The 72,089-nt window shown below is 37.2% G+C and overlaps 2 protein-coding genes across 2 annotated transcripts; one reads left to right on the top strand and one right to left on the bottom strand.

The window, feature by feature from the left end:
* Positions 1-30,548: 30,548 nt before the first annotated feature.
* On the bottom strand, positions 30,549-57,764 carry LOC122497408 (60S ribosomal protein L36-like). The gene is given in 5 exon segments (XM_043604450.1): positions 30,549-30,797; positions 30,800-30,951; positions 52,231-52,255; positions 54,173-54,178; positions 57,753-57,764. Coding segments are annotated over 2 exon segments (351 nt in total). The 5' UTR covers positions 30,945-30,951; positions 52,231-52,255; positions 54,173-54,178; positions 57,753-57,764; the 3' UTR covers positions 30,549-30,591.
* Positions 51,959-62,370, top strand: TDRD15 (tudor domain containing 15). The gene is given in 3 exon segments (XM_043604451.1): positions 51,959-52,850; positions 52,853-58,180; positions 62,262-62,370. Coding segments are annotated over 3 exon segments (6,279 nt in total). The 3' UTR covers positions 62,321-62,370.
* The last annotated feature ends 9,719 nt before the right edge of the window (positions 62,371-72,089 follow it).

Below are 72,089 nucleotides of genomic sequence, written 5' to 3'. Positions count from 1 at the left end.
TATAGTTTGCCAAGAAAGCCTAAGACAAATTTTAGTTAAGCATTACAGGAACTATCCTGTGGCCAAAGCCCAGTAGGCTTTGTGGCCCCATCACCTGAACTCCCCATTCCTGAACTCTTTATTGTCTCTGAAATGTATCAGAGGAAACAGTTCCTTTCTGTACCTTCTGAGAGGGATAATAAACCTGCTATGTGCTTGGTAGGATGGTACTGTTCCTGCCTCAGGGCATAAAAAGAAAACCCTAGAATATATTCTCCAATGTAAAAATGAAATCCCAGCTTAAACATGGTATCCTGGAATAGATTTCTTAACATCTGTTTTAATAGAAACCAAAGTCTGAGCAAGTATCTTTCCCTTCCTTAAAACTGTGCTTATGTATGTGGTGATGTTATGGATAAAATGTTTGTGTCCCCTCCAAATTCATCTGTTGGAGCTCTAACCCCCAGTGGGGTGATATTTAGAGGTGAGGCCTTTTGGAGGTAAGTAGGTTGGATGAGATCATGAGAGTGGGGTCCTCATGACGAGATTAGTGCATTTATGAGAAGAGACCCAGAGAGTAGTCTTTCTCCCACTCCCTCCCTCTCCCTCTCTTCTTCATCTCTCTCTGTATCTCTCCCTCAATATTTCTCCCTCCTTCTGTCTCTCAGTATACTGCCCCTGCCCGCCATCTTCCTCCCTCTCTCCTTCCCAAGAGAAGACTTAGAATGAAGTTATCTTCTTGGCATCTTGATCTTGGACTTCCAGCCTCCAGAACTTTGAGAAATCCATTTCTATTGTTTAAGCCACCCAGTCTGTGGTATTGTGTTCTGGCAGCCCACACTGATTAAGATAGGAGGTAAAATTTGTTAAGCACTAACTACATGTGGGACCCTCTGTCACATGTAATCTTTGAAACAAAACTAGGAGGTAGGTACTAGTATCTCTGTTTTGCCAGGAAGGAAGATAAAGCTCAGCATCACACAGCTGGTAAGTGATGACAAATATCAGCGAATCACCCTCTGCTCCAAGGAAGTTTTACCCATTTATTTTCTCACTACAACCCTCATACACTTACTAATCTTCATAAATAACCCCCAACCCTTTAAAAAATTCCTGATGGGTCTGTCTCACCATAAGGTCTTGATATCATTGCTTCCTTTTTTGAGCTAATGGTTGAGAATGGTGACAGCTTCTGCAACCAATGAAATATTGGCTTTGATGCTTCCGTATCAGCATATACTCATCTACAGGAGGATTCTTAAGGAAACAGAAGGGGGCTGGGTACTTGTACAGACAGGCAATGGTGCCTTGGCAAGGGAAGGCACCATGGGCAACATTTAGGGAGGCAGTTGGAGGGAGGGATATTCCGGTTTTGTCTTGTCTTAATTGCCACATTGTTCTAAGGGGGTCTTGGATCAGAGATGAGATTAGGGGAGCTGAGACTGCTTTGGGATTGAGTGGTATGTCCCTAATACAACATACATTTTGACTGAAGTCTGCTTACTAGGTGAGGAACTTAGGAGCAAAGTCCCACAAAATAGGGGCCTCAAAACACAAAACAAATAAAAATACAACTGAAGGAATACACAAAGATGTATCATCTCTTCCCTATTGCTTTCTCAATATGGAAAGTAGTGGCATTGGCCTGAGTCAATAGGATAATGTCATGATGGTGAAGGCCGTCTTGGATGGGTAGCCTTTACTAAGATAGGTTCATATCAATGTTACACAGCTGGGAAGAGGCTGAACTAGTATTTGAAACTAGTCTCTTTCTCTCCCTTTCAGATTTATTGAGTTATAATTGACATAAAATTGTAAGGTATTTAAAGTGTACACTGTGATGATTTGACATATGTATATACATTTTAAAAAGATTTCTCCCATCTAGTTAATTAGCACATCCATCACCTCACATATTTTTATGTGTAATATATATTGTAATGTTATGTATATATTTTATACATATATATACACATATGTATGGTGAGAACACTTAAGTTCTACCCTCTTAGCAAATTTAATTATAAAACAAATATATAGTGTTACTAACTATAGTCACTATGTTATACATTAGATCCTTACTCATTTTATAGCTGAAAGTTTGTACCCGTTTACCAGCCTCTCCCTATTCCTTTCCCCCACCCCTGCTCACCCCCAGTCCTGGCAACTGCTTTTCTACTTTCTGTTTCTATGAGTTTGGTTTTCTTTTTAGCTTCCACATATAAGTGATGCCATGTGGTATTTGTCTTTCTGTGTCTAACTTAATTCACTTAGCATTATGCCATCCATGTTGCTGTCAATGGCAGAATTTCCTTCTTTCTCATGGCTGAATAATACTCCCTTGAATATATATCCCATATCTTCTTTATCCATCTGTTGATGAACACTTAGGTTGTTTCCATATCTTTGCTATTGTGAATAATGCTGCCATGAACATGAGAATGCACCTATCTCTTATATTTCCTTTTTTCATTTCCTTTGGATATGTACCCTGAAGTAGGATTGCTGGATCATATAGTAATTCTATTTTTAATTTTTTGAGGACTCTCCATGCTGTTACCCACAGTAGCTGCACCAATTTTTATTCCTACCAATGGTGTTAAATGTTTCCCTTCTCCCCACATCCTTGCCAATGCTTGTTAGCTCTTTTCTTTTTGAGGAGAGCCATTCCAACAGGTGTGAGGTGATTTATTGTGGCTTTAATTTGTATTTACCCAATGATGAGTGATGTTGAGCACCTTTTCATGTATCTGTTGGCCATTTGTATGTCTTCTTTGGAAAAATATTCACTTCTGCCTATTTTAAAATCGAAGTGTTTGTTTTTTGCTATTGAGTTGTGTGATTTCTTTATATATTTTGAATATTAACACTTTGTCATATATATGATTTACAAATTGCCTTTTTAGTTTTAGTTTTTAAAATTGTTTTTAATGTCTATTTATTTTTGCAAGAAGGACAGAGAGTGTGAGCAGGGGAAGGGCAGAGAGAGGGAGACACAGAATCTGAAGCAGGCTCCAGGCTCTGAGCTGTCAGCACAGAGCCCAATGCGGGGCTCGAACTCACAAACTGTGAGATCATGACCTGAGCTGAGGTCGGACGCTTAATCGACTGAGCCACCCAGGTGCCCCTGCCTTTTTAGTTTTTGATTATTTCTTTTGCTGTGCAGAAGCTTTTTCATTTGGTGTAGTGCCACTTGCTTGTTTTTGCCTTTGTTACCTTTGCTTTTGGTGTCAAATCCAAAAGATCACTGCCAAGATTAACGTCAAGGAGCTTACCACTGATGTTTTCTTCTAGGAGTTTTATGGTTTCAGATCTTAAATTTAAGACCTTAATCCATTTGAGTTGGTTTTTGTATATGGTATAAGATAGGGATCCAGTATCATTCTTTTGCATGAGTTGTCCAGTTTTTTCAATTACCATTTGTTGAAGAGACTATCCCTTCCTTACTGTATATCTTGGCTCCTTTGTTGTAAATTAACATTTTTTAAAAAGTTTATTTATTTCTGAGAGAGACAGAGCATGAGCGGGGGAGGGGCAGAGAGCCAGGGAGACACAGAATCTGAAGCAGGCTCCAGGCTCTGAGCTGTCAGCACAGAGCGTGATGCGGGGCTCTAACTCACAAACTGTGAGATCATGACCTGAGCTGAAGTTGGACACTTAACCGACTGAGTCACCCAGGTGCCCCTCCTTTGTTGTAAATTAAATGACCTTACTGTAGATAGGAGTTTATTTTTGGATTCTTTGTTCTGTTGATCTATGTGCCCATTTTCATGCCAATACTATCCTATTTTGATTACTATAGCTTCATAATATATTTTGAAAATAGGAAATATGAAGCTGAATCTGGTTTCTTTCATTATAATAACTATATTCTTTCTACTATGTAATTTTTCCACTTTACCCTAAGGGGTTTCCTACTGCCCTGTTACATTGGCCCCAGTTGGTATATAGGTAATTTTCTTAATTTCCCACAGCACAGCTGGGAAATATTTTTTAAAACAGTTGATTTATTCAGATTTTCTATTCCATCTTAGGTCAAATTTAATCACTTGTATTACAGGAAATGTATTCATTTCTTCTAGGTTTTCCAGAAGATTAGTATAAAATTGTTACATTCTTGTAATTTCCTTTTATCTTTTACATATGTAAAACTCGTTCCTAATTTTTTTTGTGGCTTCTCTTTTTCCCTTGATGAATCTTGTGAAAGGCTTTTATTATATTCAATTAACAATGAAAAAGAAAAAATAGGGGGAGTTTGGGGAGTTGACAAATGCCACCTATTTGATAAATATTTTTATAAACTCTCTGCCATGTACTGATCCTAGTTAAATGCTGCTGATAGGTGGGGTGACCATATGCCCCAATCTATGCCTATTTCAGGTATAAAAATTAATAGAACTCCCTTTTACTCCCAACAGTAATTTGGGCCAAATTAAAGTTGACATGTATAGTGGTGACTTTAAGATAAATTTTGGTGGAGTTTTGAAGATGGAACCCTGGTTGGAAGGACTTACAAAAATGGAGGCAAACATCTGGAGACAATAAGAGATGATTATTTGAAGAGTTTTGCTATAGGAAAGGGAAGAAATGAGGTAGGAGGCAGAGGAAATGGAGTTGTTTGCTGTTTTACCTGTTTCTGCCTTTATTATTTTTATTTCTTCTTTATACTTTTTATGGGCTTATTTGAGTTGTTTATTTCCTAGCCTCTTAGATTAATGTGTAATGCATGTGAAGCCATATATATCTTTCCATGAACAAAACATATAGGTTCTGATATGGGGTGCTTTCATTTTCATTAATTTCTAAATTATTTGAAATTTCAATGTTGACATTTTCTTTAAGCAATGAATTATTTAGAAGTGACTTAAAATATCTAGATGCCTGGATTCAATTAAAAAAAATTCTAGTTTCAGGGCACCTGGGTGGCTCAGTCAGTTCAGCATCTGACTCTTGATTTCAGCTCAGGTCATGATTTCGTGGCTTGTGAGTTTGACCCTCATTTCAGGTTCTGTGCTGACAGTGCATGGAGCCTGCTTGGTATTCTGTCTCCCTCTTTCTCTGCCCCTCCCCTGCTTGCTCTCTATATCTCTTTCAAAATAAATAAAAATAAACAAAAATTTTTTTTCTAGTTTTTATACACGATTTTCAATTAAGTGGTCTATATATTTCTATGTATCTTCTTTGTTTAAAAGTTTTTAACATTTATTTATTTTTGAGAGAGAGAGGGAATGAGTGTGAGCAGGGGAGGGTCAGAGAGAGAGACCAAAACACAGAATCTGAAGCAGGCTCCAGGCTCCAGCTGTCAGCACAGAGCCCAATGTGGGGCTTGAACTCAAGAACTGTGAGATCATGACCTGAGCAGAAGTTGGATGCTTAACCAACTGAGCCACTCAGGTGCCTCTCTATATGTCTTTTTTTATTTTTATTTTTATTTTTTATTATTTTTATTTTTTTTTATTTAAGTTTTTATTTATTTACTTTGAAAGAGAGTGAGTGCAAGTCAGGGAGGAGCAGAGAGAGGGAGGAGAGAGAATCCCAAGCAGTTCTATGCTGTCAGTGCAGACACCAATGCGGGGCTTGACCCATGAACCATGAAATCATGACCTAAACCAAAATCAAGAGTTGGATGTTTAACCACCTGAGCCACCCAAGTGCCCCAACATTGCAATTTTAAATGCAATATGAAAATTAGAGTTTTTAAAATAAGAACATCATGAGATGATTTATATTCCAATGATTGCATAAATCTCTGACTTTGATAATTTTTTTTATGAAATTTATTGACAAATTGGTTTCCATACAACACCCAGTGCTCATCCCAAAAGGTGCCCTCCTCAATACCCATCACCCACCCTCTCCTCCCTCCCACCCCCCATCAACCCTCAGTTTGTTCTCAGTTTTTAACAGTCTCTTATGCTTTGGCTCTCTCCCATTCTAACCTCTTTTTATTTTTCCTTCCCCTCCCCCATGGGTTCCTGTTAAGTTTCACAGGATCCACATAAGAGTGAAACCATATGGTATCTGTCTTTCTCTGTATGGCTTATTTCACTTAGCATCACATTCTCCAGTTCCATCCACATTGCTACAAAAGGCCATATTTCATTTTTTCTCATTGCCACGTAATATTCCATTGTGTATATAAACCACAATTTCTTTATCCATTCATCAGTTGATGGACATTTAGGCTCTTTCCATAATTTGGCTATTGTTGAGAGTGCTGCTATGAACATTGGGGTACAAGTGGCCCTATGCATCAGTACTCCTGTATCCCTTGGATAAATTCCTAGCAGTGCTATTGCTGGGTCATAGGGTAGGTCTATTTTTAATTTTCTGAGGAACCTCCACACTGCTTTCCAGAGCGGCTGCACCAATTTGCATTCCCACCAACAGTGCAAGAGGGTTCCCGTTTCTCCACATCCTCTCCAGCATCTATAGTCTCCTGATTTGTTCATTCTGGCCACTCTGACTGGCGTGAGGTGATACCTGAGTGTGGTTTTGATTTGTATTTCCCTGATAAGGAGCGACGCTGAACATCTTTTCATGTGCCTGTTGGCCATCCGGATGTCTTCTTTAGAGAAGTGTCTATTCATGTTTTCTGCCCATTTCTTCACTGGGTTATTTGTTTTTCGGGTGTGGAGTTTGGTGAGCTCTTTATAGATTTTGGATACTAGCCCTTTGTCCGATATGTCATTTGCGAATATCTTTTCCCATTCCGTCGGTTGCCTTTTAGTTTTGTTGGTTGTTTCCTTTGCTGTGCAGAAGCTTTTTATCTTCATAAGGTCCCAGTAATTCACTTTTGCTTTTAATTCCCTTGCCTTTGGGGATGTGTCGAGTAAGAGATTGCTATGGCTGAGGTCAGAGAGGTCTTTTCCTGCTTTCTCCTCTAAGGTTTTGATGGTTTCCTGTCTCACATTTAGGTCCTTTATCCATTTTGAGTTTATTTTTGTGAATGGTGTGAGAAAGTGGTCTAGTTTCAACCTTCTGCATGTTGCTGTCCAGTTCTCCCAGCACCATTTGTTAAAGCGGCTGTCTTTTTTCCATTGGATGTTCTTTCCTGCTTTGTCAAAGATGAGTTGGCCATACGTTTGTGGGTCTAGTTCTGGGGTTTCTATTCTATTCCATTGGTCTATGTGTCTGTTTTGGTGCCAATACCATGCTGTCTTGATGATGACAGCTTTGTAGTAGAGGCTAAAGTCTGGGATTGTGATGCCTCCTGCTTTGGTCTTCTTCTTCAAAATTCCTTTGGCTATTCGGGGCCTTTTGTGGTTCCATATGAATTTTAGGATTGCTTGTTCTAGTTTCGAGAAGAATGCTGGTGCAATTTTGATTGGGATTGCATTGAATGTGTAGATAGCTTTGGGTAGTATTGACATTTTGACAATATTTATTTTTCCAATCCATGAGCAGGGAATGTCTTTCCATTTCTTTAAATCTTCTTCAATTTCCTTCATAAGCTTTCTATAGTTTTCAGCATACAGATCCTTTACATCTTTGGTTAGATTTATTCCTAGGTATTTTATGCTTCTTGGTGCAATTGTGAATGGGATCAGTTTCTTTATTTGTCTTTCTGTTGCTTCATTGTTAGTGTATAAGAATGCAACTGATTTCTGTACATTGATTTTGTATCCTGCAACTTTGCTGAATTCATGTATCAGTTCTAGCAGACTTTTGGTGGAGTCTATCAGATTTTCCATGTATAATATCATGTCATCTGCAAAAAGCGAAAGCTTGACTTCATCTTTGCCAATTTTGATGCCTTTGATTTCCTTTTGTTGTCTGATTGCTGATGCTAGAACTTCCAGCACTATGTTAAACAGCAGCGGTGAGAGTGGGCATCCTTGTCGTGTTCCTGATCTCAGGGAAAAAGCTCTCAGTTTTTCCCCGTTGAGGATGATGTTAGCTGTGGGCTTTTCATAAATGGCTTTTATGATCTTTAAGTATGTTCCTTCTATCCCGACTTTCTCAAGGGTTTTTATTAAGAAAGGGTGCTGGATTTTGTCGAAGGCCTTTTCTGCATCGATTGACAGGATCATATGGTTCTTCTCTTTTTTTTTGTTAATGTGATGTATCACGTTGATTGATTTGTGAATGTTGAACCAGCCCTGCATCCCAGGAATGAATCCCACTTGATCATGGTGAATAATTCTTTTTATATGCCGTTGAATTCGATTTGCTAGTATCTTATTGAGAATTTTTGCATCCATATTCATCAGGGATATTGGCCTGTAGTTCTCTTTTTTTACTGGGTCTCTGTCTGGTTTAGGAATCAAAGTAATACTGGCTTCATAGAATGAGTCTGGAAGTTTTCCTTCCCTTTCTATTTCTTGGAATAGCTTGAGAAGGATAGGTATTATCTCTGCTTTAAACGTCTGGTAGAACTCCCCTGGGAAGCCATCTGGTCCTGGACTCTTATTTGTTGGGAGATTTTTGATAACCGATTCAATTTCTTCGCTGGTTATGGGTCTGTTCAAGCTTTCTATTTCCTCCTGATTGAGTTTTGGAAGCGTGTGGGTGTTCAGGAATTTGTCCATTTCTTCCAGGTTGTCCAATTTGTTGGCATATAATTTTTCATAGTATTCCCTGATAATTGTTTGTATCTCTGAGGGATTGGTTGTAATCATTCCATTTTCATTCATGATTTTATCTATTTGGGTCATCTCCCTTTTCTTTTTGAGAAGCCTGGCTAGAGGTTTGTCAATTTTGTTTATTTTTTCAAAAAACCAACTCTTGGTTTCGTTGATCTGCTCTACAGTTTTTTTAGATTCTATATTGTTTATTTCTGCTCTGATCTTTATTATTTCTCTTCTTCTGCTGGGTTTAGGCTGCCTTTGCTGTTCTGCTTCTAGTTCCTTTAGGTGTGCTGTTAGATTTTGTATTTGGGATTTTTCTTGTTTCTTGAGATAGGCCTGGATTGCAATGTATTTTCCTCTCAGGACTGCCTTTGCTGCGTCCCAAAGCGTTTGGATTGTTGTATTTTCATTTTTGTTTGTTTCCATATATTTTTTAATTTCTTCTCCAATTGCCTGGTTGACCCACTCATTCGTTAGTAGGGTGTTCTTTAACCTCCATGCTTTTGGAGGTTTTCCAGACTTTTTTCTGTGGTTGATTTCAAGCTTCATAGCATTGTGGTCTGAAAGTAAGCATGGTATAATTTCAATTCTTGTAAACTTATGAAGGGCTGTTTTGTGACCCAGTATATGATCTATCTTGGAGAATGTTCCATGTGCACTCGAGAAGAAAGTATATTCTGTTGCTTTGGGATGCAGAGTTCTAAATATATCTGTCAAGTCCATCTGATCCAATGTCTCATTCAGGGCCCTTGTTTCTTTATTGACCGTATGTCTAGATGATCTATCCATTTCTGTAAGTGGTGTATTAAAGTCCCCTGCAATTACCACATTCTTATCAATAAGGTTGCTTATGTTTATGAGTAATTGTTTGATATATTTGGGGGCTCTGGTATTCGGCACATAGACATTTATAATTGTTAGCTCTTCCTGATGGATAGACCCTGTAACTATTATATAATGTCCTTCTTCATCTCTTGTTACAGCCTTTAATTTAAAGTCTAGTTTGTCTGATATAAGTATGGCTACTCCAGCTTTCTTTTGGCTTCCAGTCGCATGATAAATAGTTCTCCATCCCCTCACTCTCAATCTAAAGGTGTCCTCAGGTCTAAAATGAGTCTCTTGTAGACAGCAAATAGATGGGTCTTGTTTTTTTATCCATTCTGATACCCTATGTCTTTTGGTTGGCGCATTTAATCCATTTACATTCAGTGTTATTATAGAAAGATACGGGTTTAGAGTCATTGTGATGTCTGTATGTTTTATGCTTATAGTGATGTCTCTGGGACTTTGTCTCACAGGGTCCCCCTTAGGATCTCTTGTAGGGCTGGTTTAGTGGTGACAAATTCCTTCAGTTTTTGTTTGTTTGGGAAGACCTTTATCTCTCCTTCTATTCTAAATGACAGACTTGCTGGATAAAGGATTCTTGGCTGCATATTTTTTCTGTCTAGCACCCTGAAAATCTCGTGCCAATTCTTTCTGGCCTGCCAAGTTTCAAAAGAGAGATCAGTCACGAGTCTTATAGGTCTCCCTTTATATGTGAGGGCACGTTTACCCCTTGCTGCTTTCAGAATTTTCTCTTTATCCTTGTATTTTGCCAGTTTCACTATGATATGTCGTGCAGAAGATCGATTCAAGTTACGTCTGAAGGGAGTTCTCTGTGCCTCTTGGATTTAAATGCCTTTTTACTCCCCCAGTTCAGGGAAGTTCTCAGCTATTATTTCTTCAAGTACCCCTTCAGCACCTTTCCCTCTCTCTTCCTCCTCTGGGATACCAATTATGCGTATATTATTTCTTTTTAGTGTATCACTTAGTTCTCTAATTTTCCCCTCATACTCCTGGATTTTTTTTATCTCTCTTTTTCTCAGCTTCCTCTTTTTCCATAACTTTATCTTCTAGTTCACCTATTCTCTCCTCTGCCTCTTCAAGCCGAGCTGTGGTGGTTTCCATTTTGTTATGTATTTCGTTTAAAGCGTTTTTCAGCTCCTCGTGACTGTTCCTTAGTCCCTTGATCTCTGTAGCAAGAGATTCTCTGCTGTCCTGTATACTGTTTTCAAGCCCAGCGATTAATTTTATGACTATTATTCTAAATTCACTTTCTGTTATGTTATTTAAGTCCTTTTTGATCAGCTCATTAGCTGTTGTTATTTCCTGGAGATTCTTCTGAGGGGAATTCTTCCGCTTGGTCATTTTGGATAGTCCCTGGCGTGGTGAGGACCTGCAGGGCACTTCCCCTGTGCTGTGGTGTATACCTGGAGTTGGTGGGCGGGGCCGCAGTCAGACCTGATGTCTGCCCCCAGCCCACCGCTGGGGCCACAGTCAGACTGGTGTGTGCCTTCTCTTCCCCTCTCCTAGGGGCGGGATTCACTGTGGGGTGGTGTGGCTCGTCTGGGCTACTTGCACCCTGCCAGGCTTGTGATGCTGGGGATCTGGCATATTAGCTGGGGTGGGTAGGCAAAGTGCTCGGGGGCAGGAGGGGTAGGCTTAGATCGCTTCTCCTTAGGTGATCCACTTCAGGAGGGGCCCTGTGGCAGCGGGAGGGAGTCAGATCCGCTGCCCGAGGTTTGGCTCCGCAGAAGCGCAGAGTTGGGTGTTTGCGCAGAGCGAGCAAGTTCCCTGGCAGGAACCGGTTCCCTTTGGGATTTCGGCTGGGGGATGGGCGGGGGAGATGGCGCTGGCGAGCGCCTTTGTTCCCCACCAAACTGAGCTCTGTTGTCAGGGGGCTCAGCAGCTCTCCCTCCCTTTGTCCTCCAGCCTTCCCGCTTTCCGAGCAGAGCTGTTAACTTATGACCTCCCAGACGCTAAGTCGCGCTTGTTGTGGGAACACAGTCCGTCAGGCCCCTCCGCTTTTGCAAGCCCCACTCGGGGGCTCTGCTTGGCCAGCGAGCCGCCCCTCCGCCCCGGCTCCCTCCCGCCAGTCTGTGGAGCGCGCACCGCCTCGCCACCCTTCCTACCCTCTTCCGTGGGCCTCTCGTCTGCGTTTGGCTCCGGCGACTCCGTTCTGCTAATCCTCTGGCGGTTTTCTGGGTTATTTAGGCAGGTGTAGATGGAATCTAAGTGATCAGCAGGACGAGCCGTGAGCCCAGCGTCCTCCTAAGCCGCCATCTTGCCACACCCCCTATATGTCTTTTTTAAATAAGATTATTGTAATTTCCTTTCTGACCTTCTATAGGACCAATTTTTATAAATTTTAACTGAGTAAAATGAACAAATTGTGTATTCTCTGTTGAGTATGAGTTCTATGCACATCTATTAGCATCAATTTGTTAACTATATTATTTAAGTCCTCTGTATTGTTACTCATGGTACATCGTAGTGGGAGACTTTAACAGACCCATCAGATGTGGATTTGCTAATTTCCTTTTGTGATTTTACCAATTTTTCATGTACTCCAAAATGATGTTAGGAGCATTTAAGTTCATGATTATTAGATCTTCCTGGTGAATTATTTAAAATGTGAAATATCCTTTTTTAAACTTGTAATCCTTTTGACTTTCAATTCTGTTGTGTGTGATACTGATGCTGCTGTTAGCAACTTTCTGTTCGTGGTTGCCAGGAATATGTTTTCAAGCCTAGAGTAATCACAGTTTTGGCTTTTCCTGGTAAGCTGCACGTGGCTGGATTCTTAAAATCCAACCGATTTTACCTTTTATAAAACAGACTAATCCAGTTCATATGTATCATTATTTTGGATGTATTTAGACTTATTCCTGCCATGTCATTTTGTGTTGCAGTTTAACATCCTTTCTCTCATTTCCGCTTCAGCCTTTCCACGGATGGCTGGGATTTCCTTTGTTCCTCTTTTCATTTACTGGTTTGAAAACCATACACATTTTATTTTTATGCTTCTAAGAGGTTACACTTACATTTTTATCATTAGTGTTTAAATTTATATTTTTCTAACAGCGTGAGGCTACTCACTACCTACTTTTTTTAATTCTTTTTTTTAACTTTTAACTTGTTTTATTTTTTATTTTTTAAAATTTACTTCCAAATTAGTTAGCATAGAGTGCAACAATGATTTCAGGAGTAGATTCCTAGGGCCCCTTACCCATTTAGCCCATCCCCCCTCCCACAACCCCTCCAGTAACTCTCTGTTTGTTCTCCATATTTATGAGTCTCTTCTGTTTTGTCCCCCTCCTTGTTTTTATATTATTTTTGTTTCCCTTCCCTTATGTTCATCTGTTTGTCTCTTAAAGTCTTCATATGAGTGAAGTAATATGATTTTTGTTTTTCTTTGCCTGACTAATTTCACTTAGCATAATACCCTCCAGTTTCATCCACGTAGTTGCAAATGGCAAGATTTCATTCTTTTTGGTTGCCGAGTAATACTCCATCGTGTATATATATATATATATATATATATATATATATATATATATACACACACAACATCTTCTTTGTCCATTCATCCATCAATGGACATTTGGGCTCTTTCCATACTTTGGCTATTGTAGATAGTGGTGCTATAAACATGGGGGTGCATGTGTTCCTTCGAAACAGCACACCTTTATCCCTGGATAAATGCCTAGTAGGACAATTGCTGGGTTGTAGGATAGTTCTATTTTTAGTTTTCTAAGGAACCTCCATAATGTTTTCCAGAGTGGCTGCTCCAGCTTGCATTCCCATACCTACTAATAGCTTTTGACAAATCTTCAAATACTTTTATTTTCCTGAATTCTTCATTAGCATCCCCGCTTCCATCTTCTATATCCCATGTTGACATAATCTGAATTTTGACACCAGAATTTTGTTTTTAAAAAATAATTTTAGGGGAACCTGGGTCACTCAGCCAGTTAAGCATCCATCTGACTCTTGATTTCAGCTTAGGTCATAATCACAGGGTCGTGGGATTGAGCCCTATGTTGGGATCCACGCTGAACATGGAGCCTGCTTGGGATTCTCTCTCCTTCTCTCTCTCTGACCTTCCCCCGCCAAATAAATTAATTAAAAAATAAAAAAAAATTATAATGATGTCTCATAGAAAAAGTAGTTGTATTATTTTCATGCAACTACTGCAGCTTGTTGTTAAATCTTGGATTCATTTTCCTGTAGAGTCTCTAATAGTTCTCTTAGCTTTCAGACAGGATCTATTGAGTTATTAAAACTCTGACTTCCTGGGTATTTGAAAAAAATCTTATATTGTTCTCACATTTGATTAATATTATGTCTGAATATAGAAATTTAGATTTGAACTTCTTTTCTTTCAGTGAAGATATTATCAAATGTCTTTTCTTCATCCAATACTGTTGATGAAACACCTAATGTCAAATCTGATGAGAATGACTGTGAATAGTCGCTTTATCACCCTCTCTGGAAGCTTCGGCAACTTCTCTTCACCCTCGTAGCTATCCTCATAGCTTAGAATGTTGGCTAATATTCTGAATTGTCACTACCTTTGTAATTGGCTTTTGTGTGTGTGTGTGTGTGTGTGTGTGTGTGTGTGTGTGTGTGTTTATTTTAATCCTGCTCTATATTTGAAGGACCATTTCAATCTGAAGATTTATGCTTCTTCAACTGTAAGAAGAAATTCCATTATTTTTTTTAGATTTTATCTCTTTTATCCTCATTATTCTCTATTAGATAGATGCTATGACATACAGAACTTTCCTCCATATATCTTCAAGTTTTCAACTTTTCTTCACCTTGTGCTTCATTCCAGATATCTCATTTCCTTCTCAGCTGGGTCCAGTCTTCTAATCCTATCTACTGAATTTTTTATTTCAGTAATTACATTTTTTTTTATTTCTAAGGTTTATGTTTGGTTTGTTTTACACCAGACTGTTCCTGATTGTCACTTCTTCTTATCACTCTATTAATTTTTCATAATTGTAATTCTTCTGTTGGCTTGTTATCTATTTTTCATGGTGGCTTCATGTCAGATGTTGGTGATTTTGGCTATGGGCTCATCTTTGTGGTTTGGGTACCTTGTTGGTGTCTATACTTCTAGTCCCATGGCCAGCCATCAAGGAGGTATTGGGGTAGCTACTGAGGTTTGTGCTCCATAATGTTTTCTGTGAGAATAGGAGAAAGGCTGTGTGTGTGCTGGGTAGGATATCTTAGAAGCCAATATTCTGGGCTTAGTCATTCCATCTGGGCATTTTCAGGTTCTACTCTCCTTGAGCATGGCCCCTGCCCAAGAATAGGCCTGAATGGATGCGGAGGAGGACAGCGGGCTGCACCAGGCACAACCAGTGTGGGTACCCAACTCCTTTCCCTGTCATTTGCATCGAATGCCTCCTCTCGGAGCCTGGCTTCCACCACCTGGAGGCATGAGATGGGCTTGGTGATGCCCCTATCTTCTGTGGCATACTTTCCAAAAAGCTTCAGAACGAATTCCAGGCTGCTGTTACCTTCTTCAAACTAATCTGGTGTATTTTTAGACCCTCAGGAATTTTTCATAATTTTGATTAGCTAAAAATTTCTCTTTGAATTTACAGAGTAAGGTATGTATTCTCATACTCAAAAAGAAATGTAAGGCTTAGAGTAGAAATATAGAGAGCATTGGGGAAGGAGAGAACATCGCTGTCTGCAATTAGTTTCCTATCTGGAAGGCAAAGCTTCCACTTTTACTTTGGGTTGTTTGCCTTTTTCTCATCTATACTAGAGACAGTAAGCAATTGTCACTTATATTGTAAATATTTGTTACAAATGCCTTTTAATTTTGCTTATGGTCACTTCTGAGATACAGAAATTTTATGTTTTTATGAGGAAAAACCTGTCCATTTTTTACTCTAAGATTTCTGGATGTTGTGTAATGCTCAGGAGGCCTTCCTAATACATAATTGAAACCTATTTTTATTATAGTGCCTTTTAATATTTCATGGTTCAATCTTTTGTGATTAGATATTTCATGTTTAGGTATGGATTCATCAGGGTTTTAATTTTGTGTTTCGTGTGAGATCTGATGTGTGTCCCATTCCCTCTTTTCTAAGATGAAAGTTTTATTGCTAATTTCCTTCCTTGCTCCGTTACCTTGTTTTGGCTGGGTGGGTGTGCAGGGGCAGTTAACATTTTTTAGTGCATAGGTCATCAAAACATAATGAACCAAACTGGTATTTGATGGATGGACTGTACAACACTCAGAGTTCTTGAACTTTGAGATGAATGTAGTACCTGCCTGGAATTTGGGGAGGAGACGAGTGTGAAGAAATGTAGGTACATGAAGCCAGAGAAGCTGACTGTGGCAGAGAGCACCATCCACTGAAATGATTTTCCGGTTTTCCCCTTGGACACATAGCTAGAGTTCATCTCCCTGCCCCTCTGTCTACATAACCGGGTGACTAAGTTCTCTCCAGTACAGTGTGAACAGTCTTCATACCAAGCCCATAAAAACCTCTCATTTGTACTCCTTTTTGAAGCCTGGATATATAGGTGATGAGGTTCTAGGAGATGGGGCCACAAGATGAAAGGATTTTAAATACGGACAAGGCCGTGTGGAGGAGAGTTGCCTCCTGGCCAGAAACATTCTCCTTGGACTAATACTGAAGTGAGAAATAAGCTACTTTGGTATCTACCCAAATAAGACAGGGGATTTAAGTTTCTGGAAGATACGCTGTATTGAGTTAGGGAAGTTTCCTTCCATTCTTGACTTACTGTTGTTTTAATCAGGAGAGGGTACTGATTTATTTTATTTCTTATTTTTATTTTTTTAACCTTTATTCATTTTTTTTGAGAGAGAGAGACAGTGTGAGTGGGGGAGGGGCAAAGAGGGGGAAACACAGAATCCGAAGCAGGCTCCAGGCTCCGAGCTGTCAGCACAGAGCCTGATGCGGAGCTGGAACTCACAGATGGCGAGATCATGACCTGAGCTGAAGTTGGATGCTTAACTGACTGAGCCACCCAGGTGCCCCTTATTTTATTTTATTTTTTTAAGGTTTATTTATTTTTGAGAGAGAGAGAGACAGAGAGAGAGAGAGAGAGACAGAGAGAGAGAGAGAGAGAGAGAGATTGGAGGGGTAGAGAGAGAGGGAGATACAGAATCTGAAGCAGGCTCCAGGCTCCAGGCTGTCAGCACAGAGCCGGATGCTGGGCTCGAACTCATGGACCACAAAATCATGACCTGAGCCAAAGTTGTATGCCTACCTGACTAAGCCACCCAGGCACCCCTGTTGTTTTATTAAAAAAAATCTGACAACTACTTAACTCTAGAGAAAAAACTGATGGTTACTCCAGAGTATCATAGAAATATTATTATGCTTAAATCCCCCAGTGTAATAAATTATAATTATTTTGTTGAGTTTTGATTTAACAATGTCACCATTTTCTAATTTTTTTATATTTGCTTTTATTTTTATGAATTCCTTCTACTTGGTTTTATTTTGTTTTCTTTTTCTAATATCTTGATTGCTGTTAATTTTTTGTTTGTTTAATTAGAAAGGTATTCAGGGGTAAGAAGTTTCCTATATTCCATGAGTACTGATTCATAATATTCTTTTATTATTTGCTAACTGGTGTGTTAATTCTTAAAGTTCTCCATTAAGTGATTTCTGTAATAAACACTGAAATTGTGTGCCTTATACCTGTCACTGACCAGCAGGATTTTGGAGTGTTCTGGGCCATACTTTACTTTTTGTAACTGATATCAGGGTAATGAATGAGGAGCCAAAGCAATCCCACATTCCTCTATAATATGTTTGGTATTTTTGAGGTAGGGTTTTACCCATGCAAGTCTCTTTATAGGTAATCTATTTCTTTTTCAGTATTAATTGGAAAAATGTACATATTGAACAATAGCTGTATTAAAACTTTTGAATTCTAAAATAATAAAAAATATGAAAGCCTTAAGCTATGAAAATTGGTATATTTCTGTCCTTAAGTATTTTAATGCCTATAGGTGAAAATTAAGTATCTTATTAATATGACATGGTGATTTAGGTTTCTTTATTATGTTTATCTTTAGAATTAGTTGCTGGGTGGAAACTTAGTATGACCATAAAGTAACCTTTACATGATTTGCTATGGGGATTTAAAGATGCATTTTCTTTTGTCCCCTCTGATCACCTCCTTATTAAAATCAAAGTAACATCTTTTTATGCATAGTGAATTTGTTCCTTAGGGGACTATCAAGTATCATCTTTGGTCTATATTACTGCACTTTAGAATATGGACTCCAGTGCTAACATTTATCAGCTCTGTGACATTTGGCAAGTTTCTTATTCTCTCTGTGCTTCCGTTTCCTCAGATGTAAAGTGGGGATAATCAGGGTCTCTGCCTCATAGGATTTTCCCAAGGGTTAAGAGTTCAAAATTTAAAGTTCTTAGAATAGTCCTGGGGATGATGTTAGTTCTATGTACGTTAGCTATTTTTATTACAATCTAGAAGCGATCACAGCTAGCTTCTCTAAAAACTTTTTTTTTTTTGCTAATACTTTCATTATTAAACTGCCCTTTAAGTTTAAGAGAAATTATATAAACTGTCACAATCTTATCACAAACCCAGGATTTAGGTATTGTTATGCTATATGAGAAGCTAAGAGTGTGAAATAATTTTGAGGTTCACATGGTAAAACGTGACGGAATTGGGATTTGAACTTATGTCTGTCACTGAAGTCCACACGCTTCTCATTATAACACTCAGCCTGATGTGACCACCGTCTATAAAATCCAGCACCATAAACTTTTCCTGTCATTACCAAACCAGAGCTTCATCTTTTTTGGTATGCCAAAAAGTTTGTACTTATAGCACCAACGTAGTATGTCTGTAGTTCTTTTAAGACAGTAGATAGCCCAGCACTGTTGACCTGGAGTAGTGCTCACACTAGCTCTGTCTGATGAAGGACATTCACTCTTTAGAACCACAGAGAGGAGAATGCAGACATTAATGGTTTACTGCTGCTTATCTTAGTTAACCCCAGATAATTTGTCAATCAGTATCTAGCCTTTTGATTTTCTCTATGTCATAACTCTCCCAGCCCCTGGTTTCAAATGGGTGTTGAAGATTGCCTGTCTCTAACTCTCTGGGCAGTCTCTTGGCAGGAAGGCACTACACAATATCACACGGGTTCCTGGAGTTCATGTAGGAACAGGAGGATAATGGGTGCTTTCTGAGGGAGAGATAGGAGAGGTAGTTGCTGGGAAAATGCGTCCTAGGCCTGAAAATAATTAAGGCTTTGATTGTGGCCATTCAAAAACCTACGCCCAGACTACGTCAGCACCTCCATGACAAGCAAGCCTTCTCTGGCCCTTCTGATCCCACATGCTCACTAGTGCCTCCTTCCACCTCTCAGAGCAGCCTCCCATTACACCATTACACAGTGCTGCCCATTGGACTGGATTGTGTTATGTATTGTCCAGTCTCTCCAACAAAATAGTATCCCCCATATCCTCTGCCAAGTGGGGACCGTGTAGTGACCATTATCTTCTTTTTTTTTCATTATGCTAAAATATACATAACATAAAACTTAACCTTTTAACCATTTTTCAGTATACAGTTCAGTGGCATTAAGTACATTTACACTACTGCGCAACTAATCACCACCATCCATCTCAAGAACTTGTTCGTTATCCCAGAATGAAACTCTGTACGCTTTAAACGACAACTCCCCAGGATCCCCCTCCCCCATCCCTGCAGTCAGCATTCTACTTTCTATTTCCATTAGTTTGACTACACATATGCAAGTGGCACCAGTCATGCGATCTTTGTCCTTTTGTGTCTGCCTTCTTTCACTTTGCATAATGTCTTTGGGGTTCACCCATGTTGTAGCATGTGTCAGGACTTCCTTCCTTTTTAAGGATAAATAATATTCCATTATGTGTATACACTGTATTTTGCTTGTCCATTCATCCATGGTGGACATTTGGGTTTTTTTCCCACTTTTGACTATGGGGAATAACACTGCTATAAATGTTTGTGTGCAAGTAAGTGTCCGTTGAACCCTTGCATTCAGTTCTTTGAGGGTATATGACCAGTAGCAGAATTGTTCGATCATATGTTAATTCTGTGTTTAATTTTTTTGAGGAGGCTCTATGCTATTTTCCACGATGTGGCACCATTTTACATCCTCACCAGCAAAACACAGGTTTCTTTCTGATTTCTCTACATCCTCCCAACATTATTTTACCATTATTCTGATTTAATCCTCATGACAGGTGAATAACAATTACTCTATCTGGAATCTTTATTGTACTTCACAATTTGTTTTTGCATATATGAGCCTTTGAACCTTTATAATAATCTTTGGTGTAAGTATTATATCTGTATAATTATATATAAGTCATATATAATTATATAAATATATATAATTTCTATATAATTATATAGAAATTGGTGTTTGGAGGTGTTTCAAGATCACCCAAGGTCACAAAACTAATATGTGGAAAAGTAAAAAATATGAACTTTTTATTCCTGATTCTTTTTATTATTTGGAGAATTAAACAGACAATACTCTGTTCACTGAAATCAAAGCAAAAGGAAAACTCACACATTGAGAAAATACTCCCAAAAAGGATACCTACTATTCTCCCATATGTCCTAAGGTATTAAAGAAAATAAATGGCTTAAATAAGTGGCAGAAAGGATTTAGGTTAGATATTAACTGGGTGGCTGATGTTGGTGAGACATTGAAAAAGATTACCAAAAGATACTTTGAGATAATTAAAGTCCTGAAAAATGCTATGCGCATTGGATTCCATCCCAGTATGTGCCTGAGGGTGCAGGAAGTGATTCAGTGAATCTTTGTTAATTATTTGAAAGCAGGGGGATAAACTGGCTGTCTTCACATAGTTTCTTTGAATGAATTCTCTGATTCTACAGCAAAGATTCTACTGAATGCATCTGTACTACTCAGGAGTGGTGTTCTTTGGTGTTTGGGGATAGATCTTTGTTTTCTTGACCCCTTCATCCTTGCTCTCTGGAGAATGCAGGCTCCCTCACTCAATTCCATTTCAGAACCTTCATTCATTCAGTCCTCTGGGGAGAAGTCTGATATGACCTGACTCACCTGGAGTCTTGAGCTACTACTGGGGCAGTTAACTTTCTACACCACTGTTGGTTTGGTTTCACTCTGCTCCCCAGGGAGATTTGAAGAAGATGAAATTTTTGCCCTGAGATTAAAGGGGACAGTTTCAGTGGGTTTATGGCTTGTCAGTGTTGTAGGATAAAGAAGAGACAAGGTAGCTGGTTTAAGACAGTAAATAGCCTAGCTTTTCCAAAGGGCCAGCACTGCTGACATGGAGTAGTAATCACACTGCTCCCTGCCTGATGCAGGACATTTAGTCTTTAGAACCACAGAGCAGGGGCGCCTGGGTGGCGCAGTCGGTTAAGCGTCCGACTTCAGCCAGGTCACGATCTCGCGGTCCGTGAGTTTGAGCCCCGCGTCGGGCTCTGGGCTGATGGCTCAGAGCCTGGAGCCTGTTTCTGATTCTGTGTCTCCCTCTCTCTCTGCCCCTCCCCCGTTCATGCTCTGTCTCTCTCTGTCCCAAAAAATAAATAAACGTAGAACCACGGAGCAGAGAATGCAGAGCAGGTGAGAGTTGCTGGTGATGACCCCATGCAACCAACTCTGTCACTGTGCAGATGAAAAAGGAGAGGTATCAATTATTTTTCTTTTACATTTCAGATTTGGAAATTGAAGAATGCAATGGAAAACAACAAGAAAAAGGCAAGGGTGTGTACCCATCAATCCCAGATGCAGGGAGACATTCCTTCTGAGTAGCCGTGCCTTCAGATGCCCCATAGGGTCTGCAGAGTTTACAGAACAATTTAAGAACACTCGAGACCAAATATAATCTCAATTAACACATGCAATTAAGGCCAACAGAACCTGGCTTAGTACTTAGCTTATCCTCCTTGTCACCTTCAAGGCCCAGATAACTTCACATAATGTTAGGAAACAACTTCCTTGATCTGCCTCTTTTCCTCTGAGAGCAGTTGGCAGCTTCTGTAGGGATCCCTGATCAGTGCAAGATCAACACAAATCCATGAACCTCAATCACTCTGTTTTCACCCACTCTAGATTGCTTTCTCTCTAATTTAATTGCTTGAATTTCAGTGTCTGTGATAAGAACTCAGGGGTAATATCACACACCTCTGGAATCTCTCCACCGATTATGGGCTGTGCCCTGCAAGTGAGGATAGCAGGATTTGGCCAGTTATGAGTACAGGGTTCTCTCGGCACTGCCAGGATCTTTATAGAGAATGTCATGCTATGCACACTCCCCTGAAGCTGGCTCGATTTCACAATTTTTCACACCTATTGTGATGTAACCCTATCTCGAACAAGGTCCCTGTCCAAGTATGCTTTGATGTTTTATGTAATAAGTTGCAGAATTCAGGATTTAAACATCAAAAGTAGAAATCCACAATTTTCTTTTTTATTCTGTAAGATTTAGCATGTTCATTTTTCTTTAATCACAACAGAGCATGGTGAACAAAATGTATTGTGGTGGATTATGAAAATATTTTTCTTTTTCCCTATATTGTACACCTGAAACTAATATTATACTGTATGTTAACTAAAGGGAATTTAAATAAAAACTTTAAAAAGTTTATACAATGAAAATTTATTATATTTATGAATCAGATCAATGTTTTAAAGAATCTTTCCAGGTGTAGTGGGGATTGTGGGACCTCTGAGGGGTTTTGTGACATTGGATCTTAGTCATTCCATCACTTCTATGATGAAGTGAAACACTATGACTTCCAGGTTGTTGGCTACGTTGAGGTTTTATGGCTGTATGAAAGGCCTGAATTCGTCATCATTTAACATGGATCTGTAGAGCCTGGGGGATGATTCTGATACTAGCTTTATTGTTTCAAAACCTGGGATTTGGAGCTGGAATGTGCCAAGAAATCTCTACTTGAGTTAAAGGGAAAGCAGGTGGTCCTTCAGGAGGGGAGGGGGTGTGTGTGTTATGAACTCCCTTGTGGTTTCTGCTTCTTGGGTATTTTCCTCAGTGTGACTAACTAAAATGCTCTTTGTTCTTTGTTCCAGAGTCAGAGACATCCCTGCCACGCGGCACAGAGATTTATAACTCTGAGCAAAGGTTTCAACAAATACTATTTCTTTACTCCAAAGTCCATCTATGTGTGCTTCCTGAAATAAAGAACAGAGCATTTCTGTCTTCTGGTCTCTAATCCCAGGAGCCTTAGCAGCAGAGGCTGGGGGAGTTCCAAAAGGTCTTCTTATAACTCTGGAGATAATGACTGGCTCAAACAAGCTGGCGCCGTGTGGGGACACCCATAGACTTTATTTATCTCTCTCTCTGTCTCTTTTTTTTTTTCAGGCTGACATAGTGTCTGCACTGACATACCCAGTCTAGAAAAAAGAAACTGTGTCTGTTATAACTTTTACTTAAGTGGTATAAGTGGAAAGATCATAACGCAAAGATTTGTTGAAAACACACTTCTTATCCAGACAATCCATTGTAATGTTTCAATTAAAAAGTTCTACTCACAGAAAGAGATTTAAAAAAAAAAAGAAGAAGGACAAGATCTGGGATTAAGTTTAACGACCTGGAACATGCAAAGAACATAATAAAATTTCTGATTCGGTATCTGGGTTGTGGGTATATGATCCGAGATATAAATGAGACTCGTCGATGGCTATTATTACCCTGCCCCCACCACATCCCCTCCCGTGAAGATAGGCAACAGGGAAGGTGCTTAAATTCTTTCAGGGCCTATGGTTGTCACTGAGCAATTTACTTCTTTGGTATCTCGCATACAGATGGCTGGTATAACACACGAAGCTCACCTGGGTGGCAGACTGGGGAAGTGTAGTTCAAATATCCCCAATCCATGTGACAATGTTATCTAAAAAACATGTGACTTGAAGCCAGTGTAATGACACTAAACCCACTCTAGTGCACATTTTTGTATAAGGCATCCATTTTGGAGCCCAGACCCAATGCTAGTAGAACTCAGTATTACATTACAGTCTGATTTACCACAAGGTCTGGCAGCAGAGTCCAGGTATGGTAATCTTGGAATTACCTAATCTGGGAAGGAGCCAACTGGCCTATGGAATACCTGAAAATGAAACACTGTCTACCAGAGATGGGGAAGTATATCCACCTTCGAAACTGTTAAGACACTCTTGAAAACTTAAAACCACACAAATGCCAACAATGTCTTGGTTCCTGTGAAGTTCACTGTCTAGTAATAAAAGGAGATAAAAAATACCAATCTTAAATAATTTAAGTGGTATACTAAGGGTATATCCAGGGCACTGTCAGAACACAGAAGAGGGACACACTTATCCAGCCAGACAATGAGGACCAGGGAAGGTTGCCACTATATCTAGTTATAAGAAGTTCGGAGTACAGTTAATGCATCTTGTCTTGAAGGTGACGCTTGTCCTCCAAATAACTCAGACTCTTCCCAGAACCATTCCAAAGGACTTAGCTCTTCCCATAAATGCTCTATGTATTTATTCATCTCCATCCTCAGTGAATGGAAGAAAGGTCAGAAATGTGTCACTGCTTTGTAACCTAAGGTCTTCTGCCTTGTCTACTGAATGAGTTACTGAATTAATATTCCTCCCTACACAAATTTTTCTTTAAAAAGTCTGTCCTTTCCTGCCTTGCAGTCTGAGCCCCTACTTCTCTGTACATAATTCTTCACAGATCTCTATCTAACCACTTAGACAAACTGTTTAACTTCATTTGACATGATTTTTTCTGGAAGAGTAAAGCAAAATTGCCTTAGTTTTTTTTTGGTTTTACATCATGAAAAATTTTACCCCACTTGCTATTTGCTGTTTTCCTTTTCCCATCTTCTGCATTCTTCCAGGAGGCCTCCTGAATAGTCCATGCTTAAGCTAAAGAAGACTGACAGTTATTTTCAGTACCAAGTCTCACCTAATAACGAAAAACCTAGGCACATTTTCATCTCCTCTCAAGTTAGCTGAGTCAGGTGAGCTGAAAATCAGAGAACGGGCTCTTTCTGGGGCTTCTGGGAAAACTCAAGGCCCTAAAAGTGAATGTTCTCTTCTAATTGCCTGACAGAGCTATTTAACATCCATGACTTAGCGTTTTACATCCTGGACAGGGTCTGACCAGCCTGACTTAATGACAAAGTTAGTTTTGAAAGCCTCTTATCCATTTGTCTTTTCTCATTGGCAATGTCCATGAGTCCATTATTCCTACGGACTAGAGAGGAACTCAGGAATGACAAGGATGGGCCCTTTTGGTTAGTGGCTGGCTAGGATTTTGTAGTGTATCCTCTGAATGCATTCACTGTCCTACAGTGGGTCTCAGGGTGTGGAATGATTTGTTATTGAGTAAGGGCCATGCTTAAAGTTTTCCAGCCCGCGTTTGGATGCAATGCAGGGTCACTTCAATTACCTTGGAAATGAGAGTGCTGGTAACCAGTGTAGAGACTATTTTGGAATAAGATAATAACATTATCTAAAGCCACTTCCAGTTTGATAATAAATATCATGTACTGATTGATATGATGGTGCAGATTTTCTTGTTAGATCTGCTTATGGAGTGAATTACACCAACAGAGGTTTTAACAACATTGTTGAAATACAATTCCCATACCATGCAATTCACCCAATTAAAGTGTATAATTCAATAGATTTAGTATAATCACAGAATTGTATAGTCATCACCACAATCTAATTTTAAAACATTTTCATCACACCAAAAAGAAACCCCATAATCATTAGCTATAACCAACCAATGTCCTCATTTCACGCCAGCCCTAGATAACTGCTAAACTACTTTCTGTATCTATAGATGCCTCTGTGACAGACATTTCATGTAAGTGGAATCATATAGTATGTGGTCTTCTGTGACTGGCTTATTTAATTTAGCATAATGTTTTTAAGGTTCATCCTGTTGTAGAATATATCAGGGCTTCATTCCTTGTTATTGCCAGATAATATTCCATTGATGCATATACATTTGTTTATTCATTCATCGTTTATTAGACATTTGGATTGTTTCCACTTTTTGGCCATTATGAATAATGCAGCTAGGCAGTGTTGTTTACAAAAGCCAATACATGAAAACAATCTGACTGTCCATGGACAGATGAATGGGTAATGAAGATGTGGTAAATCTACAATGTAATCTTATTCAGCCATAAAAAAGGAAATCCTGTCATTTGCAACAACATGGATGAACCAAGGACATTATGCTAAGTAAAATAAGTCGGACAGAGAAAAATAAATACTGTATGATCTCAGATACATGTGGAATCTGAAAAAGCGAAAAACAAACTCATAGGAAAAGGAAAGATTTGTTGGTTACCAGAGGTGGAAGGGGGATCGAAAGAAGGTCAAAAGGTACAAACTTCCAGTTATAAGTAAGTACTAGGGATGTAATGTACAACATGATGACTATCATTAACACTAATGTATAGTATATATGGAAGTGGTTAAGAGAATAAATGCTAAGAGTTCCCATCACAAGGAAAACACTTTTTTCTTTCTCATGTTCTTTTTTTTTTTGTGATTATATGAGACAATGAATGTTAACTAAGCTTATAATGGTAACCATTTAACCACATATGTAAGTCAAATCATTGTACTCTATACCTTAAGCTTATACAGTGCTGTATGTCAGTTATATCTCAATAAAACTGGAAAAAAAACAAAGCAGCTATAACACTCATGTTCAAGTGTTTTGCATGGACATACACGTCTTCATCTCTTTTGGGTATACATCTAGGAGTGGAATTGCTGGGTCATATGGTAACTCTATGTTTAACCTGCTAAGAACTGAGAACACCAGACAGCAATGGGAATTTTTCCTAAGAAAATGTTAAGGACTGATAATTAAAGTAGATCAAGATTGGGACTGAAGGGGGCTATCTCACCAGACTGCTTTAAGTCTCATAATACAGATATGAAAGGTAGTAACAGAAAATATTACATAGACAATACTTAGAAAGCAAAGCTGCAAGTAAACTTTCCATTAGTCATAAAATCCCAAGAGTTCTTCCGGTTCAGACAGGAAGGTAAGTAGATTTTTCTATTCTTGTAAATTATTTCTACATGGTATGTTTCAGAAGCACTTAGGGTGACATTGTATATAGATTTCACTGCCCAGAGTAGATCTGAATCTTGTAAAGTTGTGCTGTCCAATGTGGTTATATGTGGCTTTTATAATTACATTAGTTAAAATAAAATAACACTTAAAATTCAGGTCCTTAGTTGTACCAGCCACATTTCAAGTGCTCAATAACCACATGTGGCTTGTGGCTACCATCTTGGGTGTTTCTCTCATTGTAGAAAGTTCTATTAGACAGGGCTATTCTAAAGCAGTGGTTCTTAAATGGATGGTGATTTCAGCCCCCAGAGAAATATGGCAATTTCTGGAGACATATGGTTATTTTACAACTTATGGAAGGGAGGGTGTGACTGGTATCTACTGAGTAGAGGCCAGGGATAATGCTAAGTATCCTATAATGCTAAGGGCAGCATCCACAACAATTAACCTTCCACAAATATCGGTAGTGTCCAGGTTGAGAAACCCTATTCTGCACCGTACATTCAAACTTGGCTAGCCATTTTATAAAAGTAATCAAAAGAATTACCTGTTTAGCTTTTAAGAAATCCATGTGCATGAGCTGTACCCCTAAGATTCTGATTAAGGATGTGTGAAGAGAATCCAGTTGTTGTTCAAAGCTTTCCAAGTGATTCTTCTGATTGGCCAGATCCAAGAACCATTGCGTGAAAGTAGACTGGCTCTCAGCTCTTAGTTCAGATGAAAATCACCTGGTAAACATTAGCAATACTCCCAGAATAGATTAATGGCTCCAAGGCCATTACCTCTTCTGTTTAATTTCTTCAATTACCTATCTCTCAATTAATGGGGTCATTAAGCACTTAAGACTTGCATTAATTTCCCTTCTTTAAAAAAATTCCTTCATTCTGTGTAAATCCAGGTTGCAAATGATTACATCTTGTTAATTATTGTACACTTTCTGTTTACAAACAGAACAAATGACCTAGAAAATGTTTGGCAGCTGTATTTGTTCACTGGTGTTTAATGGAAAATAGCTGAGCAAACACACACACTGGCCGTGTAGGCGGTCCGGCGCAATGTGTCATGGCCCATTGCTTTGCTACCAACTGACTAAATACATGGAAGTGGGGCTTCATTTTAAACAGTTTGAAGTGGTATACTTTAAGGTCAATATAATTCTGCTGAACTTAGAAAAGTATAAAAATAAATTAATTTTAGTTGTAAGACTTTTTTTTTCTATTTTCCATCATTCTGTAATAAATTACAAAAAGGGAACAGTCCTTGCTCTTAAACCTAAAAGGTAGCAATGAAAATGAAACATCAGCACAAGTATCTGTAAGAATAGATGTTAAATATTGTAAGAGGATACAAGTTTGAGAGGAAGAGATCCTTCTGGCTGGAGAGAGTTGGGGAGTTTTCATGGAAGTAGCAGCACCTTTAGCTTTCCCTTCACTTATTCAATATGTTTGTGGATTCCTACCTCATGCTGGGTCCACCATATTAAGAGCTAGGGATAAGTAGGCACAATCCGTCTGTTTATGGAGTTTCATTTCCTGGAGGCTAATAAGTCAGCCAACAATTATTTACTGTGTCCCTACTGTGAGCCAAACATACAGACAGGTGATGATGATTCCAAGTGATCAGTGTTAAGGAAGGACACGGTACAATTAATTATGGGTTGGATTTTTATCACACTGAATCCTCCTTTCTAAGCACAGACATATCTCTGACCTCACTTGCAAGGCCAGTATCATAGGGCGCTCACTCACCCTCAGTGATAATTTAATTACGCAGCAGCAGCAGATATTTAATAACATTCTGCCAGGATCTGGTGGATCACTAGGGTTGACTGGCATCCTCCAGGGAATCAGTAAAGAAGTGTAATCAAGAAACTACTGACCTGGGTGCTGGGTGGCTCAGTCGGTTAAGGGTCCAACTCTTGGTTTCAACCCAGGTCATGATCCCTGTGTTCTCAGATGGAGCCCTATGTCAGGCTCCACGCCTAGTGTGGAGCCTGCTTGGGATTATCTCTCTCCCTCTGTTCCTGTCCCCTGCTCACACTCTCTCAATCTCTCTCTCTCTCTTTCTCTGAAATGAAAAAAAAAAAAAACAAAACAAACTAATGAACTGATCCTCAGTTTGTTAATACTTCTGATGAAGTTTCTGAGAGAACTAATATGTATTGACTCTTGTCTGTAAATCTGAATTCTGTGTCAATTGTGAGATAATTTCAGGAATATGATTACCATATTGGACACTTTGTAGTGCTGGCTTTATTCAATGTCAAAATAATATGAAATTATAAAACATTTCAAACATCAAAAGTACCAAAAATAATATAACAGATACCTATAGATACTCCCTATAATGCCTAAAAGATCACATTTTTTTTTTTTTTTGCCTTCAGTTCCGTCTCTGTCATTTTCTCTGGGACATAAATGAAATAAAACATTAAAGATATAGCTAAAGTCTCTCCTTGCACCACCCCCCCATTCTTCCTGCCCAAGGAGACCAATAACTTGAAGCTGGTCAATTAGCATTCTAATTCTCATGTATTAAATGAGAATTTAAAATAAAATTTTTAGCTGAAAAATCGAAAGTTTTCTATATATGTAGGCATGAATAAACAATATATACTGTTCTTTGTTTAGTGTTTATGTAAGTGTACAATATCGTACATAGCCTTTGGCAACTTATTTTGATTCAAAGTTATATTTTTCAACATATTTAGCTTCATGTTCATTCCTTTTCACTGCTGGACAGGAATCCATCCATTCTACCTTTAGGTCTCTTTTCCCTGGAATATTCTTTATATGGGTTTTCTTTTCTTTTCTAGGTCAGTCCTGCAAGAGGTCTGTCCGCATTATTAGTTTTTTCAGATAGGTATTTATTTATTTATTTATTTATTTGTAGCAATTTATATTTTCTATTTCATTACTTCTTGTTCTTTATTAGTTTTGAATGTCTTAAAAGGTTCCATCTTTATTTTTTTGTCAGTTTTTTTGAAGTACAATTCACATACAGTAAGATTCACTGGTTTCAAATGTATAGTTCAATGACTTTTGACAAACACATGCAGTGGTGTAACCACAAACATGATCAAGAACATTTCTATCACCCCCAAAAGTATTCTCATGACATTTTGCAGTCAATTTCTTCCCTCCTACCCATAAGCCCTGTCAATTACTCATCTGCTTTCTGTTATTACAGCTCTACTTCTTCTAAAATTTCATGTAAATATAAACAATATATAATATTTTGTGCTTGTCTGCTTTCAGTTAGGATTATGCTTTCAATTAAGATGACCCATGTTATTACATGTTACCAGTAGTTTTTTTTAGTGCTAAATAGTATTCCATTGTCAAAAGTGATCCTCTTTTTTTTTTTTTAATTAATTCATTTCAATTCAAGTTAGTTAACATACAGTTTAGTCTTGGTTTCAGGAGTAGAACGCAGTGATTCATCACTTACATAGATTACCCAGTGCTCATCCCAACAAATGTCCTCCTTAATGCTCATCACCTGTTTAGCCCATCCCCCCCAACCTCCCCTCCAGCAACCCTCAGTTTGTTCTCTGTGTTTAAGAGTCTCTTATTGTTCCCTTTCCCTATGTTCATCTGTTGTGTTTCTTAAATTCCACATGAGTGAAATCATATGCTATTTGACTTATTTTGCTTAGTATAATACACTCTAGTTTCATCCATGTTGTTGCAAATGGCAAGATTTCATTCTTTTTGATTGCTCTCAGCACAGAGAGTCAGCGCAGAGCACAGCAGGCCTGGATCTCATGAACCATGAGATCATGACCTGAGCCAAAACCAAAAGTCAGACCCTTAACCAACTGAGCCACCCAGGCGCCCCTCATCATTTATTTAGGTCTTTAATTTCTTTCAGAAACAGTTTTATAATTTCTAGTATACAGGTATTATATATATTTTGTTAAACTTATCTCTAAGTATTTCATATTATTGATGCTACTATAAATATTTAAATTTTCAGTTTCTAATTGTTCAGTGCTAATACACAGAATTTATTTTTTATATTGACTTTGTATTCTGATATTTGCCAAACTTGATTGTTCTTTTTTTTCCAAAAAGGCTTTATTACATACAGAGGGGAGGGGTTCAGTCCTTCTTACCTGCAACTTTCTGCATGGCCACCAGGACTTTGCACAGCAAATCTCTCTTGCTCTTGGCAGGGATGTGTGTCCCCACCCTTTTCTTGATGAACTTGAGAGAGAGCCTGTCCTTGGAGACCTTGAGCTGATTCATGGATCGCCATGGCTCCATGGCCATGGCTCCATGGCTCTATGGCCGCTCATACGGGGCTTGCTGCACACCTCTAAGATCCTGTGCTGCTGGAACTTGGAGTGCTTGGTAAGGCTCTGGTGATGGTGGCTATGCCTCGGCTTGCTCACGTTCTTGGTCACCTTGTGGCCCTTGGTGAGGCCCAGGGCCATAGGATAGTGCAGAGCCATGGTTGCTAGTCCTTAAATGGCTCCTGCGGTGGAAGCACCAAACTTGATTTTTTAAATTCTAATGGTTCATTTGTGGATTCCATAGACAGCTTTACTTCTTTTTTTCCATATATGGATGCATTTATTTCTTTTTCTTGCTCTATTAAGCTGGGTAGAACCTGCATTACAATCATGAATAAAAATGGGAAGCATGAATGTCTCTGCCTTTTTTTCTGACCTTATGAAGAACATATTCAGTCTTTTATCATCAAATATGATATTAGCTGCAGATGCTTTTTATCAAATTGAGGAAGTTCCACTCTATTCCTGATTTGGAGTTTTAATCATGAATGGGAGGTGAATTTTGTCAATGGATTTTCTGCCTTTATTAAAATGATTATATGGTTTTTCTACCTTAATTTATTGATTTGGTGAAATACATTGATATTTAATTATTTTTAATGTTTATTTATTTATTTTGAGAGAGAGAGATAGAGCATGTATGTGCCTGAGTGGGGGAGGGGCAGAGAGAGAGGGAGACAGAGAATCTCAAGCAGCCTCCAGGGCTGTCAGCAGAGAGCCCAATGTGGGGCTCGATCTCACCAATCATGAGATTGTGTCTTGAGCAGCAATCAAGAGCCAGACAATCAACTGACTCAGCCACCTAGGTGCCTCAATAGATTTTTAACTTTTAAAACCAACTTTGCATTCCCAAGATAAATCCCATGTGGCAGTTTCCCTTTATATATTTCTGGACTTGATATGCTAATATTTTGTTAGGGATTTTTGCATTCATGTTTGTGAAGAATTTGGATTTGTAGTTGTTTTCTAATGGCTTTATCTCATTTTGGTATTAAGGTAATGCTTACCTCATAAAATAAGTTGTTAAGCATATTCTCTTCTATTTGGGGGAAGATTTTACATAAGATTGGTATTTTTTAAAAATGTTTATTCATTTTTGAGAGAGACAGTGAGCATGGGCAGGGGAGAGGCAGAGAGACAAGGACACCCCTGTCCAAAGGAGGCTTGCTGCTGATAGCAGAGAACTCACAAACCAGGAGATCATGACCTAAGACAATGTCTGAGGCTTAACCAGCTGAGCCACGCAGGTGCCCCAAGATTGATATTATTTCTTACTAAAATGTTTGGTATCATCCACCATGGGAAACTTATGGATCTAGAATTTTCTTTTGGGGGAAGTTTTAATCTACAAATGCAATTTATTTACATGGCCTAGGGCTAGTCATGCTATTAGTTTCTCTTGAGTGATCTTTGGTAGTTTGTCTTTCAAGGAATTTGTCAATTTCATATAAATGGCACAAATTGTTCCTAGTATTCCTTTATTTTAAACTATGTAGTATTTGTAGTGTTGTCACATTTATCCTTTCTTATTTGTATCTTCTTTCTTATATACTTGATCAGTCTGACTGATCAAGAGTCAGACTTGTGGGAGTTTTGTCAGTTTTATTGGTCTTTTCAATGAACCAGGTTTTAGTTTCACTGCTTATTCTTTGTTATTTATTTTCTGTTTTATTGATTTCTGCTCTGATGTTTACTATTTCCTTCCTAATACCTATGAATTTAATTCATTTAATTCACTTTTTTATTATCTTAAAGTAAAGGTTTATAATATTAAATTGAAAGCATTTAATGATATAAATTTCCTTCAAAGCATTGCTGTAGCTTTGATTCATAAATTTTGATATATTATATGCTATTATCATATATATTAAATGCTATACATGCTATATTATATGCTATATATAATATGCTATGTATAATATATATAATGTGCTATATTATATTACATATATTATATGCTATATATCACATATATTATATGATATATTATATGCTGCTTCATAATTTTCATTTAGTTCAATGTATTTTCTAATTTCCCCCATAGTTTCTTCTTAACTCTTATTTGGAAGCATGTGTTTAATTTCCAAATGCTTAGAGCTTTTCCAAATATCTGTTTGTTGATTTCTAATTTAATTCTACTGCGGTCATAACACATACTTTTTATGATTTACTCTTTAAAATTTGTAGAGACTTGTTTTGTGTTCTAGAATATGGCTTATCTTGGTAACTGTTTTGTGTGCACTTGAAAAGATACTGCATTCTGCTGTTGCTAGGTGGAATTTTTATTAAATGGCAAATAGGTCAAATTGATTGATGATAATGGTCAGGTATTCTACACCTTCAGTGATTTTCTTTTTACTTTGTCTATTAATGTTAAAATCTCCAACTAAAATTGTGAATTTGTCCATTTGTCCTTTCATTTCTCACAGTTTTTGCTTCAGGTATTTTGAAACACTGTTGTTATTTGCATACACATTAAAGAATATTATGTCCTCTTACCGAATTGACCCTTATATCATTACACAGTTACCCTCTTTATCCTTAGTAACGTTCTTTGTTCTGAAATCTGATTCCTCTCATATTCTTATGCCACTTTAGTTTTCTTTAGATTGTTAAGCGTAGTATATATTTTCTGCTTCACTTTTAACCTGCGTTTTTATATTTAAAGTGGGTTTCTCTTAGACAACATATAATCGATTCTTGTTTTTTTATCCAATCTTACAACCTGTGCATTTAATTGGAATGTTTAGACCATTTATACTCAATGTGTTTATTGATATGGCTAGGTTTATATCTAAACACCTGCTATTTGCTTCTTATGTTCCATATGTTTTTTTTTCCTCCCTATTTTCCTGGTTTTTTTTCTTCCTATTTACCTACTTATTTCAATTAGAATTTTCATGGTGTGGTAGATTAATTACAAAAACCCTTTCTTGTCTTTATGCGTTCCCATACCACACACTTTGCAAAATGACTGTGAAGATCTAGCCATCAAGTGGAAGAGTTTATTTTCCTTTCCCTTGAATCAGGGCTGGCCCCATGATTCACAAGGTATATATTTTTTATCTCTTCAATTTCAATCTGTGCATATGGTGCTCCTTTTGTATGTATTTTATAAGTCTCATATAGCTGGATTTTATTTTATATTATTCTTTTATATTGCCTATAGCTATGGTCTGTAACTTTACATTCTAAATCAGCCAATAAACCTATTTGTACTTATATATTCTTACTTTGTCTGAAACTAATCAATTTTATAGTCTCATTATACCAAATAAGATAATTATTTTAATTGATTTTAACTTGATATTTAGCTATGCTAAATCTTTTCTTCCAAATCATGTTGACATTGTCAACAGTGTTAATTCTACATAATCATTAAATTTGTTTAAATAGTATTCTACTTTTATTTTGAGGAATCCTCAATTACATATTATTTCACAGATGTGTCATCAGTGATTATTTAAATTTATGCTAATTATTGAATTAGCAGAGATTCTTTTCTTCTCATTTAATCCTTCTGGTATCAGGAATTCTGTTGGCTAACATGGATCAAATCACAATGCCAACCAATATTTAAGGGGAAGGGAAAAAATTCTCCCACTTGGTGGTAAGATCTGCAGTCTTTGTGCATTTTAACTCTTCTGATACTTACTTGCCCCCAAAAGGTTAGAAATCACTGGTATGTCTTAAAATTGATGGTGTTTTAAAAATGAGTTTGCTACATACACAGTAATGCCAACTTAGCTCACTTCATTAAGTGTTCATTAAGACATTACTCCTTCATTAAGAAATATGCATTGAGTATCTGTGTGCAATACACTGTATTAGGTACAAGAGATACCAGCTGTGAGACAGATGTGATTCTGGTCCTTACCTAACCTACAGTGGGTCTATAGTCCATAGTCACAAGGTCCTGTCAGTTTGATGTTCTACATAATGTTGAATCTGACCCCTCTCTATTTCCTACCTCTGCTCTAGTCTAGCTCAAGACCTTATGTCTCATATCTGTTGGTTCAACAATCTCTCTCCCTACAGATCCATTTTCTACAAAACTTTGTGATTTGACTTCATCAGTTCTTAAACTTAGTTCCAGGGTGAAATTTAAACTCTATAGAACATCATGCTCTGTCCTTCGTAATCAAGTCCCTGCTACCCATAGGCTGTATCTCTGAACAAGCTTCTCAATTTACTCTTGTGTGCCACTGACCTGATTTTAGTTCTCTGTGCATTTCCTGCTACGTTTCTCTTTTTTGCCCTGGTCTCTATTATTCAGACATACCTCCATGTCCTCTCTCTCTGCCAGGCCAACTCCTCCCTATCCTTTGAGGCTTACTTCACTGCCACCTCCTGGAGCTTAGAAGAAGGGGCAGAGTGGAGGCTTCAGGAAATACTGTGAAAAGGGACTTGAAGGCAATGAGGGTAGAGCTGGCAGCTAGACTGAGGAAGGTCTGGGCAGGAAGGAAATGATGCTGGAGCCATGATGGCAGGATGAAACCTGGGCTTTGGAACAGGAACAGGACAGAGAGCTCCTAAGGATGATGGAGAAAAGAAGAGTGTGGGTTGGTGTGGGAATTCTTAGCCTTCTAGCTGTTTAGGAGGAGGCCATGATGAACCAGGATGGTTCTGGGAAATGGGAGCAGATACAGTGAAATGGAAACAGTGTCCTTCCACACACCATTGACATTGTCCCATGTACCACATCTTGTGATATATATACCACTTATTTGGAAAACATTTCAACGATATCCTTTTTAACAGCCATATAGTAATCCATTATACAATCTGAATCCCTTATTGATAGACCTTTACATGGTTTCTAGTTTATGTTATTTTAAGCAATGCTGTCCTGAATGTCCCGGTAGCTAAAATTGCTCCCAGCCACAATAATCTCCTTAAATGAAATGACAGGGGGTGGGAGAGTGGTTGTGGGAAAGGAGAATGCTAGAGCAAAGGATATTAACAATTTTAAGACTTTAACTATGGAGTTTTCAGATCGTCCCAAAGATCACTTCCATTGAAAGTACTTAGCAGTGTCTCCTCCCCCCATGTCCTCATTAACATTGGGTATTATTTGAAAAATAAAAAGGTCAGGTTTAATTGTATATTAAATAAAAAGACACCTTCCTTTAAGTGGCAGAATATAGATATGAGATCTTTACTAACTATGTTCGTGATGCCTTCTGGTGGCACCTGAAAGACCTGGACAAGGCAAAAAACCCAGTCAAACTGAACTACCTGAACAACTCATCATTGTTAATTAATCTAGGGCTAAAGTAATAGAAAGTGGGTAATAGACACATAGAAAAAAAAATGGACCTGACTCTAGGATATTGGAGGATACGGAAACCAGAGGAGAAAATTCTTACCCACATGATATAGCATGTGGTCTGATACGCAGGAGGCACTCAGAGATGCTTTGCTAAAAAGAATGATAGAAGAAGAAAATTAATGTTTAAATGGCTAGTTGCTGGGGTGCCTGGGTGGCTCAGTTGGTTGAGCATCCAACTTCAGCTCAGGTCAGGATCTTGTGGTTCGTGAGCTGGAGCCCCACAAAAGCTCACTGCTGTCAGTGTGGAGCTGGTTTTGGATCCTATGCCCCACCCCCTCTGCTCCTCCCTGCTTGCACTCTCTCTTTCAAACATAAATAAAACATTAAAAAAAAATAAATGGCAAGTTCTCAGGGGGCATTTTGTGCAGCTTCCTTAAAGGGGAGGAGGGAGCTACTATATTTTATGCATTAAAAATTTTTTTTATGTTTTATTTATTTTTGACAGAGAGAGAGACAGAGCATGAGCAGGAGAGGGGCAGAGAGAGAGGGAGACACAGAGTCTGAAACAGGCTCCAGGCTCTGAGCTGTCAGCTCAGAGCCCAATGCGGGCCTCAAACTCATAGACCGAGAGATCATGACCTGAGTCTAAGTCGGATGCTCAACCAACTGAGCCACCCAGGCGCCCATATATTTTATGCATTTAACATCCATTTCTCCTATAGGATGGTGAAGACAATAAAGATCAAAGGGATTGAGAAATTTTCCCAGTGCCATAGTCTTCTAAGGTAATTGTTTCACTAAAAGAACGCTCTTAATGGTAGTTGTCTACTCTGGATCTTAGATTGGTTTAGCAAAGCAGGGTCATTTTTACTTTTGTATTGTTCCTGTATGCAAGACACTATGCTCCTTATTAGGGATGAAGGAGGAAAGGACAAGGAAGAGCTGAAAATGCAGATGACACAGGTGTGGCCCTAAAAGGAGTTGCTAACCTACTTCTGTTTTCCAGAGTTCCATCCTCTGCTCTGCACACACATTCTGGGTAATCACATCACGCCTGGGGAAGTCAAATACCACCTGTACAGTAATGCGTTTGCCCATTTAATCTTTCCCTTAAGATTCACTGAGGAAGGGGTGCCTGGGTGGCTCAGTTCCTTAGTCTGAGTCTTGATTTCGGTTTAGACCATGATCTCATGGTTTGTGAGTTTGAGCCCTGAGCCCTGCTTGGAATTCTCTCTCCCTCTCTCTCTGCCCCTCCCCTGCTCATTGGTGTCTGAGCACATGCATGTACCCTCTCTCTCAAAATAAATAAACCTAAAAAAAAGATTCACTAAGGAAAAGCAATTTGCTCAGTATGTCTCCTATGAGACTTGATGTTGTAGGATAAACAGACATCAAATAGTCACACAAATGAATATATATTCATATATTATGATAAGCAAAGGAAAAAGTCCATGTTGCTATAACAAAATATAACTTGGTATTAGTGGTATTTAAACTTTATTGCTCTTATATTCTTAATGCTCTCATATCTATAACGATTGATTGAGGGGCTGACTAGATTCTTCGGTCTCCTTCCCCTCCTCTTCCTCCTTGTCCTTCTTTTTATTTTTAGTGCTAAAATTAGAGACCACTTGACTTGAAAAAAGATTTCCTACCTAGCCTTCTCAGAATTATCTACTTTCTGAATTTCTGGGAAGTTTAACAAAAAGGCCTTATCATAAATTACCAAATTATATGTGTTATTCTTTCATTTAAATGTGACTTAGCAGATATATTTATTTTTTATATTTTTAAATTTTTATTTTTTATTTTATTTTATTTAAAACATTTTAAAAAGTTTATTTATTTTGAGAGACTCTCTCTTTGAGAGAGAAGCGGAGAGAAAGGAGGAGAAAGAAGCTGACAGTGCAGAGCCCAATGTGGGGCTCGAACTCATGAACCATGAGATCATGACCTGAGCCTAAACCAAAAGCCAGACACACCTGTCTGAGCCACCCAGGCACACCATTTAGCAAACATATTTAGAAAATACATTGTTAATGTTAACATTGCTTTCCAAAGGCTTTTTCTTCTTTTTTCATTGAGGTATAACATATATAAAGTGCATTCGTCTTAACTGTAAAGATCAATGAACTTAAAAAAATTTGTTTAATGTTTATTTATCTTTGAGAGAGAGAGAGAGAGAGAGAGAGAGAGAGGAGAGAGGAGAGAGAGAGAGAGCGCGCACATGACCAGGGGAGGGGAAGAGAGGGAGGGAGACACGGAATCTGACCTGTTAACACAGAGCCTGACTCGGGGCTTGAACTCACGGGCCGCAAAATCATAAGCTGAGCTGAAGTTGGACGAGCCACCTAGACACCCCCAGGCCAATGAACTTTTAACATGAAGACACAGGTAGCCATGAAATCTTTGATAACATTTATTTTTATAATGTGTTAGTTTCTATAAAACCCTGGAGTTGAAGATTTGGTGAATTCAATATCTGAAAAGTTCCCACACGTAACCTAGTTGCCAAAGTGAGTTCTCATTTTCAAATCATTTAGCCAAATCTGCCTTCTTTTCCATCAGAACAAGTCTGACTTTATTTTTCATTTCAAATCAACATATTAGTAATCATCACTATGATAACCATCTTACTTTGTAATTCTAATTGTAAGACAGATTGCTAAATAAGGAAAAGACCCTTGCCACGAGTTTGTAGTCTGGTTGAAATAAAGTGCCTCTGCTTTAAAACTTCTTTCCTACATTTTTGGGTTGGTTTTGCTCTAATAGAACTCTCTCTTGGGAACATTGTATTATTTAAAAATGTCAAAGAGATGAACTAAAAAATGAGAGTTGTTCTTAATACTAGCTACAGTTGTTGGGTAAAATACAGGATGTGCAGTTAAATTTGAATTTCAGAGACTAATAATTTTTCAGTGTTTTAGTATATCTGGGTAATCTGTATATTAAAAAAATTTTGCTATTTGAAATTCAAATGTAACTAGGTTTCTGTATTTTTAATTCCTAAATCTGGCAACTCTACTCTTGTTTTACTCCATATTATATCTGCTTATTAACAACATAACATGCACCAAAACACTCCATTTCTAATGCTTTGCCTTTCAGAAAAATATGAATAACACAGGGAAAGACAAACATGGAAGTTTCACTGATGCTAATATTTTGAACTACTGACTGGTGTTTGAGAGGAATTTATTTTTTTAAAGTTTATATTTGAGAGAGAGAGAGAAAGCGTGAGTTGTAGGGCGGGGGAGAGGCAGAGAGAGAGAGAGAGAGAGAGAGAGAGAGAGAGAGAGAGAGAATCCCAAGCAGGCTCCACACTGTTAGCATGGAGCCTGATGTAGGGCCAGAACCCACAAAGTGTGGGATCATGACCTGAGCCAAAGTCAGACACTTAAACCGAGCCACCCAGGTGCCCTTGAGAGGAATTTATACCCAAGGGCCAAACCAAACACTATGGTAAATAAAGGTAATAGAGACATACCTTTTTTTTTTAAATAGAGATATAGGAACTAACTATCTGATTCAGGCTTGTGGGTAGCTTGTTTCTCAGGCAGGTAAATATTAGGGAAGACTATATATAAAAGGTGACGATCCAGAAATTGAATCCTCTAAAACTATTATGACAGTGCCCCTTGGGAAGTCTTTGGGTATTTCTAAATACAGAGTAATCCAGTTTGATGACTACTGACCCAGACTCCAGGGAAGTCTGAGAGGAAGCTGAGAAATGAAGGATGAGTAGGAGTAATTTAAGTACAGGGGGTAGATAGTCTGTCAGATGTTCACAGAAATTCCTCCCAGCAGATCTCAGGAAAAATCATATAAGTTAGAAAGGGAAAGGCGATAATTGAAGTTAAAATGCCCCCAGGTCTTTGTATCATTTAAGAGGAGGATGAAGGAATTGACTCATTTCAGAATTCATTCCATTAAATAAATGTTACAAAATGTAGGGCAAACACTAACAGATAGTACCAGAGTGAATAACTGCCAAAGTAGTAGAGAAGAAAACGGCAGGTGTGGGTGTGGGTGGGGTAGAGAAGGATAAGTTAATTTTTTTTTCAACCAATCTCAAAGAAAACATTAATGGAGAAACCTAGAAAAAGTATAAAAACCTTAACACTTAAAATGGTAGGAATGAATCACATAATATTAGAAATCACAATCAATGTCAATAGACCAAAGGTAAAAAGAAGCTTCTAAGTCTGAATAAACATTGAACAAACAGAAAACGAGTAAACATTGGGCTACATGTTATTTACAAGAGACACTTAAAACACAAGACACAGAAGATTAATAGGAAAAAGGAGAGAAAACAATAAACAAACCAAAGCAATAACAACTAAATGAAAGCTGGCATGACTAAATCAATACCATGCAAAATGAACTTTAAGGCAAAACTTTCTGGACTTGAAGAAGTATATTAAAATTGGTAAAATGGTAGATTCATCAGAAAGAAATTTTACACGTTTATGCACTTTATAAAATATATTCAAAATATAGAAAGAAAATACTGGCAGATTTACAAGAAGCTGACAAAAAAAATCACTTTCTGTACCTTATACTTGGGCAAAATTAACAACTATTCTAATGGATATATGTTTTAAAAATGACCAGACACTAGGCCATAAAACAAGTACCAAGAAATTTTAAGTAATCAGTATTATATAGACCATAGTCTCTGATCACAATGCAATTAATACAAGTTATAAATTTATATCAAAAAGATAACAATATACCTCATGTTATCTAGAAATTTAAAAAAAAGTATCTTTGCCCCATAGACTACAAAATAAGTCTCAATAGGAATTAGAAAAATTTTAAACAGAATAATGAAATTATCATATTTTATCATTACCATATATTATTACCATAAAAACTTAAGGGATATAACTAAAACAGCTGTTACAGAACATTTTTTAGGAAATGAGAGGTTAAAGCCACTAAACATTCAACACAAGAAGCTAAAATAATTGATAGAACAAACTCAAAGAACTTTTTAAAAGGGAAAGAATATGATATAGAAAAGAAATATGAACTAGAGAATAATTAGAACAAGAAAATCCAAGAAAGATTAACAAGATCTGTCAAGAAAAAAAGTGAGAAGATATAAATACAGAATAAAAGAGGAAATGGTCACAGACACAGATTTTATATTATTATTTTTTCTCTTTTTTAAAGCTTTTATTTTGATTCTAGTTAGTTAACATACAGCGTTATGATAGTTTCAGGTGTGCAATATAGTGATTCAACAATTCCATATATCACAAGGTGCTCATCGCACTGTATGTTAACTAACTGGAACACATAAGGGTCCATGTAATCCCTTCAAATTGGGGTTTTTGTATTCTTTGGGTAAATACCCAGTAGTGGAATTACTGGATCACATAATATTTCTATTTTTATTTTTGTGAGGAACATCCATACTGTCTTCCACAGGGGCTACACCAGTTTTCATTCCCACCAACAGTGCGTGAGGGTTCCTCTTTCCCCACATCCCCACCAACACTTCTTGTTTCTTGTGTTGTTGATTTTAGCCATTTTGACAGGTGTGAGGTGATAGCTCATTGTACTTTTGACTGGCATTTCCCTTGATACAAGTGATGATGAGCATCTTTTCATATGCTGTTGGCCGTCTGTACGTCTTCTTTGGAGAAAACACAGACACAGATTTTAAAATAATGTGGTTGTATTATTAAGACTATATGTTAGGGGTGCCTGGGTGGCTCAGTTGGTTGAGCATCTGACTTCAGCTCAGGTTACGATCTCGCAGTCCATGGGTTCGAGCCTCCTCAACAGGCTGTGTGCTGACAGCTCTGAGCCTGGAGCCTGCTTCGGAATTCGGGTCTCGGAATTCGGGTCTGGGAATTCGGGTCTCCCTCTCTCTCTGCACCTCCCCCACTCTCACTTTGTCTCTCTGTCTCTCTCTCAAAAATAAATAATCATTAAAAAAATTCAAAGACTATGTTAATAAATTAGAAAATCTAGGGGAAATGGAAAAATTGATAGAAAAATAAAATGACAAATTCATGCAAGGAATAGAAAACTTGACTAAACCTGCAGAAAAGAATTTATACGGAACTCAAGATTTTATCTTCCCCCAAATACCCATACCTAAATGATTTTATAGCTGAGTTCCTATTCTTTCAAGGAACTGTTAATTATTGTGTAATATAAAGTGGTACAGAATGCAGAAAAATAGTGACAGTTGCATAGCTCATTTTATGAAGTTAGTATAATTTTTTAAATTAGATTTTTCTTTTTCTTTTGAAATAATTTCAAATTTGCAGAAAAGATACAAGAAGAATAGAAAGAACATGCTCCCCACCCAATAATCTGAAAGTATATTGCTGACATCATAATCCAATCACCCCCAATACTTTAGCATTTATTTATTACCAGCAAGGATGTTTCCTTGCATCACCCCTATACATTCACTGAGATCAGGAAATTAACACCATAGAATACTACTATCTAGTTAATCAGAGATCCAATTCAAGTTTCTCCAAAACAGAGATACATAATTATATGCAATAATATACCTAAGTAAGTGATTAATAGGTGCTCAATAAATGGCCATTACTTTCACTAATCTGTAAATTCATTAGGGGCTCCTGAGTGTCTTTCTTGGGCAGCCACAGGGTAGGTCTGCCCACGTACTCCACAGTCCTTACACAACTAGAGACGTGGGGTGATCCTACCCCAATGTGCCACACCCTCATGACAAATTTACATTCTCTACACCACCTTAGTCTGGCTCTGAGACCCCCTACAAGGCTGTCATGGAGGCTTTAGCCTATCCCAGATAAATAAAGCTGGGAGGTCGTCCACGTGGAGCTTGTAGCTCAGATTGGGCACTGCCCTTCCTGGGCCCCACACAGCAGTCTCTGCCTTGCCCTGGGGCAGGAGGAATTGTACCCACCTGTGAGTCTCTCACCCCTCCTCTCCTGGTAGCGTCCACGCTCTGCACATGCGCCCTGAGACCTATAAGGCGGGGGCGGGGAGGGGGACGCCAGGCGTCAAGCTTGGTGCCATCTTGCGCTCTGGCGCTCTTCTAAGAGCCGTGGGAGGAAAGGCCTGGCTGGTGCTTCTTTGTAAGTCTGCATTTTTATTGTTAGCCTGCTGACACTCACCTCACCTTTTTCCTTTGAACTGTCGGGGCTTTGGTCCCAGAGGAGTGAGCAGTGGCCCCCTGCCTCCTGTGGGGGATCCTCCAGTCCCCCCTGCCCTCCCTGTCCTCTAATGGCGTCAGCTGTTCAGCTTGCCGTGACAAAATGCCGTTTTCAGGGAGGGTGTCTCTCAGGGTCGTTTCCATAATGGCTGAGACTATGGCCAGGGGTTTTTACTTGTGGAGCCGGAAAGACGCCAAGAGCATGGAAGTGCTCTCTTGAAGAAGCTTATTTTTAGAGTCACATAATTGTAATACGTTAATACACATTCAGAAATAACTTTACCTTTTGGAATTTTGAAAAACAAATGCAGACCCTTTGCAGCGTGTCAGCTAAGTAGAAGGTAAAATTAACCCCCCTTCTGTTCTTCCATGCCACTCTCCTCGTTTACCCTTCATGCCTTTTGGGCACCTGCAAGCACTTATTCATGTACCCCTGTAGGATATCGTGTTAGTATTCTCTACATGTTACTCTGACCCTCCTCCCCGCGCCCCCAACTTTACAGGATTCCTAAGACCTATTCACCAGAGCCAATGAAGGTAGATTTATTTTTAAAATAATAATTGAAAGGATAAGAGGTGTTCTATAATTATTCCACCATTAATATACATTTAGGTTGTGTGGTGTGTGTGTTTTATAGCTTTACTGAAGTATAATTGTGGTACAAACCACCCATGAAGTATGCAATTTGATGGTATTTGGAACAGGTACTCATGAAACCACTGTAATCAGGAAGATAAACCTTTCCGTTATCCCCCCCAGTTTCTTCTGGTCCCTGCCCCTAGGCGCACTGATCTGCTTTCTGTCACTATAGTTTGTATTTTCTAGAATTGCATATAAATGGAATACAGTATACATTCTCTTTCTCCGGTTTCTTTCACTCAGAATAATTATTTTGAGATTCATCTATGTTGTATGTATCAATACTTTGTCCCCTTTCATTGGCGATCGTTTTCCATTGTGTGTCCTACAACCATTGTATGGTTCCACTTTGATAAGAGACAAACTGTGGTTATTCAGATTTGAGTATTTTATAGACATTTCTGCAAAAGTGAGTGAAACAAGCTTGATATGTTAAGGAAAATGGACAATATTTATTGATGATAAAATTCATGCTGTAAAGCCAAAATTATAAACTTGGAAAACTTGTGCCTGTCACTGCAACCTTTAGAGCTTCCCAATATCTGTTTTCTGATGAGGTTTGTTGTGATATTTGATTTTTGAAATGTTGGGTAATTGCGGTATGTCAGTATGCAGAAGTTCTGCATAATTCTGAACCAGTATTTTCAAACAAATCAATGTAGTACCTTTAAAATCATTCGTGTTTTAAAGTTCCATTCAAAGTTCGAGATTAAAGGATTTAAAAAAATTTTTTTTAACGTTTATTTATTTTTGAGACAGAGAGGGACAGAGCATGAACGGGGGAGGGGCAGAGAGAGAGGGAGACACAGAATCGGAAGCAGGCTCCAGGCTCTGAGCCATCAGCCCAGAGCCCGACGCGGGGCTCGAACTCACCGACCGTGAGATCGTGACCTGAGCTGAAGTAGGATGCTTAACCGACTGAGCCACCCAGGCGCCCCCGAGATTAAAGGATTTTAAAGTAAAATTACAAAAAGTTCACTTACATGGTTTTCTGTATTGTATTTCCATACTGTAAGTAATGTCTAAGAAGTCACCCCTCATTGAGTTTTTGTGACTATCAAAGAAGAGTCTCTTGGGCTATGTGAAAAAGCTATTAAAATCCTACTCGCTTCTCTAATTAGGCATCTGTGTGTGGCCAGATTTTATTCACATACTTTACCCAAAGCAGCCTATTGCTACACACATTATAGAAGCAGCTGTGAGAATCCAGCTATTTTTCTGTTATACCGACATCAGGACTTGAAAAACTGTAAAGGCATGACCCTCTTCTCACTATATTTTTTGGTTTTGAAAAATATCCTTCATGAAAACATTAATATTTAATGGGTTTATTACGCTTTGAAATGAATAAATACTTTCAAAATGTTTTCTTTTTTTTAAATATATGAAATTTATTGTCAAATTGGTTTCTATATGACACCCAGTGCTCATCCCAAAAGGTGCCCTCCTCAATGCCCATCACCCACTCTCCCCTCCCTCCCACCCCCCATCAGCCCTCAGTTCTCAGTTTTTAAGAGACTCTTCTGCTTTGGCTCTCTTCCACTCTAACTTTTTTTTTTTCCTTCCCCTCCCCCATGGGTTCCTGTTAAGTTAAAAATGTTTTCTTAATATGGTAAACATTGTCAGAAGCTACATAAACACTCTTTGGGGTCTCTCTGGTCTTGGGCAGCTCTAACAAAACACCTTACGCTGGATGACCTAGTAAACACCAGAAACTTCTTTCTCACAGTCCTGTGTGCTGGGAAGTCCAAGATCAAGGTGTTAGCAGATCTGGTGAGCACTTCCTGACTTAACAGATCTCAGATGCCCATGTTCTTGTGATCTCCTCATATGGCAGAGAGAAGTTCTCTTATGACTCCTATAGAGGCATTAATCACATTCCCAAAGGCTCCATACTCATGCCCTCTAGTCCTGATTATCTCCCAAAGGCCCCATGTTCTGATACCATCACATTGGGAGATAGAGTTTCAATATAACTGGGGGGGGGGGGGCACAAAAACTCAGTCTGTAAGAAGGTCCTCATTTTTAGGAATATAAGCATTCTGAGACCAAATATTTGAAAACCATTGGTTTAATAGAACTGTTTTTGGTGTTTGAGAAAGAGAGGTTAGGGAGGAGTCTAGAAACTTCTAAATTAGGGGAAGGCTATAGTTTAAATGGAGTGGCCAGGGAATGCTTCACCTAAAAGGAAACCTCTGACAAAAACTTGAAGGCCGTTAGGAAGCACACTGAGCTCTGAGAGCAATAAACCCAAAACCCAGACTCGGGAAGGTCAAGGAATGGAAAGGCACTGTAACAGGTGTAATGAGTGTAGTAGGAATAAGGTAACAGAAAAACGTGTGTGGAAGGAGAAGGGGAGTCCTGGTGGTAGTGGTTACATGTTGTAGGACTTCTAAGCCATTCTTTAGTTTTCACTTTGGCTTTAGTTTTCACTTTGAAAATAGCTACTGAAGTTTTTGAACATAGTAGTGCATGCGGCATCCTATATTTTAGACAGGTCCTATGATCCCACTCATGTAGAATTTAAGAAATAAAACAGATGAACATATGGGGGGGGGAGAAGGGATGGAAGCAAACCACAAGAGACTTTTAACGATAGAGAACAAACTATGAGTTGATGGAGGGAGTGGGGTGCGAAATGGGCTAGATGGGTAACAGGTACTAAGGAGCGCACTTGTGATGAGCACTGGGTATTGTATGTACGTGATGAATCACTAAATTCTCCTGAAACCAATATTGCAGTGTATATTAACTAACCAGAATTTAAATTAAAAAGGAAGGGGCACCTGGGTGGCTCAGTCAGCTGAATGTCTGACTCTTGATTTCGGCTCAGGTCTTCATCCAGGCTCTGCGCTGAGCGTGTAGCCTGGTTAAGATTGTCTGTCTCTTTTTCCCTCTGCCCCTCTTCCCTGCTCTCTCGTGTGTTCCTTTCTCTCAAAACAAAAATAAAGAGAAAAAAATGTCACTTTACCTCACAAGGTTGATGTGAGGATTAAGTGATTTAAAAAGGTCATTCTGGTTACAATACTGAGAATCATCATGGATGGGTAGGGTTAAGGATAGAAGCAGAAAGACAAGTTAGGAATCTAGGCTGTATCTGCAGAGATGGAAGAAAGTGTGTGTGTGTGTGTGTGTGTATAATTTTTTAAATGTGCTTTGGACATAAAGCCAGTAGGATTTTCTGGTGGGTTGTGTGTAGGATGCAAAAAAGTGGAATCTAGGATGATTGAAGATAGTTGGCCTGAGCAAATCTTACATGTGGTAGATTATATTGATTTTACTTTTGTTCAAGCTTCATTTTTTTTGCCAGTGACTTTATACATGTTTAACTAGGTTTTGTCTCTTGAAAGCCTTCTTTAGCAAAACAAAATTTCTATTTCCTCTTAATTCTTTTAGGTAGTTTTAAAAAACTCTTTTATCTGTCTGGTAGTTTTGCTTTTAGTAAAGCCATGTTTCATAGCCTTCCCACTATTGACATTTTGGGCTGGAACTGAGTTCTTTTTTGTGGGGGCTCTTCTGTGCATTCTGTGATAATGCCTAGCACCTGGTTTATATGTGCTACATGCCAGTAGCTACCCCTGCCCTCATCCCTGCCCAGTTATGACAAGCAAATCTATCTCTAGACGTTGCCAAATGTTTATTTACTGTAGGACAAAAAAGGGCCATGGTTGAGGACTAATTCAATAAAGAATGTTAAATGGAAACTCTGAGTTTGAAATATGCAGATTAAAAAAATACTGTTTTATTTCCACTGCATCTGTGTCCTAAAAGACCTGAATCTAGAAATCAATCTGAAAAGAGAGGAGGAGAACCAGGGCACAGATGCTTAATCTGAACCAGTCTTTTGCAACACGGTAACTTTGCCAGGGTACTAGTCAGAGTTTTATCAGAATGATCTTAAATTTTGAAAAAGGGACAATTAGTAAGCCGATTCTATCACAAGGGTGCTTTACCTATTTTTATTTGTATGTTTTTGCATTTGTGTCTTTCACTTTTAGTTCTTGTACATAATTATGTGATTTAGTTGAAAGAGCAGTGTGAAACAGTGGGAGTTGTGTACGTAGAGAACTGGACTGAATCAAAACCTAAATTCAAGCTCCTGAATCCCTTTTATCTTCACTGTTTTTTTTTTTTAAGTTTACTTAGAGAGAGAGAGAGAGAGAGAGAGAGCGAGCACGTGTGCAAGCTGAAGAGGGGCAGAAAGAGAGGGAGACAGAATCCAAAACAGGGTCCAGGCTCTAAGCTGTGAGCACAGAGCCCAACATGGGGCTCGAACCCAGACTGTGAGATCATGGCCTGAGCTGAAGTCAGATGCTCAACTGATTGAGCCACCTAGGCACCCAGGTTGACTTCACTGTTTTGAAATGAAAAGTGACAATCTCGGTTAAACTAATGTACTGAAAACCTCTAAAAATATTAAAGTGTTATAATAAGGAGCTATTAATACAAAGAAAGACATTTACATTTCTTTTAGAAGATTTAAAACTTAAAAATTTAAAGTTACATATATGGATCAACTATATTTCTATCAGGTTCCACTGGTCTAGACTTTCTGGATGTGAACTCCTAGAAGACAGTTGCCAAAATGGTCAGAGTGACATCTGTAAGATCTATTCTATAGAATTGGGGAATTCTAGTGTGGAAAGTGCTTTCCATATCTATTTTCTTAGTGTTTATAGATAGTATTTTCCACAAACCCTACGGGAATTGTGATGCTGTGAATTTTTAAATTTAATTCAGAAGTTTGAACTTTTGAATTTAGTTTTTAAAAATAGCCTTTTTAAAAAAGAAAACATTAAAATACGATAAATTTAAAAGCAGATACAAGCACTAATTAGCATCATCAGATAAATTTGATTATTTAAGGTGTAGATTTCTTTATCTGAGCCTGTCTGTATCTGATCATATGTTGTGGAACTATTACATATGTCTGACCTTGATTTTCTCAGTACAGTGCTATCAAACACGATAATAAGGCAAATTATTTTATATGTACATATAGCCTTATAAGACAAGTGATAATGTTATCATTTGTTGGTTTTATAATTGTATCAATTTATGAAATTATTAGAAAACCACTTATGAATCCAGTTTATGGAAGTTTTATGTTTTCTATTCCTGCATCTTATATTAGGTTAAGAAGGATTTTTGCTGCTGTTGCTGCCAAAAAAAAAAGTTTGAAAGTCCTAATTCAACCCTCTCACTTTAAAGATTTGGTATGATTCTAAGAAACAGTTCCCCAAATCTCACACAATTGAATCTCATAAAACTCCTTTCCTGATGTCTTAATCTTATATACGCAAAAGTACTTTCCATGAATATGGTAATAGTCTAAAGAATAGAATATTGAGTAAAGATTGTTGGATGTAGAACTTCTTAATTTAAATTAGGTCTTTAAAGGTCCATTCTATAGAACCATTGTTTAAAACCAATCATGTAATTTTCTCTGAATTGTTACAGTTTGACCTTCAGAAACACAAGGGTAGGAGCTTTATCCATGACATTGGAAACTTTCTTCGTGATCCTGTTGAGCAAGTATTGAAGAGGCAGGTGAAAGAGACTGACACCCCAGAACAGGTTATTCTGTCTACGTGCTCAAGAATCTTTCCCAAAGTAGTGCACTTTGGTAATCATCACACAGGACCTACGAATTTACGTGTCAGTTCTTTGGGGCCCAAACACCTTTTCCCTCTTGAGATTTCTTTATAATAAATCCTGTCTTCTCCTGCAGAATTAGCATAGATTCTTATGGCCATCAATTTCTTCAGGCAAAGTAGATGTACTGTTAGTTCTGTCAACTGTGACTATCTGTTTCTCAGACAAGGCCTCCCCAAGTGCTTCAGCAATCTGTTTCTAGATGTTCCTGGCGTTGGGTGAGAGCATATGCAAACCAGGCTCAGATTTTTTTTTTTTATCTCCTCCCTTCTGCTGTGAAACTCCACATGAGGCCATTTGTATTGTTTGAGGGAGGGTTAGGCTTCTGGTAGTTTATTCTATTCAACTTCTTTGTGTGTTTGGGCTTTCTTTGGCTTATACTGTATATACGCCTTCATTTAATGAAGGCATCCTGGCAAATCTGCTTCTTATACCTGAAGAGTGGTATGTTTCCTGAAAGACAAGTATTTTTTTCCTTTTCCTATGTTCTCAGGTGAGTGGTCACATCACCCTTTGGGTGCATGCCAGGAAGAATGTTCTTGTGTTCTAGCACAGGATCCTTTCTTGAGTACTTGGTCTTCCCTTTATGTAAGGAATAATAAACCTATAAATTGACTTAAGTCTGGGAATTGGGTAAAGGCCTGTGACTTTAAAGGTTTAAGGTGGTTTAAGGCCTTTCTTGTCCAGAAGACAAAGTTTATTCTTGTTTTTGGTTAATTCTAATGAAAGTCTTTAATGTATTGCCCATTGATTCTTTTATTCCTAGACACTTCAGGATCAAATAAGCATAGGCTATAATTTATAGATCAGACCGTGATGATTACCTCCAAATTAATTATTTAGGAGGAAATAAAAACCATAGTTGTACCCAGATGTTCCTAAATCTTAACTCTTTCTCTAGCCTTGCAGTGGCCTGTTTCAATTTTTGGACTTGGGTTTTAAAGGTTAGAAAGGGCTTCTGTTTATCTTTGAGATCATATTTATACTTGGATAAGTTTTATTTTTTTGTCCTATATGTTTCTCTTTCATGTTTTTACCTTTTCCCTCTGAGTTTTGGGCTTTCTTTCAAAATTCTAGTCCATTTATCTTTATTGTGTGTTCACTTTCCCCATTGCAGTCTTAAATTTCTTCCATGTATTTCTTTGTAATCTCAGTTGTTGCAGCTTAATGACTACTTAGTCCTATAAAAGTGTGGTGCTCTCTTTTGGCCTTTTGAAAACAAACCAGACTTTTGAAAAGCAATTTTTTTCTGTTTCCTTCAGCATATTTATTCCTTAGGGGAGCATTTCCTTGGTTTCTTTTAAGTGGTTTTCTCGCTCTCTTTTTTGTTAGGTCCAGTGTTTTTCTCATCATGGAAAGAAATTGATAGTTGTGAAGTGTTAACTCCAAGTCAAATAGAAGTTGAACTGAGCTGTGACCTATCACAATAAGTGTTGGTTCTTGCCTGAATTTGGGGAATATTTTATCCCTGAATATTTGTTTTACTATTTTTAGAATTGTAACAATCTAGAGAAAATTATCTGGAGCCATAGTTAACAGCTTTACCTCTGGGCTAAAGATTTCTTTTCCTTCCACACTTTTTGTGGCCAGCCATGCCAGGGAAAAGGTCTGGATTTACTTAACCTGCCTTAGGGTCTTAATAGGCCTGGTTTTCTTTAATGGTGTCTAGGACTTAGCCTATTGCCCTCCATCAAAGAAGTATACGGGAGTTGTATAATGATGCTGATAGGGTCCAAATGTTACTAATTGGTAGAATGGGGAGTGCAAACATCATGTGTCCTGTGGGTTCACCATCTGCTGTTGCTGGTGGCATTCACCCCTTTGAGTTCTGTGTTGTTAGAAGAAGTCTGCATGAGGGAAGGTAGTTTTCTCACAGGAGTAGAAGGAGGACTTTATTTGGCTTCCTTCTATTACACCACATCTATCCAATATCTAGTAGAAACTTAAGTTTCTAGAAAATAAACATTGCACTCCTGTCTTTTCCAGTGATTGTATGTATGTGTGTGTGTATATATATATGTATAATATGTATATATAATATATATAAAATATATAACATAACATACATAGCATATATAGTATGCTATATAATATATATTATATATTACATATAAAATATATAAAATAAATATATTTATAATACATATTATATATATACATATTTCCTATTTTTTCATGTTCTCAGTTATTTCAGTAGACTTTTTTAAAAGCAGAAGGCAGTGAAGTTATGTTTTGTCTCCATCTTGTCTAACGAAATTTTTTTTTAACCAATATGTTCAATTTGATAAATACAGGCATATAATGATTTTAAGGTTTATGTCTACATACCAAATTTATGTAAGGCTAGTTTCAGGTCTCTATGTGGCAAATTTCATTTAGTTGTGACAGTTGCCTGTGCAGAAGCTAATTAGTACTTATTATTTGCTTTTTAGAAAATGGATTCCACATCTCTGTTACCAATGTTTTTAGACATGGATCTGACAATATCACATATAGAATGTTTTCCTAAGGACGTTCTAGTGAAATTTAAAGGCAGAAATAATACTGAATGTGAGTTTGACTACCACATATTACAGAGGGAAATTCAGCATATTCCAAAAGTAAAAGCTAATGTGGACATTGATGAATTTTGTTTGGTGGAAGAAAGAGTATCTGGAGAATGGCAGAGAGGAAGAGTCATGGAAAAGAAAAATGAACTTTATACAGTGCTCCTCATAGATCACGGAGAAGAACTAAGAGTTGATAGTACACAGGTTGCTTCAGCCTGTGGCAACTTATTTGAGCTACCACCACGGGTAATATTTGGTATTTTTGCCAACATACTACCAAATGGGGAAAGATGGCCTCTTAAAGCTTTGAATTATTTTAAGTCATTAGTTGGACTACAAGTGAAAGGTTGTGTACAAGCTGTGTTGCCTCTTCAAAGGACTCTTCTAGAAGTACCAAAAATTACATCCCAGGTTCTTGAGTTACAATTAGGCAGACTTATTGATGGGGATTCATTTCGTCTTATTGTGGAAATGTTAAAAGAATTCCCACAAGAAATGCCCGATTTACTACAACATAGAAGACCTGAATTGTTAAGTAAGAATGATCCTCCAGTTGATGTTCAGCATGTTCTGGATAATTTGCAGCCATCTTTGTCAGTAGGCAGTATTGAAAGTATAAAGGTATCCTCTGCATTGAGCCCAAGTAAATTTTATTGTCAACTAATTAAATGGATTCCAGAGTTAGAAAATTTAACAGCGTGTATGACTTTGCATTATGATGCTATCGGTCAAGTAAGTAGTCCCACATGTGATAACTTTGGATTACTTTGTGTTGCCAAAAAAGAAATGGACAGTGGTATAGAGGAATTCTTCAGCAGCTCTTGCCCAATAATCAGGTGAAAATTTGGTTCATGGATTATGGCAGTACTGAGGCTATACCTTCAATCCACGTAAAGAAACTTAAACAGGATTTTATTTTAGTACCATTATTTTCATTTCCATGTTCTCTGACATATTTAAACAGTCCAGATAGAGATGCCAGAAAATCTCAATTGAGTGTATTTAAACAAGCCTTGTTAGGACAAACAGTATATGCACACATCGATTGGTTCAATAAAGATGAACATTTGTTTTATGTAACACTACAAACTCAGGAGTCTACAATTAATTCTAAGTGTCTGCTGAAGACTATAGGCACACAAGTAATCTGTCCAGTGTCTGAACCAAAAATCTCTAGTATGTTTAAAGAGAACAGTGCTGCTGATGTAAATGGCTTTGCAGTTGAGCATTTTGTTGGAAATACGGAATTGTCAATAGACTATCTAAATAAAAACTCTTTGAAAGTAGGTTTTCCTATTAAAACTGTAGAGATGGAGATAGAGGCTGCCTATATAGCTTTTGTAGTATATGTATTAAACCCATCAAATTTCTGGGTACGTACTAATGAACATCAGAATGAACTTCAAGATATAATGAAAAATATAAACAAATTTTATGATTTGTGTGAAAATAGTGAACTGATTCTAAGAAATCCAGAACCTGGATTATTTTGTTGTGCTAGATACAGCAAGGATGGACATTTTTACAGAGCTGTCATCACTGAAATTAATGGCTGTAAGATTAATGTTTATTTTTTAGATTATGGAAATACTGATTCCATACCATTTTTTGATGTAAAAGTTTTGCTTCCAGAGTTTTGTGAGTTGCCTGCCTTAGCCATGTGCTGTTCACTTGCACATATATTTCCTATTGAAGATTTATGGGTGAAGGCAGCAATTGACTATTTTAAAAAAATTGTCTTGAACAAAGAAATTTTGCTGCAGGTTCTAGCAAAAAAAGATGACAAATACATTGTAAATATTCAGAGTATTGAAGCCTCAGAAATTATTGATGTTGTCCCTCTTATGTTACAAGCTGGATATGCAGAATATTGGGAAGTAGAGCCAGAGTGTTATCCCAAATCTGCAAGTGAATATTCAGTGTTAAATTTAAAATTTAAAAACAAAGTTAATATTAAAGTCCTATCTGCCTTTCTTGAAGGACCTAAACTTTACCATTCAAATAAGCTAAAAGAAAGTAGCTTGTCTTTGGTAAAAACCCCAGCTGTTAATTTCTCAGACTTAAAAAGTCCTTTCACCTTGTCTGTGGGGACTGAGTCACCACGACCTTATAAAGAATATATGTTTAAACCAGGAACAGTCCTTGAAGTTAAGTGTTCTTCTTATTGTGGCCCAGGTGACTTCTCATGCCAGCTTCAATGTAAGTTAGAAGACCTAAAATTACTAATGGAACAAATTCAGAATTACTATAGCATTCATTCAGATCCTTATCAGATTGGGCAGATTGCTTGTGTTGCTAAGTATTCCAAAGATGGGAAGTGGTATAGAGCTGCTGTTTTGACTCAAGTATCACGAAAAGAATTTGACATAGTATTTGTTGATTATGGTTACCAGCAAAGAGTTTTAATTAAAGATCTTTGTGCTATTAACCCACATTTTCTTATGTTAGAAAGCCAAGCCTTCAGATGTAGTCTTAATCATTTAGTTGAACCCATTAGTTGTAAATCATTCAGTTGGACAAGAGAAGCATGCAGAGACTTTGGGAATTTTATTTCTTCATCTAAAGGATTGGCTTGCACCATTTATGCCTTAGTTCTTACACATCCAAACTCTTTATGTCACTTAGTGGATTTGCAATCTCCACTTACTAGTGCAAAAGAATTTCTTATGAATCATGGCTCTGCACAGTATACTACATTATCAAAGCCATTCCCATCTTCAGTTAGTCTTTACAGTTACTGTTATTCTTCCTTTAACATAAAAATTGGAAGTGAGGAAGAAATATACATATCTCACATACATAGTCCCAGAAGGTTTTATTGCCAACTTAGTAGAAATAATAAAGACCTGGAGATGATAGAAACAAAAATCACAGAGATTAGTAATCTCAAAAATTGTCCAAAATATGATCCTAGTAAAATGAGACTGTGCATATCTAAGTATGTAGAGGATGGTCTCTTTTATCGAGCTTTAACAATGCCAACAGATTCATTAACTGACTTTCTGGTCTATTTTGTGGACTTTGGAAATAAGCAATTAGTAGAAGGAAGTACATTGAAGGCTATTTCAGATCAGTTTCCAGAGTTGCTGTTCACACCTATGCAAGCTATTAAGTGTTTTTTGTCAGATCTTAGAGATGTAGATGTTCCAGCAGAAATCAATAGCTGGTTTAAAGATAATTTTTTGGGAAAACGATTAAGGGCAATAATATTGTCCAGGGAGTCAGATGGCCAGCTTGGTGTAGAATTATATGATGGATATCAACATATAAATCAGAAAATTAAAATGTTGCTTCATGCTTATGGAAAAAAACATTGTGATCAAGCACGCTGTGTGGAAAAGGGTCATAAAATAAGTGAGAATAAGAGACTTACTATTTCTTTGAAAGGCAAAACAGAAAACCACTATCCCAATAATATAAATAAGACTCATGTAGTAACATATTCTGAAAGCAAAACAGATCAGTTAATGAATCCCAGAAGTACATATGCCAAGCTTTTGAAACCATCGGCCTGTTTTAAAATTGAACCTGTGTCAAAAAACAAAGTGAAGTCTTTGAGTGATGGATTCAAAAATAAAGGTGTAAAAATTGTCCCTGGATCTGCACATACTCTTGATGAAAATGATGTGGGCCAGAAATCAGTAAGGGTTGTATCACCATCTTTTATCCAAGAATTAAATCAAGCAGACTTTCAAAACCCATATAATCTTACTAGACCACAGATCAAGGATCTTCCTCAACCCAAAATTTACTTGAATGCCAAAGTTAAAGGATATGTTTCTAGTGTCAGTAATCCAGCAAGTTTCCATATTCAGCTTGTTGATAATGAAAATGTAATCATCAGACTTGCAGATGCTCTAAATGAAAGAAGAACAAAGATAGTGAAAGAGAGAAAATCAGTTAAGCCTGTGGTGGGAGACCTTGTAGTTGCCGAATACTCTGGTGACCATGCCATTTACAGAGCAGTCATTAAGAAAAATTTGCCAGGAAATTCTTTTGAAGTGGAATTTATTGACTATGGTAACACTGCGGTAATAAGCACATCAAAAATTTATGAATTTCAGAGGGAATTCTTAACAATTCCTCAGCTAGGAATCCATTCTTTTCTTAGTGGAGTCAAGTGGAATGAGCCTGATGAAATATGGGACAGTAAAACTGTGGATTATTTTGCATCAAGAGTAAGTAACAAAACAGTTGCATGTGAATTTTTGAAAAAGCATGAGCAGAAATGGGAAGTAAATATCATTTGTGATGGAACATCTGTTATTAATGAACTACTGAAATGGACAGCATGTTCAAAACTTCAGCAAACAGGATTGCAGATGCCAGCGGTTTTCTCTCAAAAAGTGAGTTCTGGTGAGGATAATGAAATTAAGAAAGGAAGATCAAATGAATATGAATGTTCTATGATCCTTCAACCACCCTACCAACAGCTGGGTAATATTCCTTTTGAAGAGTTAAAACCTGGCCAACTGGAAAAGGCTGAAATACTTTATGTCTCAAAAAGTGGGACATTTTATGTGAAGTTATCAAAAAATAAAAAAATCTTATCAGATTTAACAGTATTAATCACTAAAGAAGTAAAAAAACCTTTATCAATGGGAACTATTAAAAAAGGCCTAGAGTGCTTGGCAAAATCTAAAAAAACCTTGAAATGGTATCGATCAAAAGTAGAAAAGAAGTGTGTTGATGATAAAGTGCTTGTTTTTTTAGTAGATCGTGGTAGGTATGAAATAGTACCTTTAGGTAATACCAAGGTGCTTAGTAATGAAATAAGAAATATTCCAAGACAAGCTGTGGCTTGTAAATGGATTTGGTTTGAAAATTTTAGAAACAGGTCATTTGAGTCTATTGTGTGTTTATTTGGTCATCTGGAAATAAATATTCTTTTCCTGAAATATTTAGACTCTGTGTGGGAAGTAGACATTTTGGTAGATGGCCTGTTACTTTTTGAATATTTAAATTTAAATACAGTTCGTGTTGAAAACAAACTTAGATCTTCAGAAACGATTTTTAATATGGAATCTAAGTCTCCTGTGTCATGTACAATAAGATCATATACTTGGGCCCAACTCCAAAATGGAAAGCGGTATTCTGGTATTGCCACTGCTATTTCTGATCCATCAGATTTCTGTGTTCAGTTAGAAGATTTCTTTGACACAATGAAATCTCTCTTTGTGTTGCTTTCTGATCTACCAGAAAACTTACAAACAGTGCCTCAAGAGTGCATATTTCCTGGTGCTAGTTGTTTGTTCAAATATGAACTGGAAGATCAGTGGAATCGAGTAGAAATTTCTGAAGTCTCTAATCAGTCTTTACTACTTGTGTTGATCGACTATGGATTTTCTGTTTACATACCTTATTCAGATACAAAAAATCTCAAAGTTGTTCCTGTGGAACTTCTGAATTTACCAAGGTTAAGTTATCCTTGTATCTTAGGTGGTATCTTACCTGCTAAGGGGAAGCATTGGAGTGAAGAAGCCAAAAGCTTTTTTCAAGATCAGCTAAGTAAACCAGGCTTAGTTTTCCAGTTGAGGAGGTATAATTTTGAAACAAAACTGGAAGTAGATGTCATTCATGAGAAAAACAGTTTGGCAGATATGTTGGTTGTATCTGGTTTTGCAGTATATTCTAAAGATTCAGATCATCTTAATGATGGAGTTAGTACTAGTGGATCTACTGAAATCCAGTATCAATTACAGAGTAAGCCTGTTTTCCCATTGTTAGATCCAAATTGTTACAAAAGAGAAAATACAAGCTGTATAATCACTGAGAAACAAAAACTAAAAGAGAAAACCATAAAGAAAGAGGTCTATAAGAACTTGAGGAAAAGCAATATCAGTATGCGATTATATTCTAGAAATTTAACTCTGAGGAAGGCTGACATTGGAAAACATAATCCCCGAAGTACCATCACATTTGATACATGTACAGCAGCTTCATTTTGGGAACTACTGAATGATTTGAAGAATAACACTAATTTCATTGAAAACATTTTTGAAAAACTACCAACTGAAGAAATACAAGAAAATAACACAGTGGATTTGAGAACAAGGATAAAAGCACTGCGTGTTAGTGAAAAAATTATATCTGAGGAACACTTAAAAGGTAGGTACCTATTTAAAAAAAAACAGCTTTTTTTGTATATTGTTTTTTATTCCTTGAAAGTTTATTATATGCTAAGATTATCCAAATTGAAAAAATCATAGTGCAAGAAGCTCACTAGACAATCAATAAATAGATAAACTGGGAGTGATTACTTAATTATAAAATGATACTTGAGGATATTTTCCTGTTTTGAATGGTAACCTTTGAGAATGTAATGAAAGTGGAGAGAATTTTTAACCATATGTGCATGTACACATAGATGACATTTTATAGATACTTTCAAGGGTTTCACAAAACTAAAGGCCCATAGATCTCTAGTTAATAAATCTTGCTATTAGTGAGCTCCTGGGCTCATTTTGGAGAACCAATTTTCTGTTATGTGTTTATCAGATGAAATATATCTTTATTTAGATTTTTTGAGTGTACTTTTAGCATATTGCTAATAAAGTTAAATTTATAGTATAAACTGACTTGAACATATTTCCTCTTAAATTTTTTAGATGTCAAACTGATTCTATAATAAATTTTAATATTTTATGTTATCTGATTTTGCTTATGCACATTGTATTTTATTTTCTGTATGGATTAGTTACTGAGGAATTTGTAGGCTATAAATGTTCCCTGCTTTTAATGAATGTTTGTTCTGACTATAAATCTATTATTCCATATTATCTCTAGTATTATAGCCGGTTACATTCTTTCAGTGAGGGGAGGGATCTTGTTTTTATTGATGTATTTTAGAAGGAGTATTTCATTTGAATTCATATTGAGGTGTTTTATAGTTAATTCATAAAGGCTTTAAAATTGGTCCTCTTATTTTTGAGTATTTTGTTATTAGCAGTTATGGTAGAGTGCTTACTATGTTCTAGGTACTGTGCTAAGATTTTTTGATGTATGACGTCTTTTAAAGCTTACCAAATTCTATGAAGTAGGTGGATATTAAGGTTTAAATGGAGTCCAATAACTAGTACCCATTTCTTTGCCTGAATTCTAAACCATTTTAGAGATGGACAAAGAGAGAAACCATTGATGAGCAAAATATCACATTAAAAACAAAACAAAACAGCCAGTGGGCACCTGGGTGGCTCAGTCAGTTCAGCTTCCGACTTTGGCTCAGGTCGTGATCTCGCGATTCGTGAGTTTGAGCCCCACATTGGGCTCTGTGCTGACAGCTTAGAGCCTGGAGCCTGCTTTGGATTCTGTGTCTCCCTCTCTCTCTGCCTCTCCCCTGCTCGTGCTCTGCCTCTGTCTCTCAAAAAATAAAATGTTAAAAAAACCCACCCCAAACCAGTATTGATGGATGTGGGTTTGTATCAATGGGAAAGGGGTTTACCAACACCAAGTCAACAATTTAGACTTACCCACAGAGGCGAATTTCTCCATATTGGGGGTCTACCCATGTAAAACTTACAGGTTGAGGCGTTTATCTCCAAAAAAGAAAGGGAGGGAAGGAGGAAGAGACTAAACTGACCTATACCTTTGTCCTTCTGCATGGCCCTACTCCAAGTGTAAGTAAGGGAGTGAACAAACCAGAGTATTAGGCTAGGAGAATACCTCACCCGTGAATACTTGTACATGGAAGGAAACCCCAGGAATGGGAAGAAGCACCCCTCCCCCAAATTATTATCACTATTTTATGACTGATGCTCAGGAAAATTAAGTAAATTGCCAATGGCTCTAAAGAGAAAAATCTCAGTTCCTTGTTTACTAGCAACTCTGATGTTTCCACATCCAAAGTCTTTTATTAATTACTGATACTGCCTTTTGGAAAGGAGTTAGATATTTGAGGAAGAGTTTTCTATAAGCTTTTGACCATCAGCCCATACACTTTGGCATTTCTATACCTTCTGTTGTTACTTTACATGTGTTTATTTCCACCGTCTTTGTTTTTCCTTAAGAACCCACTCTTGGTCCCCATCTCTATCCTACCTCCTGCATTCCTAGTACAGAGTGAACCAGTAAGTGAATTAAGTAAAAGTAACTATTATGAAAACAAAGAACCAAACATTAAATTAAAAAATTTTCACTAGGGAAAAATCATAAATTTGAGACAAATACAAGAACCATGGTTTCATGGACTAAGAATTTTCTAATACACTTGCCATGATCCATGTAAAACAAAAAAATAAGAAAACATCAAGTGGTTTCATTGCCTTGTGTACTGTCCAAACTCCTAGCCCCGATTACTCGTCCAACAGTGGTAGTGTAGTAGCCACTGCTGTTTGTTACTATTGCCTGCACGTGCTTTGAATCTAGGGCAAAATGGTTTTAGTTCTTGGTTGAAGTTAGCAATATTTGAAATTGTTGCCTATTAAGGAAACTGGAAAAGTGGCTCTAATGGCCATGCTGTTGAATTTATACTTTGCACTGACATTAAGAAAGAATGCTTTAAAAAATTCCGATGCCTGGGTCTCACTTTGAGATTGTTTTAATTGGTCAGGCTACCGCCTCCATGAGGATTTTAAAACCCCCTGGGTGATTGTAATGTACAGAGAAGGTTGAGAACCACTGTTTTAGAGACGATTGTGGATAACTTTCTGAATTATTTTGTGAGAGAAAACATTTCTGGACTTTGTGAAAAGTCTTAAAATCTATTCCTCCTTTATTTGGAGGCCAGACTATACATAGTGAATTACAGCAATTCTGGGCTAAACTTAATTTGAAATAAATATAGTAAAAATGCCACGATGTTAGAAATGACCTCAAAGTATAATACATTTATTTTGCCTTGCCCAGGTATTGTTTTAATTATAGAAGTTGCTGCCTCTTATGTTTAGAAAATTGGCTTAACTTTCCCCTAGTTTCACCCTACTGTAACATATCAGTATTAAAATATTCAAACTAGTTGTTTTTGTTTGCAGATTGTTTTCTTAAAAGTTAATAGTCTTTTCCCAGGATGTTTTTGCAGGTTTTTGTTGTTGTTTGTTTTTCCTGGAAGTCCTTGAATAGATAATTATGGGAACTAAAGAATGTAACAACCCTTCAAAAAGCACAGAAGTATCTAGTCACTCTTTGGTAATGAAGTACTGCGTTATGTTGATTTGTGCTACCTTCCTATGCTTCCTTATTTAACTGGAGGAATTTTTTGAATCTTTCAAATTCTTTGAAAGAAATTTGGAATGGCAACCAACTTTAGAGGAGAATTTTGTCTGACATTTTACATTTGAAATAATACACCTAGACATCAAAGGAGAATGGCTGACAGGCATGTAAAATGTTAGACTGAATTTTGAAAATACGAGACTTGTAGGTGATACACACTTATGAATCACTTGCATCGGATGTAGCATGGTATTTAAAAGTAAGGTCAGTGAGGCCCCTTGCTCCCTGAGTTTGAATTTCTGCTTCATCCCTTCTTAACTGTGAAACTGTAGGTAAGCTTTTTAACATGGCTGTGCCTCAGTTTTTTCATCTGGAATATGGAAATAATAACTATGCATTTGGCTTCTTGTGAGGAATGAATAAGTTAAAATGTGTAAAACCTTTTCACTAGTATCTGGTGCAGAGTAAGTGCTCAGAAATTTTAGAAATATCAGCCATCCCAATAAAGCTCTAATGTATTTGTTTTGTAAATCTTTTGTGAAATTGCAATTTGAAAAATTGCTGATGCTGCTCTGCAAGAAACTGAAATATGTAGGGCAGTGTGTGTGTGTGTGTGTGTGTGTGTGTGTGTATCTATATCTATATCTAAATTTATAGTACAATGGTTAGATTAACAGTTAAATTTCTATTTGGAAGATAGGATTTATGATTGAGATAATTATAGTTCTAAATGAAGATTAGAACAGGCTATATGTATTTTTTCCAAAATGGGTATATATTAGTGATTGTTTAAGAAAAGATCTTTTCAGTTGTTATGTACAATTATATGTATATATTATAGTATATGTGTAATCTGATTATGCCATACTTCACTCCTCCTTTACCTTTTTCAATTGTGACTTTTAGAAATTGTTAACTAAAAAAATTCTGTTCATAGAAGGTATTTTCAAAATAAAATCTTGACTATGAATTAGACCCATAATGCCTGGAAAATTATATTACAGCATATTAATTATTACTGTTTTTGCTTGTGTTTCAGTGAAGGGAGATGAAAGCTCAGATCCTCTATGTATCAGTTTGGCAACAAATAATACATAGGATACCGAATAATTACTGTTTTGTTGTAGATGCTCCAAATATATAATAAAAGTGGTAAGCATATGACAATTTCTAATATTAAAGGTATCTTCAAGGCATCTAGATTGTTCAAATTATTTCCCTAGGAGACAATGATTAGAATGCTACAGAAATTCTATGTGACCAGGAATTGTGATGATTTGTTTGTAGAAGATTACTTAGGAAATGTGGTTCACTCCTAAAGTATTTTAAACATTTGATAAACCATTCTTTGCTTGTGTTTCCAGTCATTAGATAATATTTTACCATTATCTGTATTTTTCAAGTGTCTTTCCTGACTGAAACCTTTGTTTCAGTTGCTGCTTTGTAGGGACATCATTGAAATCATGGAAAATACATAGAGAGTTAAGGCTATAGGACTGCATTCCCAGGAAAATATGGGTGCTTTTAGGACTGGCACTTATTAATAGGATATGGAAGAGAAGTCAGAGTTAATCCTATTCTTCCCTTTCTTTAGATCATACAGTGGGATTTTTCTTTCATTTTATTTTGCAGTCATACCTTTTTTTAAATTTGGTTTTACACTTTTGGTTGTTCATTGTTGTAGATACTTGTGCCATTCAAGAACACTGCTGTTTGGTTGGGGGGGTAGATATTTTGTCAGTGTATTTAACTGTGAATTAGAATTTATTTTTCAAGTAAACATTTATTGAACAAATTTAGAGTATTGTTTTGGTGCCAGGATAGAACCATAAAATCATGCAAATGTACTTAAGAGTCAGTGTCCACCAAATAGTTTTGAAGAACTAGAGATTTGGTGATTTAGAGACTATTTGGGGAAATTTAGAAATTTCCTAAGCTAGGTATGGAGAATCCAGTTTATCATTGTACATGTATATTGAATGTATTAATACTGTCATTTTTTTGAGGTTAGGAAGTAATTTCCAGAAATGCTGTTGTTTATGAATATATAGGAGTTTAAGTTGGGTATCTTGAAAGTTTATTCAGTGCAGGGAGGCTTCATATTTTTACACTCCAAATTAATCTGTGGCTTGTGATTATTTTAGAGCAGAGAATTTAATATTTACTCTTTGTAATCGAATTTCTTTGAATACTTTTGTGTCATTTTCCTCCAAACTTCACCAGATCTCACAGATTATTTTGTGCAATTTAGAAAAGTACTTCTATTAGAAAATGAATTCACTTTATACAACTTCCGTGACTATTTAATACTGGGTTGCTTTTGTTGTTTTGTTACCATAAAACATGGCAAAGTTAATGATTTGGATAATTAAACAAAAATGAATAAAGTAAGATAAAGTAGTATTAATGGGTGTTTTTTGGTACCAGTTTTATCATGAAGGGCCTCATACCTCTTCAGTTTTTCAGAGTTCTGTTAATTTCATTTATGTGTCTTGAGGTACAGTATTTTATGTTTAGAAATAGACAAACTTCACAAATTTATTTATAGCATTTATGTTATTAAATACTGTAGAAAATGTTTTTACAAGACTACGTTTCAGTTAATTCCTAACTGATTTTTTATTAGACAGAAGCCCAATCTAGAAAGTAACTGAAGAAAGGATTAAAATTGTTTCCTTTTAAGATAAAAAGAGCTTAATTTAAAACCATTTTCCTCTTTTTTATGGAGCTACATTATTATTTTTGTTCTACATTAGCTAGTTTGTTATACTGTAAAATTACAACATGGAGGATGTATAGTAATATAGTTATTCAGAGTACTTTCAAGCAAAAACAAATAGCTTATTCATCTTAAAATTTATATTTTCTTAGGATTAAGTTTTATTAGATTTTACAGATAAGTCAATATTAAAATAATGCTTTTTCCTACTCTAAAACACTTGTATGAATTTAAGTTAGTAGAAGCTGTTATTTTATGAATGTTGGCGATAGACTATTGATTCAAAATTTGGGAAGTAGTAGCACATTTACATTTTTAGATTAAAATATTTCAAAGTTGAGGATTGCTAAGCTTTACTTTTTAAATTCATTTTTTAAAAATTTTTCTCAGAAACATACTTGATAATTTTTTTAAGTTTATTTTGAGAGAGAGCACTTGTGCATGCTCAAGCAGGGAAGGGATAGAGAAAGAGGGAAAGAGAGGATCCCAAGCAGCCTCCATGATATCAGCATAGAGCCCTGTGTGGGGCTCGATTCCATGAACCATGAGATCATGACCTGAGCTGAGATCCAGTCAGATGTTTAACTGACTGCACCCCTAAATTCATTTGTAATTTTGCTTTACTCCTATAAATTAAAAAATGTTATTTTTTGAACTCATGTAAAATTTTATAAGAATAGAAAAAGTGTTCTTTAGAAATGATAATTGATTTGGTTTTTAAAAAATATTCACGTATGCATTATTCAAATATGTGTGTGTATTCAATTTTTTTTAAACATTTATTCATTTTTGAGAGTGAGAGAGAGCATGAGTGGGGAAGGGGCAGAGAGAGACGGAGACAAAGAATCTGAAGGGCCTCCAGGCTCCAAGCTGTCAGCACAGAGCCTGATGTGGGGCTCAAACTCACAGACCACGAGATTGTGACCTGAGCTGAAGTGGGACGCTCAACCTGCTGAGCCACCCGGATGCCCCCCTTTTATTTTTTTTAAGTTTATTTCTTTTGAGCGTGGCGGAGGGGCAGAAAGAGGTGGGGGGACAGAGAGAATCTCAAGCAGGTTCCATGCTGTCAGTGCGAAGCCCGATGTGGAGCTCGAACTCTTCATGAACTGTGACATCATGACCTAAGCTGAAATCAAGAGTTGGACACTTAACAGCTGAGCCACCCGGACACCCCTATAACTTTTTCTGACTTTTATATATGTATTTAACTCTGCTATTGCTTAAAAACTTCTTTTGTTCTAGTTGTGTACGCTCAGGGGAAATTATTTTTGTTTTGTATATTGAGTATTTTGAGTTACTTTTTCACAGTAAAACATTATAAATATAGTTTGCTAAAATCTCAATGAGTATGTTTTAAAAGGGCAATATAGCATTAACAGAATCATGCCTTGTGCATATAGTGATGAAAAATTGAATTCACTTTAACATTTCCTTTAACCAAAATTAGTCCTTACTCAGACACTCGGCACAATTTTTTTTCTCTTTAAAGGTATTTCTAATTCTCAAAACAGTTTTTAATTTTTCATTTTTTTTCACTTTTGAAGGAATGCTGGAGTTTTAAAAATTGTAAATCTTTTTATTTGGCCTATAATTTGGATATATTTCTCAACTTTTTAAGAGTCTCCCGCATTATATTTATTTTCTACATTTGACTTCTAGAATTTTTCTTAGGTTATATCATGATAGCCATACTAAGAGTATTTAAGATTCTTATAGAAGTTCCCCTTTGATGATACATTAACATCTTATGTAATGGTTTTAATGTATTTTCTTAGTTTTCTCATAATTTTTCATTAATCACAAAGTGATCAGTTATTGACTAATGTTATAATGCTATTTCATAATATATTTGTCTCTGTGTCCTTGAACATATTGATAATCTCTGAAAATCTTCTCCTTAGTACTAAAACCTTATCTTTTATAATCTTGTTACAGTCTTCTATATGGTACATTCATTCATCAAACTGTGTTAGATATAGGAGATACAAAAATGAGTCAAATTCTGGTTTTTTTTTTTTTAAATTTTTTTTTTAATGTTTATTTATTTTTGAGACAGAGAGAGACAGAGCATGAACGGGGGAGGGGCAGAGAGAGAGGGAGACACAGAATCGGAAACAGGCTCCAGGCTCTGAGCCGTCAGCCCAGAGCCCGATGCGGGGCTCGAACTCACGGACCGCGAGATCGTGACCTGGCTGAAGTCGGACGCTTAACTGACTGCGCCACCCAGGCGCCCCTCAAATTCTGGTTTTTAAGATACTTACATTATAGTGGTGGAAGCACATTAGTAATTATAACAAAGAATGGTACATGGTATGTAATAAAGGTATATAATAAGGTGCTTTAGGACCACAGAAGACCGTGCACTTTACTTCCTGGGATTGGGGGACCAGTTGGAAAAAGACTTTAAAAATATGACCTGTGATGGGGCGCTTGGGTGGCTTAGTAGGTTAAGCATCCAACTTCAGCTCTGGTCATGATCTCACAGTTCCTGGGTTTGAGCCCCACGTCAGGCTCTGTGCTGACAGCTCAGAGCCTGGAGCCTGCTTCAGATTCTGTGTCTCCTCTCTCTGCTCCTCCTTTGCTTGTGCTCTCTCTCTCAGAAATAAATATACACTAAGACAATTTTAAAAAATGACCTGTGAGCCTGATTCTTCAAAGATATGCTAGGGAACTTAGACCTACAAGGAAGGAAATTAGAGGCCACATGGTACAGCCACGCACAACTGACTCAGTACAATCACCCTATTTTATTTTGATCGCCAAGGCCTGAGGGGAGTTGGGAATATAGAAAGTGACTACTCATGGGTGTGGAGTTTCTCTTTGGGGCTCTGAAAATGTTCAGAAGTTAAATGGTGACAGTAGTTACACAATTCTTTAAATATACTAAAACTTATTGATCTGTACACTTGAACAAGGTGAATTTTATGACCCCTGAATATTTCCGTAAAGCTTCTTAAAAATTACATGTATGAAGCTTATGCATAGCTTATGAATTCAGTAAGCTATTCCTTGAGACTGTTTAGAGAAGAACAGAGAAATGTAATGAAATTCTGATATCTAGTTTAGGGATTTCAAAATTAAAGGGAATAAAATCTCAAACCTCAAGAACCAAAAAATAAATGAAAAAGGAGATCGCTAGGGTGGGGAGAATGGCATCCTTAGTCTAGATCATTCTATGCATGTCATTATTAGCTATTGGTCATAATAATAGCTATTACTAGCTATTAGCATTTTTAAACCTTTGTTATTTAAAAAAGTTTTTTTAATGTTTAGTTTTGAGAGGGAGCAGGAGACAGAGTGCAGGTGGGGGAGTGGTAGAGAAAGAGGGAGACAGAATCTGAAGCAGGCACCAGGCTCTGAGCTGTCAGCGTAGAACCGGATGTGGGGCTTGAATTCATGGACTGTAAGATCATGACCTGAGCCAAAGTTGGACACCTAACTGACTGAGCCACCTAGGCACCCCTAAACCTTGTTATTTTCTTAAAAAATGTTTTTAATGTTTATGTTAGACATCGTGTGAGCGGGAGAGGGCAGAGAGATAGCGAGGCACAGAATCTGAAGCAGGCTCCAGGCTTTGAGCCTCTGTGCTGACAGCTCAGAGCCTGACACCGGGCTCAAACTAACAAACCGTGAAATCATGACCCGAGCCCAAGTTGGTTGCTTAACCGACTGAGCCACCTTAGGCACCCCTAAACCTTGTTATTTTTAAGTGTAGACCTAAAAGTGTACAAAACCAAGATATATAGCTACAGGCTTTCTGATAAAACACCTGTGTAACTGCTACACAGTGCAAAAATGGATCATTACCAGGACTCCAGAAGCTCTTTTCCTGTCCTCTCAAATATTTATGCCCTCCTCTCCAAAGGAACTACTACCCTGACTTTTGTGGCACTATGTTCCTTTTTTTGTGTCTTTAAAGTAGTTTTACCACCTAATTTTGCCAACAACCAAGAAATAATGCTTTTTTCTTTTAATGGTTATATATGGAACTGATAGTATGCTTTTTTTTTTTTAATTTAAGTTTTTACCTGAGCCAAAACCAAGAGTTAGACACTTAACTGAGCCACCCAGGCACTCCAGTAGTATGTTTTTGTTTCTTTTTGCACAATTTTTAAGTATGAGATTTATCCATTTTTTTGGTGTGTGTAGTTACGGTTCATTTATTTTAATTTCTTAAAATTATGTATTTATGTATTTATTTATAACATAAGCAAAAAGGGGAGGGGTGGAGAGAGAGAGAATCCCAAGCAGGCTCTGTGCTGTCAGTTCAGAGCCCTATGTGGGCTTGAACTTATGAACCATGAGATCATGATCTGAGCTGAAACTGAGTCAGACACTTAACCAATTGAGCCACACAGGCACCCCATTCGTTTTCATTTCTGAATAAATAATTTTTCTTGTAGGGTATAAATTTATTCATTCTACTCTTGACAATTTTTCTAGTTTTCAACTATTGCAAATAATAAGGGAAATAACTGCGTGCCATTTCATGAACATGTATGTGCATTTCTGTTGGATGTGTCTGGGTTTCATTGCTGGAATTGTTGGGTCATTGTACACTAGAGGTAGAGAATAGAGGTAGGATGAAACCCTCTGGATGGGTAAGTCTCTTCATCTGGTTGAGTGTTACTTCTGTGGAGGATGCCTATGGTAAGCATTGAGATGAATCACCAAGATTGATATGCCAAGATTCACATGGTCATTACCACTGGCTCATCCAAATGCCTCTTCTGCAGGTTTCCTTATCTTTGTCTTCCATACTTGTACCTTCTGAGCCCCAGCCAACCAACTTAACCAGTTACCACTGTGTGGCAGTCTATATGTGGTTACCTTAGGTTTCTTCCATTTCCATTCAGAAAGGATGTAGGGTGTGCCCAAAGGGAAAGTTTCTTAGCATCGTTCCTTCAGGGATGTCCCTGAATGGGCATGTAGTCAGGCAGTAGTGCATGCTGGCTTGCAATGGCATACTGTGTTGACCAATTTATGGATCATACTTGATTGTTAAAATATCCTCTGTCAGCTGGTCATAGGAAACCTTCCTGGGAAGACCAAAATATGATTTTTGAATGTTAAAACACCCTTGCATTTCTGTGATGTCTCATGTAGGCATGTTATGCAATCTTTTTAATGTCTTGCTATATTTGGTGCTAGTGTTATTAAAGGAATTTTGTTTATAAGGAATATTGGTCTATAGTTCTTTTTTCCCCACTTTGTTATGTCTTCTCTGGATTTGGTATCAGGGGAACAGAATGAGTTGGGAAAGGTCTCCTCTATCATCTGAAAATTTTTATGTAGGGTTATATTTCTCCTTTGAAAGAAATTCCATTTTTTCCCCATGGTTCTTCCATTTTCTGTTTCATTTCTGCTTTGACTTTTACTGTGTTTGATTTGCTTTTTCTAGCTTCTTAAAGTAGCTATTATTTTTAGATCTTTGTCTTTTGTAATAGAAGTGCTTAATGCCAGAAACTGCTTTAAAGTTTATATGTTGAGAGAGAGAGAGAGAGTGAGAGAGAGGACGAAGAGTAGGGAAGGGGTGGAGATAGAGGGAGAGAGAGAATCCCAAGCAGGCTCCGTACTGTTAGCACAGAGCCTGATGCAGCCTCAAACCCATGAACCGTGAGATCATGACCTGAGGCAGAACCAAGCATCAGCCACTTAACTAATTGGGCCACCCAGGCACCCACAGAAACAACTTTTTAAGTGTTCTTCAGGTGCAGCCCATATATTTTGAAGTGTGTCCATTTTTTAGGTTATTTTTTAATGCCCCTTTATTTATATTAATTTGGATCCAATAACAGTGATTTTCTCAGCTTTTGTTTTCCTCTGAATATCTTTAACTTTAGGCATATTTTCATATCATATGATAAGCTCTTTTTTGATAAGCTCTTTTCAGATGTACAATTCAGTGTTTGGTATTTGTCACAAGTTGTGCAACTATCCCCATTAAAAACTTTTACAACATCTTATTCAATATTCCTACATACATTTACTGTTAATTCCCATATCCTTTTCTACCCCCACTCCCTGTTTCAGGCAAACATTAATTTCTGTCCTTAACACTTCTCTTTTCTGGACTTTTGATATAAATGGAATCGTGATATTTGGTCTCTTGTGTCTGGCTTCTTTCACTGAGTAAAATGTTTTTGAGCTACATCCATATCATAGTGTGTATCAGTAGTTCATCCTTTCTTATTGCTTAATAGTATGTCATTGAATAAATATACATATTTCTAAGTTTTGACTGTTAGGATTAATGCTGCTAAAAATATATATGTACAAACCTTTATGTGAATGTGTTCATTTCTCTTGCATATATACCTAAGAGTGGAATTACTGGGTCTTTTGGTAAAGTCATGTTTAATGTTTAAAAAATCCAAACTGTTTTTCAAAGTGACTGTACCATTTTTATATTCCTATTGACTATATGGAGGTTTTGCTGATTCTCTGTATCCTTATATCCTTGTCAATATGTTGTGTCTTTCTTTAAAATCCACCCACCCCGCACCGGCAACCACTGTTTCTCTCCATTTAAGGTCTTTTTTTTTTTTTTTTTAAATTCATTTTGGCTTAATCTCTGACCTATTTCACTTAGCATTATAGCCTCTAGGTCCATTTGTGTTGTGTACCTGGGAAGATTGCTGCCTTTTTTTTTCTTGAGTGACTGATATTTCATTGCAGATACATGTACCAGATTTTCTTCATCCATTCGTCTATGGATGGACTCTTGGGTTGCTTCCATTTCTTGGCTATTATAAATCATGCTGAAATAAACATAGGAGTGCATGTATCTTTTTCAAATTAGCGTTTTTATTTTCTTTGGGTAAATACCTGGTACTGAAATCATTGGATCATATGGTAATTCTGTTTTTAATGTAAGAAACCTACATACTATTTTCCCTAGTAGTGGAACCAATTTACATACCCTTCAACAGTGCATGAGGGTTCCTTTTTCTCCACATCCTTGTTTACACTTGTTATTTATTCCGTTTTTGATGTTAGCTGACAGATGTGAGGTAATATCTCATTGTGATTTTAATTTGCATTTCCCAGCTGATTAGTGATGTTGATCATCCTTTCGTGTGTTGGCCATCTGTATGTTGTCTTTAGAAAAACTCTATTCAAATCCTCCACTCATTTGTAATTTGTTTGTTTTTTGGTGTTGAGTTATAGAAGTCCTTTATATATTTAGGTTATTAGCCCCTATCAGATATGTCATTTATAAATATTTTCTCCCATTCAGTAAATAGGCGGTGGTCTGCTTTGTGATGGTTTCCTTTGCTGTGCAAAAGCTTTTTATTTTGGGGTAGTCCTAGTAGTTTAATTTTGCTTTTGTTGCCCTTGCCCAAGGTGACCTATCTAGAAAAATATTTCTATGGCTGATATCAAAGAAATTACTGCCTATGTTTTCTTCAAGGGGTTTTATGGTTTCAAAGTTTCACATTTGGGTACTTAATCCATTTTGAGTTTATTTTTCTGTATGGTGTAAGAAAATGACCCAGTTTTATTATTTTTCATGTAGCTCTCCAGTTTTCCCAGCACCGTTTGTTGAAGAGACTGTATTTTCCCCATTATATATTCTTGCCTTCTGCATTGTAGATTCATTGAACATATAAGTGTGGGTCTGTTTCTGGGCTCTCTATTCTGTTTCATTGATCTGTGTGTTTGTTTTTGTGCCAATACCATACTGTTTTAATTACTATAGCTTTGTAGCATACATTGAAATCTAGGATTATAATACTCCAGCTTTGTTCTTTCTGAAGATTGCTTTGGCTGTTTGGGGTCTTTTGTGGTTCCATACACATTTTAGGATTATTTATTCTAGTTATGTAAAAAATGTTGATTATTTTGATAGGGATTGCAGTAAATCCATAGACTGCTTTAGGTAGTATGAACATTTTAACCATGTTGGCTCTTCTAATCCATGAGCATGGAACATCTTTCCATTTGTTTGTGTCTTCAATTTCTTCCATCAACATTTTATAGTTTTTGGAATATAGGTCTTTCACCTCCTTGGTTAAGTTTATTCCTAGGTATTTTTGGTACAATTGTAAGTGGGATTGTTTTCTTAATTTCCCTGTGCTATTTCATTATTAGTGTATAGTAATTAAGTAGATTTCTATATATTTTGTATCCTGTGACTTTACTGAA

This window comes from Prionailurus bengalensis, chromosome A3, assembly GCF_016509475.1.
Source record: "Prionailurus bengalensis isolate Pbe53 chromosome A3, Fcat_Pben_1.1_paternal_pri, whole genome shotgun sequence".
NCBI classification, from domain to species: domain Eukaryota; kingdom Metazoa; phylum Chordata; class Mammalia; order Carnivora; family Felidae; genus Prionailurus; species Prionailurus bengalensis.
Note: the sequence above shows the minus strand (reverse complement) of the source record. Positions and strands in the feature narration are given on the sequence as shown.